Raw genomic sequence first — 72,089 nt, forward strand, 5'->3', positions numbered from 1 at the left:
GTTATTCTTGGTTTTGATGATCACAAAAGTTTGTTTATACAGACCAAGAAAGTGAACACTTTGATCAGGTCTGTTGGAACAAAGAAAGCATATGTTCGTTTATCTCCTGACTACGTTGCTTTGGATGTGGCAAACAAGATTGGAATAATATGAATGAATTTAGTCATTGTTTTGTTTTCGATCAAAGATATTGTCTTTTAAGTATGTCTAGTTTGTCATTCTTGGTACTTTGAAATATTTGTCTAACCTTCTTCAAATACAAGTGTTTTTTGTCTATCCAAGAATCAGGTTCAAATATGTCATGAAATGTAAAACAACCAAAATGAGAAGCAAAAACAGGACAATCAGGTCGGACGGCCGAAAGGAAACTGTCGGACGTCCGAAAAGATAAAGAACATCAGGAAGGAAGCACCGTCGGACGCTCACATGGAAGCATCGGACGTCCGGAAGGATCGGACGCTTGCCATCGGACGCTAATCAACCGCATCGGACGTCCGAAAAATTCCAAGATAACTTGCTAGCTCTCGGCCCAAGGTCGGACGCTGTGCTGTCGGACGACAAAGAACTTATCGGACGTCCGAACCTCAACTTGGCTATCATCGGACGATTGGTTCGGACGATGATTCGATCGTCGGACGTCCGACAGCCCCAACGGCTAGTTGACTCTTCAGCTGCCTTCTATCCGTTGGAAGCATTGATGAAGCCCATTTCTGGATCCCTTTAAAATCAAACTGGTCTAAACGAAGTAGAGACTTTTGCACACTTTGTTTACAAGATCTAGTGAGATATTTTAGCTAGAAAATAGTCTCCAAAGCAGATTTGTTTTAAAGTGGTGTGAATTTCTGTTGAGCATTTCTTTTGTGGTTGAAAGGATCTTTAGTGTAGCTTTGTTGAGGGTTTTCTGAGTGATTGTAAAACTTCCTAGCTTGACTAAGTGAGGCTTAGGGCAAGGAGGAAGTGCTCCCTCTATTGTACATCTAGTTGATCTTCGTTCATCAAAGAGAAGTTGCTCTTCCTAGTGTTTGGTCTTCAAGTTTGGGTAAAGCTTGGTAGACATTTGGTTTGTTTCTCTATTTTACATTTCTGTTTAATAAAATCTTCATTGCTTATCTATACTTGCTTCTCTGATCAATATTGCTATTGTCTTCTAATCTACTTGGTTGATCATTACTAAAAAGGAAGGTAAATTTTCATTAAAGAAAAAGTGCATAAACTTGGTTAAGATTTTAATCAAACCAATTCACCCCCCCTCTTGGTTGTCTGTGGGACTAACAGCTCCTTTGGGTCGATTTTCCCCTGCATTTGACAGCTTAGCTGTAGCCCCTTCAGTCGGTGGCTTAGGTTTCTCCTTTTGCATCTCGAGGCACTGGGCAATCAGATGTTCTGCACTACCACACTTATAGCATCTTCGGATCGAACTGTTCTTCCAACAGTTTTCGTCAGTGTGATTGGCCCCACAGAAACCACAGATTGGCTTGATGCCCACACTTAGCCCTCCATGCTGGGCACTCCTCTGGGGCTCTTGCCCTACTTGACCTCTTCCAAAATTACCCTGGTTTAGGGTTCCCGCAGGTCGGGGACCATCTGTTCCTTGACTCCTCTTAGAATGTGACTCACTTTACGAACTCTGTCCAGTCACAAAATGGCTCGAATCGGGTTGTCTCCGTTTCCGATCATGAAAGGATTTTACTTGTCCCCTAGCTGTCTCAATCCGCTGCGCTTTTTCTAGCGCCTGGCTAAACGTGTCCAACTGAGCAGCTACTAGAGCCTCTTGGATCTCCACATTCAAGCCTTGGACAAAGCGGCGAATTCGCTTCTGCTCCGTTAGCACCAATTCCGTTAGCACCAATTCCGAGAGAGTTTTGTAAATTGGGTTTCATACTCCGCCACACTGGATACCCCTTGGCGCAGGCGGATAAAATCATCCTCACGTCTCTCTTGTACAATAGGAGGTAAGTATTTTTCATTAAATTCTCGTGTAAAATTGACCCATGTCCAGGGGGTCTGTTCTCGCTCCCACTTGGCTCTAATCACATTCCACCAGGCTCAGGCGGCCCTCTCAAATTGGAAAACGGCAAAAGATATCTGCTGCTCCTCCGAATACCTAAGTGCGGCAAATATATCCAACATACGGTCCATCCAGTTTTCTGCTAGGTCAGGATTAGGTCCACCTACAAACTTGGGAGGTGCAAATTTTTGGAACCGTTCTAAAGCACGGTCCTCTCCCTCGTGATTGCCTGGATTATTTCCGGGGTTTCCTGTAGTATTCCCATGGCCCTGACCCTGCTGGTCAACCATACGTTCTAACAAATCAGTAGCTACTTGATCTGACTCTTGTTCTTGTTCCCTTTCAGGGCTTCGTCCTCGCCCTCTACCTCTACCTCGAGTACCGGAGGCCATTTAGGTGCAAAAGTCTATAGATCCAAGCATAACGTGTGCTTAGTATTCAATCTCGAAACAAAATAAACATACAAAACAAAGTACACGAAAGGCACGCAAAGCATAGGTACAAAAGATAATACTCGAATATATACATTTATTTACAAAGTCACACCCAAAGGTATACAAATTACCCGACCTCCAGTCGGTACAAAACCCAGTATACACACGAGCACTCCGGCTCCAAAAATCTAGTTAGTCAACCAGATAACAAAAGAAATTAGCCATGCCAGTTCTAACAAAAGTAATCTGCCAGCTAATCAAAAATACAAAAGCGACCCTAAATGCCTCCCCTAGGGCCCCGGTTCCCAATGGAACCTAAAGTATCTATCTCGCCTATCTGCTCTGGCCCGGTAGCTCGTGGTGGTGCCTCCGCGGCCATATCTAGTAAGACCCCGCAGTCAAACGTAATACTCCGGGCCCTCTCCCTAAGCTGCCTCTTCATAGCGAAGAGGTGCTGGTGTGTGTCTCGGAGGTCCCGCTCCAGGTCTCTAACGCGCAACGCCTGCCAGCGACTAAACTCTCTAGCCTCCTCCAGCTGCGCCCTCAAAGTCTCGACCGTCCTGTCTAGGTGATAACGCTCGTCATCCATCGCTAAGACGATCTTGTCGGAATAGCCATATATATACCAACACGCACAGGGTCGGCGGGACACCTGACCCCTAATACAAAATGTAGGGCTCCCCAAGCCTCCTCCGATATCAGATCGCACGCTTACGCAACACCCGGTCCTCCGAGACCCTCGCACCAGGAGGTCTTGGTCCCGATCCCACGCCGCTAGGTCCAACACCACTAGAACTGTCTGGGTCCATACCTACAAATATTAATTCGTTAGCTAGCCGGTATTTCAGCTTAAAATATATCATTCATCTTAAAGAGAATCACGTATTCCTAATGAACCTATCACGTATATCCCACAATTGCCCAAGTCCTCTAACCTAGGCGCTCTGATACCACCTGTGACGCCCCCGCTTCTCCCAAGGGTATCGGCGGGACGTCTGCCTAGCTCGCGTCAGGACTCAAAATTTCAAAACAATAGAACTAGATAAACCCACAAGCGTACTATTCACAATATATCTAACGCCAAAAGAGTTCTATTTACATTCGCAAAAGTAGCTATTCAAATCACTATTTACATTATAATAACAACCAATAGAGGATGGACCCTAAGGTGGGTCCTTATACAAATCACCAAAACAAAAAGGAACATCTTAACTGTCCAACTAATACAAACTAAACCTAACTATACTAGCGGCAGTGTCCTAAAGTTCCCCGCGTCGTCCCCTGCTAAGGAAAACAAAGGAAACTGGGTAAGCTAAAAGCTTAGTAAGTATACAGGGGTAAAACCGTAAATTTCACATTTAAATAAACAACTATTGAACAAAATATCAAGTCAAGTACAAAAGTAACAATACAAAGGAAGGATACAGGTTGGCTCCAAAGCCAAGTCATTTGCCATGCGTGATCTCCTGTCGACACTCCGTCGATCATAAATAAGGTCCGTAGAACTCCACTTGTACACCCACCGAACACCTTATCACCCTCACTGGCCAGTCACCTCACAAACTTGCCCGGGCGAACGACATCACAAACTTGAGCTTGAGTCACAAGCTCGGGTCACAAACTTGGTTCACAACTGGAACTAACGAACTTGGTGACCTCAGACTAGGTTGGACTGGCTCTGACCAAGCCCCCGCGGCCTCGAATAGTCCATCCAGGTCTTCAGATCGGGCCCACAACTTCAACATATTTCACGAACTCAAGAAAGTTCCCCGAGCTCCACGCTCAAGGGGTTCAAACCCAAAATAATTCATTTAGACTTATCATGTATAAATATGCATGCAAATTAGGGTTTAGGTCGAGTGCGATGAAGTACACCCTCGCCTAGGTACCCTTTTATTCACCTGAAACACATAAGCAAGTCATATACAAAATGGCCCGAATACTTACCCAAAATACAAAAGTAGTACAATGGCAAAATCACTTCGCGCGTGTTCGCTAGTAGTAGGCCCCACCGGCTCCGCCTAACTCACCACTGTCTGAAATAGAAGATTGTATCACATTTTATCAGAAATGGCCATTAATTTTCCCAAAACAAGCAAAACGGCAAAATCGGCACATGCAAGTGCGGAAACGGCAAAAAGGGGCGCACGTGCGCGCGTGGAACGGCAAACGGAAATGGCCAAATCTGCTATCTCAAACCGTTTTGATCAAAGATTAGGCTAGGAATGTCAGAACAAGATGAACGAAACACCGTTTCGAAGCTATGAGGAAAGGCTACAATTCTCCTGAAGACACCTTAATCTAAATCTGAATGGAAGCAGGTCAAAATTATGGAAAATTGTACCAGAAATTTACGTCTTAGGGTTACGAACAGGGTTTGTTTGCTGGACCATAACTCACAGCTCACAAATCCAAATCAAGAAATTCCAAAGGCGTTGGAAAGATAGGACATAAGGATATAACTTTAATGTTTGGATCAAAAGCTGAATCAGTACAGAGCATGGAGGAAAATGGGTCCAAACATTCCTGTCAGAACTGTCCAAATTCGAAGGCAGTTCTGACAACCGATCTTGTTTTGGTCATAACTGGAGTTACGGGACTCGGATTTGGATGCATTTTATACCGTTTCGAAGCTAACAGAAAGGGTTAAAATGTTGAAGAAGGCCACTCAGTTCAGTTTGTAATGAAACTAGGTCAAAATATCAATGTACCAAACCAGAACTGTAAAAACAGGTTAACAAACCGCATTCTGGTTAACGAACCATAATTCAGGCTACCTAAGTCCAAATCAAGTGATTCCAAAGCCATCCGAAACTAAGACACCAGGCTAAATTTCTTAAGAAGATGACAACAACCAAATCAGAAGTATTCCCAACCAATTTAACCACTTATAGAAGCAATTATCAAGTTCGGATAGAAACAGGGCAGCAGGGGTATTTCAGTCGTTTCACTGGATACATTGCTCCGATTGAGTTGAAATTTTGCAGACGTCTCTAAAATATCATTACCTATAACTTTCATGTTTTAACCCAAGGCTAATTCAGCCTCTAACTATGATGAACAGTGCCAGGCAGAAAGGGGGGTAATCAAAACCCTAATTCCGAAATTTTCCGTTCAATGCGGAAATTTTCCGCAAATAGCCGCTATCTTAACATTAAGGTTTCATTCCAAACCATTTCCAACCATCATACATGGCCACATAATATTAATCATATGAAAACAGAAAAATCCCACATAAATAGAAAAATTCACCAATCTTAACTAGAATCAAGAAATAATCCACCAAATCACACTTCTAACCACCACAAGTCATTAATTAAACATCATTAGATAGAAAAGGGGGGTTCCATAGTCACTCACCTTATCAACACAAGAAAAGGAGCAACTTTGCACTTTAATCTCCCAAACCACTTCACTAATCACCTCACAATCACTAAGAGAGAGGTTTTTATGGAGAGTTTTCAAGTTTAATCGGTTAGTTTGTTGAATTGGGCAAGATTGGAGCAAGGAATTTGGAGAGGTTTTTCTTCTTTTGCTTGGAGAGAGAGTCGGCCACAAAGCTTGGGAAATGAAGTGATTTTAATCCAATTTTTTTGGTTTATTTAGTCAAATGGTAAAATGATGAATAGTGGTCAATAATCAAGACTTAATTTCTAAGTGACACTTGTCACTATAATTAATACATGGTTATCCTTTTGTCTCTCTCCACTCTCATCCATATAACAACCTCTAATTATCTCTTAGCACCTGATAAAATAAACCCGGTATCCAAAACTTAACCTACCTAGTCGAATTTTACCGAACTTTCCGCACTAGTGGGTCCCACGTCCGATATATGTTCTTAATTTCTCAAAAACTAACTGATACTAGAAAAATCATCTAAAAACTATATTTACTCAATAAAATTATCTGGGGAATTTTCTAATAAAGAAAATGTCGAAAAGGCGGGCGATCAATAAAATAAACCCTAGAAACTTAGAAAATTTTCGGGTTCTCGCACTCATTCTTTCGGGGCGTCACATCGAGCGGTACAACGACCGTTAAAAGAAACGAAATGAAAAACGAAAACAAGTCGCGGATGAACAGTGACTGCCATGTCACAATCCGGCCGGAACCCAATCGAATACAGATAACGTTATATAACTCTAGAGAATAACATTTCCAAACCAAATAAAATGCATGAACATGATTAAACGGTTTTATATACATACATTTGTAATTTACAAATCAAAAGGGAAATATTTGGATCAAGGTACATTTAGGGTTTTCCAACTCCTGAGGAGCTAAACAAAAGAGTATTTACACTAGCTCATTTCATTCTTCAAAACATCAAAATTTCAAAAGATGGTTCCCTGTAAGGAAAACAAGGATAACGGAACGGGGTGAGCTAGAAGCTCAATGAGGTACCAAAAGTATAAATAGTAGAAATCATGAGAAAACACTTTTAAGGCACATGTACACATCAAATAAGAGAGATGAACGAACACCACAATTTAAAGGATACAAGTGGCTCTCAGGAGCCAAATCCCCGTTACAATACTTGATCCAACCTTGTTGACCCTTCGTCAACGTTTAATGAAATACACATGTCCGTAGACCCCGCTTACGCCAAAATCCCGATCACCAAACATACCCCTTACCGGACGCGAATGCCAAAAAAGAACAGGAATGGTAATACTCGAGTATACCGGAAATCTAGAGTCTCCAATACCCAAAGATTTCCCAAGAATAGGCACCCATGGATTGTCAAATTTTCTCGACCAAGCCCTTGTTGGCTCGATCCAATTGACTCCCCATGAGGTTAAACTCAGATTTAATAGGAAGGTCGTTGGATGCACTTCCAAACGACATTATAACAGGTGCAGATAACAGATTCAAGTATATACAAGAAACAAGTCACACATGCCAGAGAACGAGTGCGATAAAGTACACACTCGTCTCGTACAAAATAAACAGTCTGTAAGGACATTCAAATGGCAATTTGTAAGTACAGACAACCAGTTTAGCAATAATTCAGGGGAGTGGTATACTCACCAGTTAAAGCAAGGATACATCAAAAGTTTCAACCAAGGTAGGGCTCTAATCACCAAGAAACCCTAAAATAACCAAGGTAAACAATTATGGTTCCCACAGTCACAAATCCAGTAAATAAAATGCACAAACGAGGCTCGACTACAAGTCGTAGACCTCGCCAAATAATTACTCATGCAAGTGTGCAAAACATGATTTTGGAACGAAAATGTAACATGAAGACCGAGGGTTCGAACAACCCCAAAAGCCCTTCTTAAATGTATCCCAAACCAAACCAAACTCGAAGAAATCCAACACTCCCAAAATTTGGACAGCATATCCCCTACATTTTCATCCTGCAAGCAACACCAATTCATCTCAAATCAACCACATACACATCATAGACTATAAAATACACCTTTCGGTACAATAAGCACAACTGAAGCTACACTTATCGGATTGAAACGAATCTTATGGAGTTTCGAAGCCAAAATATATACCTACATTTCTTATGAAGACCTCCAAAGCCAAATTGTAGACACCAAATTTTAGTGCAAATTCATTTACTATTTATTTTTTTTATTATTTGTCGTGTTAGTTTTATTCACTTTTTAGTTTTTATTATTATTATTTTTTAAGTTTTTTTTAGCATAGAATTTCTCGAAAAGAAAAGAAAAAGTATTCAGAAAATATGATTTAGTTGTTTGTAACTTAAATTCAATGTTTTCTTCAAAATGAAAAATGAAAAAAAAAGAGAAAAATGATGAAAATGAAAAATGAAAAAAAAGGAAAAAAAAAGGAAAAAAACAATAAAAATGAAAAATGAAAAAAAAAACTCTCGCGGCATGCAAAGCTGCGTATTTTTGCAGCTTGCAAAGAAGGGCTCTTGCAGCCCTTTGACTGCAATTTTAGAGGAAATGGCTGGGGTTTTAGGGTTGAGTGCCCCATATAAATAGAAAAGGCAGCCGCAAGAGAGGGGGACAACGGCTGGAGAGAAAGAGAGAACGGCGGATGAAGGTTGGAGGACAAAAAAAAAACGCAGCTTTGAGGAAACCGAGAGAGATAGGGTTTGGGGGCTAGAGGAAAACGCAGGAAAAAGGACAGGGGAGTTTGGGGAAGAGAGAAAACACAGTAGAAAGGAGGGAGCTTGGGCTGAGGTAAAGAAACTAAGCGAGAGAGAAAGGCGGCAGGTGGTACAAGGGACCGAAAACAAAAGGGAAAAAACAAAAAAAGGGGACGTACGGCTAGGTTCAGAGAGGAGGAGTGAAAGGAGATTCTGGGAGGGAGGTTTTTGGATGACGTCTGGGGGTTAAACAAGAAACCAGAGAACTGGGTTGGGGACTTAGTGACGGCTGAAACGAAAAGGGCTAGGTTTTGAGAGAGTGTGTGGAGGAGAATCTGGTGGGCGGCTGGTTGAGTAAGGAAAAGAGGGACCAGAGAGCTAGAGCAGGCGGCGGAAAAAGGGAGCCGAGGGAGAATCTGGATAATAAAAGAAAGCAAGAGGGATTGAGAAAGCGAGGCTCCGGGTAGAGAAAGAAAGAGCTTCCAGGCTGAAGAAAGTAGCTACGGGCTAGGTTAGGAAAAGGGGAAGGAAACCAGAAAAAGAATAGATCTTCGGCCAGCATCCCTTGCATCAGCGCTGGAATTTTTTCCGCAACCCTGTTTGTGGATTTCGCTTGCCAGACCGTTCGATTTAGCAGCCTAAGTGCTCTCAGGTACTCATGGATTCTTCTCAATCTTGGTTTGACACAATTCTTATAAGAGATCTGAACCTTTGCATGCATGATTTGTTTTCTTTTCCTAAAGCTGTGTCGATGCTTGATGACGATGACTGGAAATCATCCTTTTCTTTCTTTGGGTTGTTGAAGTTGTGGCTGTGTTTGATGTTATTGTTTTATTTTGTTGTTCAACTGGGATAACACGAACATGTTAGTCATCAAAGCTGCTAGTTTTCATGTGTGAAGCTAAAGAGTATGAGAATCATGTCTTGGGTGGTTTCGATGTTTGCCTTATTTTTCCGTTCTTGTATCCTGCTATGCTTTCAAGTTGGGGTTTATTTTTATTCAAGTTGAAGATGCATATTTTTTGGTTTGTGATCTGAATTCGGCCATCAACCCCATTAGAATGATTAGATTTGGTGCATGAATTAATCGCTCATCACAAAAACGGATAATACTGATTTCTACGCTTGATTAAGAAACCGAGGAAGCCCCAGAAAATTTCCAGCTTGGCATGTTCTTATTCTGATTTCTTTTTGATGCTTAATTTCAAAGGCTTTATGTTGAAGAGTGAGAAGGGTATTTGGTAAGCATGTTGTTTGGTTTCAAGCTGTGTTCGACTGGGGATTTGTGCACGAAATTTTGCTGCAACAAACAGCAAGCTTGAAGCTTCTGGTTTGTTGCAGCAGCATTGATGAAGCTCGGTTTTTGGATGACTGAGGTTTGGTTTGGCGTGAATGTATTGTTTGGGTCTGTTGACATGTTGGGTGGTGAGCTATTGTACACATTTACTGCAATTTTAAAACTGAAATGAATGACTATTCTGCTTGGGTTTCGTTCCAAAGACATCTGGGTTCCTCCCTATGTCATGATATGATAGCAGTAATATGTAGAAAGCCTGTTTTGATGACCTGCTATCATTGAGGGAAAAATTAATAAGGTTGTAGTGCCTCTTCCAGATTTTTATGCTTAGTTGTCTTGGTGCTTTGAGTTGCGGCAACAGGGATAGAATTCCCTGTGCTTTGTTGCAACAATAGCCATCCCGTTTGTAGTTGCTAAGGTTCGTAAGTGTGGGATTGGTTTGTTGTTCCATTTGAGACACTATGTGTATGTTCGCTGCAAGTCTGTTCCCTAGCATCTTTGCTGCATTTTATTTTCGTGTCCGTTTGGAACTTGTGAATCTGATAAAAAATAAGTCAATACATGGAGTGAAACATTGATGAATGATGAAATTTCATTTGAGAAACTCACAAGAAGATTGCACAACGTGAGTAGTTTTTGTTGTTTTGCTGAAGCCGAATAGCATAGGAAAGAAATAATTGCAGAAACAAGTTTCCTTCATAGGTTGCATGCTTTTGCATGAAAAGAGTTCTTATAATTGGACTTTGGCCCCCCAAGTTTCCCTTCATTTCACTATGACCCAACCAGTTGAATAATGTCCTCAATTTGGTCCTTGGCAGTTTTAATTTTGCAACTTTTTTGCTTGTTTTGCTTCAATTAATCACCATGCTTTGTTTAAATTGCATAAATTTAAGAGCTTTATGAGCAAGTGAGCTTGTGTTTGCATGCTTTCTTTACTTGTTTCAAATAAAATTGGTGCCTTGATCTTTTATTTACTTTTGGAGGGTAAATAAGTCATTTCATCCCATTAGAGCATCAACTCAAGGGAGGTATAACTTCTTTTATCTTTTTTGTCTCTCCCCTATGTGATCCAACGTGCTAAGTGAGAATTGCATGACTACTTTGTTTTCCTTGCTTTTCCTTAATACCTTTCATTTATTTCATTTACTTTTGCTTTTATTAAGTCATTCTTTTATGGGGTATGTGTACACCTCTTGGCTTGTAATAGATAGGGCTTAGAGAGCATTTGATGAAGACCTATTGAAGACGTGTGCCTAGCTAGCAAATGTAATAGGTTCATTAGTTGGTTGCGTGCCTAAGTGTTATGTGTTACTTGCTTTATTAGGTTATTGCATCTAGTCGAGCATGCTAAGTGTTATGTGCTATGTGTTTATGAGTGTTTGGCATGTCTACTTGCTTTCTATAGTCGTAGATGAATGTGATGGATAAATGTACGTCACCACACTGGTCCAATGCTAGTTGTGGCTCATTATTCCGTTAGGAATTCATAGAAAGGGCTAGTCCAACGCTAGACCCTTAGGGGTTTCTTTTCGTTAGTGCATACTTGCATGTTCACTACATGTCATGTATTTTTTTTAGTTTTATCATTTGGCATGCTTCTCGAACCCCTTTTCCCCTCATTTTAGGATTTTTGCACCTCATGCTAGTTATAGGGTATATTTGCTTGAAGAGTCCCCTTTCGATAAGGGAAACGAGCGAGTGTGGCTACAAAAATAGCCTTAGCACGCTAGTTCTCCCTTCTAATCAAAGGGAAAATTAAAGTCACAAAGTTAGGACTCCCCGTTCCCGTCTTGATGCATTCCTATAGGATTCATGCATTTTACTCATTCGCTATCACATACACTTCTACTTTATATTCTAACCCTTTTTCCACATTCTCACTTCACACTACTTTAATTTTGCACGTTTTCACTCAACTACTTACACTTTATAATATCACTCGCACACATGCACTTTATGTTATCTCACATACATTTTTCATTATTATTTTACTCACCTTATCTTGTACATCCATTTGCACACTTCAACTTACACACTCTTGTTTTTATCACTTTTTTCACTTCACACAAACTCACATTTTCACATGGCATGCATTCATTTCACTCATTTTTACGTCATTTAAGATTATGTGTGACCTCTCCAAAGGATCATTATTGGGCTTCACAATTAATGTGATTGGCATCACTCAAGCTTTGGAGAGAAATTTTACCCCCCATGTCCTCCTAGGTCTAGGTTTTGCACTCATATAGTCATATCCAACATGCGATACATACTTTGGGTAGAATAATTAGGAAAAGTGGGGCTAAGTCACGCAACTAGCTTTGGCTAGGGTAAGGGAGTGCCTTAGGCGTTGCCTTTGCCTTCTCCCTTATCAAATGTGATCCCCGATCCCTTTCTTTGGTTACGAAGACCTAAAAGTTCTTTAAAAGGGTTTATTTACTTTTTCGTTCAAAAACAAAAAATCATTTTTTTGGGTGACTTGGTACACCCTAACTCTATACCAAGTGGCGACTCCATTTTTCATACAAAAACCCTTTTTGAACTTTATTTGGCCAAACCGTCGCATTTCACAATCCCACGGCCTTTATTTTCACTTTCACACGTTCACATACATATTTCACACTACTCACACACCACATTATTAAAAAGTGGGGCGCGATAGTTGGCGACTCCACTGGGGAAGTTTAAGTGGGTCCAAGCATTTGATTTAGCCATTCTTTTCCCTTTTCTACCCCTGTTATGCGTGGCATGTAGATATTAGGGTTGCATCTTCCATTTTTAGGACCTTTTTGTCTCACGTACGCATTAAACTACCCCCTCGCTCGTGTATGTATGATTGATTGTTTGGATGTATGTTTACTTGTTTATCTCGCGCTTGCATTGCATTTAGGGGGGGTGTGTCACCCTAGAGCCTCGCGTTGGTTCTTGATCCCTCCCCTCCAAACGAGCACTAGCATACGAGCATACGTTTTAATCTTTTCACCCCCCATTTATTTTTTCTTTAGTGGCTTGTCACGCCACTCCACCCTATTAGGATTTTAGGCGACCCACTTGGACGTGTGATCGTGACACGACGTGTGTGTAGCACGATTCGAGGGGTCACTTAATCTTCCGCTTTAAGTTTTGGGTTAATAGCCTTTAGCTTTTAGTCGAAGATTGAGGATTTTTGATAGATTCACTCAAACACGCAGCCGTGACACGACGTGTACGTAGCGGTGTTTGGGGAATCGCTCGAGCCACCGACAAGGAACCTTAGGAGTGATGACCTTTGGTTTCCAAGTCTGAAAGCTCGGGGACCTGAGCTTATCGAGTCTAGATGCATTAGCGAACCCCAGCCTCATGCATCCATATTAGAATTGCCTAGGGTAGAGTCGACCTCACCCTAAATTAGGAACACCATTCACGAGGGGAGGGATCCCACCCCCTTTCCTTATATATCTTTGTTGCTTTTTAATTGTCCAACGTGTTATGTGATTATGTGTTATGAACTAACGTTTCCTTGTTTCTTATCTTTTGCATTCACAAACGTTAGGAAATAAGAGGTCTGGCATGACCTCCTTTTAGGACCTACCCTTGTAGATAGGCTATTGCACGTTTGAAAATTGTGGTATATTTTGTTCATAAATTAATAATGCCATACCATTTTAGGCCTACCCTGGCAAATAAAGGGTTCCTTAGGTCACGTTTCATTTCGAATTGCATATTTACATCGCTTTAATAAATGGCATCATGCATAACCCTAGAAAGGGAATGCCATTTAGGGGATCCCGTGTCAGGAATAAACCACCTTGTGTCTCGGATACTTAATCCAAAGAGACTTGCACGTTTACATTTTATACCATCCAAAAGGGTAGTGCACAAGGTAAGGTAGGATCCGATCATCTTCATAAGAGCGATTTTTGGAATATGAGCATCTAATAATCACTTTTTGGCCATTTTATCAAAGTTGGTAAAAATCCCTTGCGCAAAGGACATTAATTTGAAGAAATTCACAAATGATTCCTCCTATTGAGACGATAAATAAATTGAGGCCAAAACTTGATTTTAGAAGGCTCATAGGCTAATGCATCGTAATAATTTTTTGAAACTACCAGTGGATAGCTTGATTTTTTTAATAAGCTCCCAATTCCATTCAATCCATTGGACCATTTCCTTCATCAATTTCATCCAATCCATTTTATCAATTTGTTCATTTTTAGGGCAATTTAGTCGATTTTTGAATAAATCACCAATGTCATTCAATTCATTTGATTAGTTAGGGCAATTTTGTCGATTTTCGATAACTCATCAATTTCGTCCGATTTATTTGACCAGTTTACCATTTTAGGGCGATCTGGTCAATTTTGAATAAATTCTCGATTTCATTCAATTCATTTAATCAATTTCATTTTTTAGGACGATCCGGTCAATTTTGAATAAAATTCTCAATTTCATTCCATTCATTCGATCAATATCCTTTTTTAGGATGATTCGGTCAATTTTGAGTAAGTTTTAAATTTCACTCAATTCATTTGACCCGTTTCCCTTTTTAAGGTAATCCAGTCGATTTTAAATAAATGGTCAATTTCATTCAACCCATTTGACTAATTAGGGTTTCAAGGTCGAATTTCAAATTGGAAAACCTAGTTGATTTTGAGAAAACCATCCTTTGCATCCAGTCATTTGATCAGTTGGGGTTTTGACCGGCGCTTTACTGAGGAAATTTTGTCAAACGAATTCCAATCTCTTCGATAGGAAGTTCGTCAAGGTCAAACCCGTGCATTTGTGATCAATTCATTCGGACATTGTCCTTATTTTGACAAATGTCTTTTGTCTCTCCAGTTGACCAAATTCTTCAAAATTATTTTTCACTCAATGAGTTGATCGGATCCATCAGGTATTGTATAGTGCCTGCTCTGGAGGATTGCATTTTCATGCTAGGCCTACCCTTGGCATAAAAGGGTTCTCCCATAGGACATGCATACCGATTTTATATTCTTATTTACTAACTCAGGGTATTTTTCTTTTGTTTTCCCCCTCCCCTGCATTCATAAAAAAAAATGCTTCAATAAGGTGAAAATATTTTTCTATATCTGATGATAATTTGGATCTAATAAAGTGTCAAAATTGCAAGTATTGTGTGATTTTTGGGCAGATCCTACAATGAAAACATAAATAATCTATCTGGAAGCTCTACGCTAAAACCTCTGAGAGATTTTGTAATTGTTTTCCAAAGGAAAATTCTGTTTATTTGATTTGTTAGTACATTTTGTTCCAAAAGAAAAGGAGGCAAAAGTGTATATGTGAAGCTCTTTACAAGTTTCTCTCTTCTCATTTATATCATAATTGAATGAGAAATTTTGTTTCCAACTTTTTCAGCAATAAAATTTTTGGACAATTTTTGTTTTATGTATATTTATGTACATTTCATTCTTTATTCTTACTCCTTGGAGAGTTCATGATGAATTTTGAGAAATAAGACCAAATTGAGGTTTTTTCAACCTCTAGCCTGAATTTCACAAGTGTACACTTTTTAAAATCCTCATGTACACTAGGTTGGTGATCCGAGCTATTCAATAAGAGTGCTCAGAAAAAAGGTGAATGGTCACTCAAAAGGCCTCATGAGATATCTTTTCTCCTTCACTGTACAATTCACTGTACAATTCGTATTTTGCCCATTTCACTTAACCCCAAAATAAAATCAGTCACATTGATTGATAAATTGCAAATTGGGACCATCTTTGCTTGAAAATGCCCACTGTGTCTAATTATATTCATTTCACATCTAAGTGAAAGCAAGAATGTGCATTATTCTTGTTTGTTTTGAAAATTTGGAATGATACTTCAAGCGTTCGTTTCTCTATCTATACAGAGTTTATCATTTGCTCCCCCGTTTGAGCCTTTAAAAGAATAATTTCGTTTCAAATTAGAGCCTCAATGATCACTACCCTGCATTTGAAATTTTCAAAAATCAAAAAGGGGAATGAATTCTCAATGAGCATTGCGTTACTTTGGTTGTCATGAAGCGTGAGAATGATACTTTGGCCGTCATTTCTACAACCTAAATACTGATCATCCCTTGCATCCTCGTTTGAGCTAAAAATTGGTGGTTCTTTTCGAGTGCACATATGATCGCACCCCACATTGGGGAAGGAGATTGGGGAATTTTGAAAAAGAAAAAAAAAAGAAAAATGGAAAAGCAAAAATGCTAGAATAAGGAGGGAACCGCAAATTGGGGAAATTTGATTCCACTTGGGGTCCAATTTTGAAAAAAAAAGAGAAAGAAAAGGAAGAGTTTTGTCCGCGTGGATCGCCTATGTTTTACAAATATGGATGAACAAGGGTCTTCCTCAGTCAATTAATTCAGATACATACCAGAAATTTTCCATTAATGAAAGTTTCCTTTCAGAGTTATTGTAAGGAACGGAATAAAAGTCAGGCCCTCTTCTTTTTCCAATCAAACATTCTATCCCTAGTTATCCCTTTTGAGCCTTCAGAATAAATTATTTCGTTTGGCAACCCCTGAGAATCGCAAACCCCATACTGGGACAAGTTTGAGTTGAAAGGGAAAAATTTCAAGAAGTGAAAAAGTGAAAAGCCACAAAATCAAAAGATAAAAGAAGAAAAGAGAACCTCAGTTCACAAATAAATTGGGGCAAATTTCAAAGAATGGCAGAAGGCCGAAAAATCAAAAGAAGAAAGAAAATGAAAGAGAAAAAGCCTCAATTGAGCATAAACTCTGGGGCAAGTCTTGATTTAACCCTAAAATAGGGTTGGCACAACAATGCGATCTCAGATTACTTAAGCCACTCTTGAAATCTGCCTTCAAGCCTTAACTTTCCTAAGCACCCCACCTGACCCCATTACAAAAGCCGAAAGTCCTGACTTCTGTTCTTTTCAATGGTCCTGTCAAGAAAATTTCTGATGCCGGAAAATTTTAGCTGTATTTCTGAATGGCTTGGGTATGGGGTTGACGCTACTCACCATGTGAAAACCCACCAAGTTGAGGGAAAGGAAAAAGAGGCAAAAAGCAAAGCAAGAAAAGTAAAGGCAAGAAAATGCAGAAAAATTTGACGCTGAAGTCCCTGGTGAGTGATGAGAAAAAATGCAAACAAAGTCTGAGATCTTTGAGTTCAAAATAGGGACAATTTTGGGAAAATGCGATCTTCGGTGCAATGTCCTTGAAAGTTTTATTTTTTAGCTATCGTTTTCAAGCCACATTACAAGCTCATAAAGTCCATCGTTGACTTATTCCTTCATGACAATCCAAAGTGAGTATTATGCTCATAAGAAATCCATCAATCATTTGTGATCAAAAGGGTATAACCAGTTTTCGCATGTTTAGCTATTGTTCCTACCCATTTGTTGCAAGGTTAAAACTTATGTGTTGACTAAGTTTTCTTAAGAAATAAGAATGGACAAACTATTTGCTTTCACTAAGATGTGATATTAAATGGGTTAGATACGATTTGAGCGCAAGAATGAGACAGCTTCTGACCTCCCATTTCCTTCAGCCACTTCCAAATCAAAAATAAAGTCACTTGATTGGTCCTGAAAGATGAACCAACCAGAAATAGTGACCCATCACCCAAAGCATTGATGCTAAAGTGGGGAAGAAATCTTTCGTAATTTGGCATTATTTTGAGAAATTCATCATGAAATGTGCTATATGAGTTTAAGCAAGACATTCAATTTTCTTCACATGATATGTTAGGAAAAGCAATTGCTTACTTTGTTCAAATAAATGGAGGGTCATTCAAACAAATTTTTTGCAATTAAATAAGCCTACATTGGGGCAAATTTTCGTGTGAGAGATTTTGCAAAATAGCCCACAATGGGGCAAAATTTTTGTAATACATTTGAGGATGTCAAACCAATCACGCTGTTCTTTCCAAATAAGAAATTTGAATGCATGTCATACTTTGATGAACCCCTTGTACAGGTATTCATGGTTCAAAATGACGAAAAGCATCCAGTGAGGCGGAAGGCCGATACTGCAAAGAGAAGCAAGAAGAAGGAGGAAAATGGACTTGACACTGGAGCAAATTATCTTTGAAGAGATTTACTAAAAAAAAAAAAATCGGAAAGGTCAAAAATCAAAGTTTAATTTATTGTTTCTTGGCAAATCAAATTCAATTTCTTGTTCACAAGATCACGCTGGGACTGGACTTCGTGCCGCCAACTTCACAAGATCCCGTTGGTCCTGAATTTCGTGACGCCAACATCCCATTGGGCAGGCTTGGAATTAATCCCACTGACCAATTCATCACACTGGGGCAAATTTTTAGATAATTTTTCAAACAAGTCTTATACAGTTCTTCATTTTACATTTCATTTTTACAGCCACTGGAGCGTGAGGATAGTCCCACCAGTGTGCATCTCATTTTCACAACCACTGGAGCGTAAAGTTAGTCCCGCCAGTGAGCATTTCATTTACATCGCCACTAGCTGTGGGTTAGTCCCACTGTGAGAACCCGTAAAACCCTAATCATTTTCCTAGGATTTTAGTTCCCTTAATTGCATAATTTTTGCGTTTCTGGCTTAGAAATATTATCTGGGTGGATTTTATGAGCAATTATAGTTTTAAGATGATTTTTCTAGCATTGGTGAAATTTTAGAAAATTAAGAGTAAATAGTGGACGTGGGACCCACTAGTGCGAAAAGTTCGAAAAAATTCGGCCAATAAGGTTAAGTTTCGGATACTGTGTAAAATTTATCGGGTGTTAAGAGATAAGTAGAATGTGTGAAGTGATTGATGTGAGAGGGAAAAAGAAAGATAAGAATGCATTAATGAGTGTGACAAGTGTCACAATATGATTGGGTGGACTTTAAGAAATACTATTCACATTTTTGACTTTTTTGACCAAAGGATTAAATATCAAAAAAATGCACAAAAATCACCATTTTCTTACCTCTTATGGCCGGCCCTCTCCTTGCAAAGAAGAAAGGAATTTCTCCAACTTTCAAGCTTCCATAAACAAAAGCTTAGACTAGATTTCACTCCATAAAATCCTTCCTTCTAGTGCTAGTAAGTTGTTTGGTGAAGTTTGTTTGAAGAGCTAAGGTGTTCAACATCTTCATCTCTCTTGTTTCTTGGTAAGTGAGGCTTGAAACACCCTACTACACCTAATGATGCTTATGTTATGCTTATTAGTGATTAGAGTGCTGAAATTTCTGGTTTTTATCTTGGTTTGAAGTGATTTGGTGAAGTTTTTATTTTATTGATGATTTTTCTGGTTTAATTGGATTATGATGGTGTAGTTGATTATGATGATTGGCAATGGCCTATAATGACTCTAGTGGGTGTGAAATGTGGATAAATACAACTAATTTTGGATTTGGAGTGCATTGTGAAAAGTTAGGGTTTGAAAATCCCCAATTCTGTCCGGTTTTAGATAATAGGGTTAGAGGCCGAATTAGACTTTACTCAAAACATGAAAGTTGTAGGTATTTATGTGTTTGAGGTGCCTATAAAATTTCAGGTCATTTGGATTAGTGTAGAGTGAGATATGACGAAATTACTGTAGCTGTTCTGCTTTGATCAGAATGCGAAAACTGCGATAGTAATTGGCCATTTTGACTGGAATTGGTTTGGATTTTGGAGTTGGTGTCTTCTGATGAAATGTAGCTGGATGTCTTAGCTAACTTATGCCTTTGGAATTTTGGCATTTGGACTTGTATGGACTGATATATACCGATTACAGTTTTCTGTGTTTTGCAAACCTGTTTTGGTGATTCTGGTATAGTATTTTGCATATTTGACCTAGTTGTGTTAGGAACTGGATTGAGTGACCTTCTACATTGTTGTAGCTATGTTTATTGGCTTCGAAATGGTGGGTCTTACACCCCCATCCGATAATTGTAGTGAGAGTTGTGCCATTACCGCATTATGAGGTCAAATCCGGTTTTCTTATCAAGGCTTAAGTTAAAGCCCTCTCTTAATTTCTGGTTTGCTATCATGCTTGTATATGTTTATAAAACCCTATTGGGGTTGTGAATTGGTGTTGTTTATGGCTCGGTGTGGAGTCTTATTATATGTGTTACATGTTCTAGGGCGTGACGGTAGCTCACGACGTCTTGGTGATCGTGGTGCATGAAACACCATTTACTTGCTTGGTGAGTATACTACTCACTTATTTGTTACAATGTGACTTCGTGCTATGTGAATTGTTGCCTTGAAGGCTTATTTGGTTAGTGAAAATGATTGAGGTGGGGGTGTACTTGACCGCCCTCACCCCTTGTAATTTCCTTTATAGCTATTTACCGTTTTACTGAAATACTGCATTTGTTATATGAGATACTGAATTCCATATATGGAAACTGAATTGGTGTCGTTTGGGACGATTGTCCAACGGCTTTACTGTATCACTGAGCTTAACCCCGTTTGGTAGTCAATTGGATCGAGTCGGCGAGGGCTTGGTCGTGAAAATTGTCATGCCACGGGGACTGTACTGGGGAACCTTGTGGTAATGAGACCCTTGGTTCCGGTATACTCGAGTATTACCAAAAGCTACTGAAATGGAGTGCGGGCCCGGTTGGGGTATGTTGGGTGGAAGGAAGTGGAAGTAAAGGGTGGTCTACGGTTTGGTACTTGTAACATTGACGGAGAGTCAATGAGGTTGGATCAAGATTGCAAGTGTGGAAATGGGCTCTTGAGAGCCGACTGTATCCTTTTACCATTTTACTCCATTGCTTATGGTGTACTTTAAGTGATTGGTTATGCTTATGTGACTTTGGTTGCTAATGTAGTAGTATACCACTGGGCTTTAGCTCATTCCGTGTTATTTGTTTTCCTTACAGGGATATAACTACTTTTGTGAATGGATTGGATAGTCATTTGCCAAATTGAGCTTGTAAATGTCTTTTGTATAGCTCTTGAAATGAAACCCTAATGTGTAACGGGTTCATTTCCTTTTGATAGGCAAACCGAATATGTACTTCTTTAATGGATGGCTTGTATTGGCCTAATTGCACTTGTATGAACTAGATGGATATTTTGGTAGGCCGTTTGGCTTGTAAATGTTGATTTCCAATGTACATATATGCTTGGCCGTGGTTTGGATAAATTTCGGCTTCGATTTTCATTTTTTATTATTTTTGTGATTTTGAATTGTTTGCGCGCAATGGTAAGTTCCGAAACGTAATAGATCGACGTAAACTGAACCATTAGTCCTGGCGAGAGCTGGGCAGGCAGTCCGCTAACCCCTTTGGTTCGCCTTAGGGGAAGGTGGGGCTGTCACAGGTGGTATCAGAGCCACGTCGTGTGGTCTCTGCGCGAAGTGAGACTGGGCCAAGTGGTGTTGTGGTCCTAATTTCATGAATATGTTTAAGTGCTCGTTTGAGCATAAGTTATGAACCGGGCATGTGATAAATGTACGAATCATTATCATGGGACTCGAGGAAGCTAGGTATGTATGTCGGGTAGGAATCTTTAATAAGGATGGTTTACTCTTGGGACCGGCCGGCTCGAGATGTGAATTATCTTAGACGAGATTCTTGCGCCCGGATACGAAAGATATGAGGGCCTAGGTTAGAAAGGATTTGGTGAACTAGAAAGGCGATTCTATGGAACTTCGTGTGGTTTGTTCGGGTGTGGTTAAGCGTGATCGACCTTGATTAAGATATAAATATTTGGACGAAGCCCTAGAAGGGGGAAAGCTTTTCGTGAGTTCTTTTGTACTTGGGACCTAGGTGTCTATAGTACTTTTGGAAGACCCTTTTGTTTCGTGGAATGACTTCGTATGTACTTGACTGACTGTTCCGTATAATTGCTTAACCTGGTTATGTGATCTATGTATACGTGTTATGTGTTTAAATGCTCTTCGCGGTAATTGTTTGAGTTACTTATTCCTGTTTCATTGTTCCTGTCTGGTGTTACGGAAGGAAGGGTTAGGTGCCCTTTAACAGTATATTTTTTATGACCTAGATTGACTTACATTGATGGAAGGCACCCGAAGTGGTCGAGGCCGTGGACGCAGGGGTAGGCAACCCACACCGGTTAGGGGTACGGGGGAAACCTCTACTGGACCCAATCTGGAACCGCAAGTAAACCCTAGTGTGTAAATAGCTGCTGCTATGCAGCAAATGACAAACTTACTAGCACAAGTAGTGCAACAGCAGGGCCAAAACCCAAACCCTAACCCTGGAAACCCTGGTAACCATAACGAGAGCGAAGACAGAGTTCTCGAACGATTCCAAAAGTTCGCTCCGCCAAAGTTTGTTGGGGGACCCGACCCAGACGTTGCCGAAAGATGGCTTGAAAAGATGGTGGATATATTTGCAGCCCTACACTACCCTGACGAACGGCAAGTGACTTTTGCCGTGTTTCAGCTTGAGAGGGCAGCCCGTTCCTGGTGGAACGTAATTAGGCAGAAATGGGAACGGGAGCAGACGCCAAGGACTTGGGTGAACTTCATCCGAGAATTTAATGCAAAGTTTTTCCCTCCTCTAGTCCAGGAGAGGAAGGAGGACGAGTTCATTAGGCTCCGCCAAGGGGCTCAAACTGTGGCGGAATATGAAAGTCAATTTACCCGCTTATCCAAGTTTGCGCCTGAGTTGGTCTTGACCGAGCAACGAAGAATACGGCGATTTGTCCAGGGCCTGAACGTAGAAATCCAGAAAGACCTCGCGGCAGCCCAAATTAATGCCTTCAGTGAAGCAGTGGAAAAGGCACAACGGGTAGAGAATGCTAGGCTCCAGGTGAAAAACTTTCAGGCGAAAAAGAGAGGATTTCCTGGAGACAATTCGGGACAGGAGGATGAAAGTATCCCTCCCAAATTTGGGCGGGGAACGGGAGGAGTGAGGATGCCGGGAATGTCACCAGAGAGGCCGTCAAGAGGAGGCTCAGCTTCTGCAGCACGCGGACCCTGCGGGTATTGCGGAAAATTAAACCACTCGGAGGACAATTGCTGGAGGAAAGGAGGAAAATGCTTGCTCTGTGGGAGTGCCGAACATCAAATTGCTAACTGTCCAGCTCGCCTGCGCGAGCGGCAAGGGACTCTGCCACCAACCACGACCCACCCTGACCGGTCGAAGGGGGACAAGGATGGATCAAAAGTGTCCTCTCGGGTGTACTCCTTAGAACAACATCAAGGCTTTGACCCATTAGAGGACGTGGAAGGTAAGAATTTACTGAACCTGGCCAGTGAAGGGGCACAGATTTGTTAGCAAAGTATAAAGCTCAATTTAATCTCAGAGCAGTCAATGATAAGGAATTTCGAGGACGAAATTCTTTTAAGGGGGAGAGAGTGTGAGAACCCGTAAAACCCTAATCATTTTCCTAGGATTTTAGTTCCCTTAATTGCATAATTTTTGCGTTTCTGGCTTAGAAATATTATCTGGGTGGATTTTATGAGCAATTATAGTTTTAAGATGATTTTTCTAGCATTGGTGAAATTTTAGAAAATTAAGAGTAAATAGTGGATGTGGGACCCACTAGTGCGAAAAGTTCGGAAAAATTCGGCCAATAAGGTTAAGTTTCGGATACTGTGTAAAATTTATCGGGTGTTAAGAGATAAGTAGAATGTGTGAAGTGATTGATGTGAGAGGGAAAAAGAAAGATAAGAATGCATTAATGAGTGTGACAAGTGTCACAATATGATTGGGTGGACTTTAAGAAATACTATTCACATTTTTGACTTTTTTGACCAAAGGATTAAATATCAAAAAAATGCACAAAAATCACCATTTTCTTACCTCTTATGGCCGGCCCTCTCCTTGCAAAGAAGAAAGGAATTTCTCCAACTTTCAAGCTTCCATAAGCTTCAATCTTCCATAAACAAAAGCTTAGACTAGATTTCACTCCATAAAATCCTTCCTTCTAGTGCTAGTAAGTTGTTTGGTGAAGTTTGTTTGAAGAGCTAAGGTGTTCAACATCTTCATCTCTCTTGTTTCTTGGTAAGTGAGGCTTGAAACACCCTACTACACCTAATGATGCTTATGTTATGCTTATTAGTGATTAGAGTGCTGAAATTTCTGGTTTTTATCTTGGTTTGAAGTGATTTGGTGAAGTTTTTATTTTATTGATGATTTTTCTGGTTTAATTGGATTATGATGGTGTGGTTGATTATGATGATTGGCAATGGCCTATAATGACTCTAGTGGGTGTGAAATGTGGATAAATACAACTAATTTTGGATTTGGAGTGCATTGTGAAAAGTTAGGGTTTGAAAATCCCCAATTCTGTCCGGTTTTATATAATAGGGTTAGAGGCCGAATTAGACTTTCCTCAAAACATGAAAGTTGTAGGTATTGATGTGTTTGAGGTGCCTGTAAAATTTCAGGTCATTTCGATTAGTGTAGAGTGAGATATGACGAAATTACTGTAGCTGTTCTGCTTTGATCAGAATGCGAAAACTGCGATAGTAATTGGCCATTTTGACTGGAATTGGTTTGGATTTTGGAGTTGGTGTCTTCTGATGAAATGTAGCTGGATGTCTTAGCTAACTTATGCCTTTGGAATTTTGGCATTTGGACTTGTATGGACTGAGATATACCGATTACAGTTTTCTGTGTTTTGCAAACCTGTTTTGGTGATTCTGGTATAGTATTTTGCATATTTGACCTAGTTGTGTTAGGAACTGGATTGAGTGACCTTCTACATTGTTGTAGCTCTGTTTATTGGCTTCGAAATGGTGGGTCTTACACCCCCATCCGATAATTGTAGTGAGAGTTGTGCCATTACCGCATTATGAGGTCAAATCCGGTTTTCTTATCAAGGCTTAAGTTAAAGCCCTCTCTTAATTTCTGGTTTGCTATCATGCTTGTATATGTTTATAAAACCCTATTGGGGTTGTGAATTGGTGTTGTTTATGGCTCGGTGTGGAGTCTTATTATATGTGTTACATGTTCTAGGGCGTGACGGTAGCTCACGACGTCTTGGTGATCGTGGTGCATGAAACACCATTTACTTGCTTGGTGAGTATACTACTCACTTATTTGTTACAATGTGACTTCGTGCTATGTGAATTGTTGCCTTGAAGGCTTATTTGGTTATTGGAAATGATTGAGGTGGGGGTGTACTTGACCGCCCTCACCCCTTGTAATTTCCTTTATAGCTATTTACCGTTTTACTGAAATACTGCATTTGTTATATGAGATACTGAATTCCATGTATGGAAACTGAATTGGTGTCGTTTGGGACGATTGTCCAACGGCTTTACTGTATCACTGAGCTCAACCCCGTTTGGTAGTCAATTGGATCGAGCCGGCGAGGGCTTGGTCGTGAAAATTGTCATGCCACGGGGACTGTACTGGGGAACCTTGTGGTAATGAGACCCTTGGTTCCGGTATACTCGAGTATTACCAAAAGCTACTGAAATGGAGTGCGGGCCCGGTTGGGGTATGTTGGGTGGAAGGAAGTGGAAGTAAAGGGTGGTCTACGGTTTGGTACTTGTAACATTGACGGAGAGTCAATGAGGTTGGATCAAGATTGCAAGTGTGGAAATAGGCTCTTGAGAGCCGACTGTATCCTTTTACCATTTTACTCCATTGCTTATGGTGTACTTTAAGTGATTGGTTATGCTTATGTGACTTTGGTTGCTAATGTAGTAGTATACCACTGGGCTTTAGCTCATTCCGTGTTATTTATTTTCCTTACAGGGATATAACTACTTTTGTGAATGGATTGGATAGTCATTTGCCAAATTGAGCTTGTAAATGTCTTTTGTATAGCTCTTGAAATGAAACCCTAATGTGTAACGGGTTCATTTCCTTTTGATAGGCAAACCGAATATGTACTTCTTTAATGGATGGCTTGTATTGGCCTAATTGCACTTGTATGAACTAGATGGATATTTTGGTAGGCCGTTTGGCTTGTAAATGTTGATTTCCAATGTACATATATGCTTGGCCGTGGTTTGGATAAATTTCGGCTTCGATTTTCGTTTTTTATTATTTTTGTGATTTTGAATTGTTTGCGCGCAATGGTAAGTTCTGAAACATAATAGATCGACGTAAACTGAACCGTTAGTCCTGGCGAGAGCTGGGCAGGCAGTCCGCTAACCCCTTTGGTTCGCCTTAGGGGAAGGTGGGGCTGTCACACCCACTAGTGAGCATTTCATTTTACCGCCACTAGCCGTGGGTCAGTCCCACTAGTGAGCATTTCTTTTTATTCTGCCGCTAGCCGTGGGTCAGTCCCACTAGTGAGCACTTTCTGTTACACCGCTACTAGCCGTGGGTCAGTCCCACTAGTGAGCACTTCCTTTTATACCGCCACTAGCCGTGGGTCAGTCCCACTAGTGAGCATTTCCTTTTATTCCGCCACTAGCCGTGGGTCAGTTCCACTATTGAGCATTGCTTTTTTTATTCGGCCACTAGCCGTGGGTCAGTCCCACTAGTGAGCATTTCCTTTTATTCCGCCACTAGCCGCGGGTCAGTCCACTAGTGAGCATTTCATTTGCATCACTAACAAACATGGGTTAGTCCCATTAACACTTCATTTCACTTCTTTCATTTGCATCACCAATAAACATGGGTCAATCCCACCAACACTCCATCTCACTTCAATTCATCTGATTTTAATTCTGTTCGGGTCAGTCCCATTTAAATTCCTGTTCGGGTCAGTCCCGTTTAAATTCCTGTTCGGGTCAGTCCCGTTTAAATTCTGTTCGGGTCAGTCCCGTTTAAATTCCTGTTCGGGCCAGTCCCGCATTTTAAATTTCTTGTCTGGGTCAATCCCATTTTAAAATTTTGTCAAAAGGGGTCAGTCCCCATTTCTAAAAGCATTCATCATTCGAGACGTTCACCGCCGAATAACGCAGGTAAGTATTTGTTGTCTACTTCTTTGTCTCAAGTTTTTTCAAAACTCAGACAAAGAGGGGCAAACTGTAGACACCAAATTTTAGTGTAAATTCATTTACTATTTATTTTTTTTTATTATTGGTCATGTTAGTTTTATTCACTTTTTAGTTTTTATTATTATTATTTTTTAAGTTTTTTTTAGCATAGAATTTCTCGAAAAGAAAAGAAAAAGCATTCCGAAAATATGATTTAGTTGTTTGTAACTTAAATTCAATGTTTTCTTGAAAATGAAAAATGAAAACAAAGAGAAAAATGATGAAAATGAAAAATGAAAAAAAGGAAAAAAAAGGAAAAAAAACGATAAAAATGAAAAATGAAAAAAAAAAACTCTCGCGGTATGCAAAGCTGCGTATTTTCGCTGCTTGCAAAGAAGGGCTCTTGCAGCCCTTTGGCTGCAATTTTAGAGGAAATGGCTGGGGTTTTAGGGTTGACTGCCCCATATAAATAGAAAAGGCAGCCGCAAGAAAGGGGGCAACGGCTGGAGAGAAAGAGAGAACGGCGAATGAAGGTTGGAGGACAAAAAAAAACGCAGCTTTGAGGAAGTCGAGAGAGATAGGGTTTGGGGGCTAGAGGAAAACGCAGGAAAAAGGACAGGGGAGTTTGGGGAAGAGAGAAAACACAGTAGAAAGGAGGGAGCTTGGGCTGAGGTAAAGAAACTAAGCGAGAGAGAGAGGCGGCAGGTGGTACAAGGGACCGAAAACAAAAGGGAAAAAACAAAAAAAAGGGGACTTACGGCTAGGTTCAGAGAGGAGGAGTGAAAGGAGATTCTGGGAGGGAGGTTTTTGGATGACGTCTGGGGGTTAAACAAGAAACCAGAGAACTGGGTTGGGGACTTAGTGACGGCTGAAACGAAAAGGGCTAGGTTTTGAGAGAGTGTGTGGAGGAGAATCTGGTGGGCGGCTGGTTGAGTAAGGAAAAGAGGGACCAGAGAGCTAGAGCAGGCGGCGGAAAAAGGGAGCCGAGGGAGAATCTGGATAATAAAAGAAAGCAAGAGGGATTGAGAAAGCGAGGCTCCGGGTAGAGAAAGAAAGAGCTTCCAGGCTGAAGAAAGTAGCTACGGGCTAGGTTAGGAAAAGGGGAAGGAAACTAGAAAAAGAATAGATCTTCGGCCAGCATCCCTTGCATCAGCGCTGGAATTTTTTCCGCAACCCTGTTTGTGGATTTCGCTTGCCAGACCATTCGATTTAGCAGCCTAAGTGCTCTCAGGTACTCATGGATTCTTCTCAATCTTGGTTTGACACAATTCTTATAAGAGATCTGAACCTTTGCATGCATGATTTGTTTTCTTTTCCTAAAGCTGTGTCGATGCTTGATGACGATGACTGGAAATCATCCTTTTCTTTCTTTGGGTTGTTGAAGTTGTGGCTGTGTTTGATGTTATTGTTTTATTTTGTTGTTCAACTGGGATAACACGAACATGTTAGTCATCAAAGCTGCTAGTTTTCATGTGTGAAGCTAAAGAGTATGAGAATCATGTCTTGGGTGCTTTCAAGTTGGGGTTTATTTTTATTCAAGTTGAAGATGCATGTTTTTTCGTTTGTGATCTGAATTCGGCCATCAACCCCATTAGAATGATTAGATTTGGTGCATGAATTAATCGCTCACCACAAAAACGGATAACACTGATTTCTACGCTTGATTAAGAAACCAAGGAAGCCCCAGAAAATTTCCAGCTTGGCATGTTCTTATTCTGATTTCTTTTTGATGCTTAATTTCAAAGGCTTTATGTTGAAGAGTGAGAAGGGTATTTGGTAAGCATGTTGTTTGGTTTCAAGCTATGTTCGACTGGGGATTTGTGCACGAAATTTTGCTGCAACAAACAGTAAGCTTGAAGCTTCTGGTTTGTTGCAGCAGCATTGATGAAGCTCGGTTTTTGGATGACTGAGGTTTGGTTTGGCGTGAATGTATTGTTTGGGTCTGTTGACATGTTGGGTGGTGAGCTATTGTACACATTTACTGCAATTTTAAAACTGAAATGAATGGCTATTCTGCATGGGTTTCGCTCCAAAGACATCTGGGTTCCTCCCTATGTCATGGTATGATAGCAGTAATATGTAGAAAGCCTGTTTTGATGACCTGCTATCATTGAGGGAAAAATTAATAAGGTTGTAGTGCCTCTTCCAGATTTTTATGCTTAGTTGTCTTGGTGCTTTGAGTTGCGGCAACAGGGATAGAATTCCCTGTGCTTTGTTGCAACAATAGCCATCCCGTTTGTAGTTGCTAAGGTTTGTAAGTGTGGGATTGGTTTGTTGTTCCATTTGAGACACTATGTGTATGTTCGCTGCAAGTCTGTTCCCTAGCATCTTTGCTGCATTTTATTTTTGTGTCCGTTTGGAACTTGTGAATCTGATGGAAAATAAGTCAATGCATGGAGTGAAACATTGATGAATGATGAAATTTCATTTGAGAAACTCACAAGAAGATTGCACAACGTGAGTAGTTTTTGTTGTTTTGCAGAAGCCGAATAGCATAGGAAAGAAATAATTGCAGAAACAAGTTTCCTTCGTAGGTTGCATGCTTTTGCATGAAAAGAGTTCTTATAATTGGACTTTGGCCCCCCAAGTTTCCCTTCATTTCACTATGATCCAACCAGTTGAATAATGTCCTCAATTTGGTCCTTGGCAGTTTTAATTTTGCAAGTTTTTTGCTTGTTTTGCTTCAATTAATCACCATGCTTTGTTTAAATTGCATAAATTTAAGAGCTTTATGAGCAAGTGAGCTTGTGTTTGCATGCTTTCTTTACTTGTTTCAAATAAAATTGGTGCCTTGACCTTTTCTTTACTTTTGGAGGGTAAATAAGTCATTTCATCCCATTAGAGCATCAACTCAAGGGAGGTATAACTTCTTTTATCTTTTTTGTCTCTCCCCTATGTGATCCAACGTGCTAAGTGAGAATTGCATGACTACTTTTTTTTCCTTGCTTTTCCTTAATACCTTTCATTTATTTCATTTACTTTTGCTTTTATTAAGTTATTCTTTTATGGGGTATGTGTACACCTCTTGGCTTGTAATAGATAGGGCTTGGAGAGCATTTGATGAAGACCTATTGAAGACGTTTGCCTAGCTAGCAAATGTAATAGGTTCATTAATTGGTTGCGTGCCTAAGTGTTATGTGTTACTTGCTTTATTAGGTTATTGCATCTAGTCGAGCATGCTAAGTGTTATGTGCTATGTGTTTATGAGTGTTTGGCATGTCTACTTGCTTTCTATAGTCGTAGATGAATGTGATGGATGAATGTACGTCACCACACTGGTCCAATGCTAGTTGTGGCTCATTATTCCGTTAGGAATTCATAGAAAGGGCTAGTCCAACGCTAGACCCTTAGGGGTTTCTTTTCGTTAGTGCATACTTGCATGTTCACTACATGTCATGCATTTTTTTTTAGTTTTATCATTTGGCATGCTCCTCGAATCCCTTTTCCCCTCATTTTAGGATTTTTGCACCTCATGCTAGTTATAGGGTACATTTGCTTGAAGAGTCCCCTTTCGATAAGGGAAACGAGCGAGTGTGGCTACAAAAATAGCCTTAGCACGCTAGTTCTCCCTTCTAATCAAAGGGAAAATTAAAGTCACAAAGTTAGGACTCCCCGTTCCCGTCTTGATGCATTCCTATAGGATTCATGCATTTTACTCATTCGCTATCACATACACTTCTACTTTATATTCTAACCCTTTTTCCACATTCTCAGTTCACACTACTTTAATTTTGCACGTTTTCACTCAACTACTTACACTTTATAATATCACTCGCACACATGCACTTTATGTTATCTCACATACATTTTTCATTATTACTTTACTCACCTTATCTTGTACATCCATTTGCACACTTCCACTTACACACTCTTGTTTTTATCACTTTTTTCACTTCACACAAACTCACATTTTCACATGGCATGGATTCATTTCACTCATTTTTACGTCATTTAGGATTAGGTGTGACCTCTCCAAAGGATCATTATTGGGCTTCACAATTAATGTGATTGGCATCACTTAAGCTTTGGAGAGAAATTTTACCCCCCATGTCCTCCTAGGTCTAGGTTTTGCACTCATATAGTCATATCCAACATGCGATACATACTTTGGGTAGAATAATTAGGAAAAGTAGGGCTAAGTCACGCAACTAGCTTTGGCTAGGGTAAGGGAGTGCCTTAGGCGTTGCCTTTGCCTTCTCCCTTATCAAATGTGACCCCGATCCCTTTCTTTGGTTACGAAGACCTAAAAGTTCTTTAAAAGGGTTTATTTACTTTTTCGTTCAAAAACAAAAAATCAATTTTTTGGGTGACTTGGTACACCCTAACTCTATACCAAGTGGCGACTCCATTTTTCATACAAAAACCCTTTTTGAACTTTATTTGGCCAAACCGTCGCATTTCACAATCCCACGGCCTTTATTTTCACTTTCACACGTTCACATACATATTTCACACTACTCACACACCACATTATCAAAAAGTGGGGCGCGACACAAATCATGCATTTTCATGGTCAAAAATGGAAATCCCCATGAAAACAGAAATCTGCCCGCAAAACAAGGTTCATGGACAATCAAGGGTATTTTGGTCATTTCATTGGCTACAGTGCTCTGATTGCGTTGAACTTTTACAGGCAGGTATAAAACATCATTTCCTACAACTTTAATGTTTTTAGCTAAGGCTGATTCGGCCTCCATCATGGCCGAACAGAACCAAGCAGAACAGGGTTAGTTGAAAACCTAAACTGGAATTGCCGCGCCAAACCAGAAATTTTCCGCAACCAATCATACCTAACATATACCAACTCCATTTTACACTATAACAAACCATCAATCCATGACTAAACAATAATTACTATATAAAAATATAAAAATCAATAATAAATAAAAAATCTATCAAAACTCCACTTCCAACCATCAAACCTACTTCAAATCACATATTTAGCCACAAAAGCCACTAATAGACCATTATTAAGAACAAACTATGAATTTGTACACACCACACCTTGATACCCCAAGAAAGGTAGTAGCTTAGGTTTCTTCCTCCCAAATTGACTCCATAAACACCTTGGAAACTATCTTGGCTAACACTTTTATGGAGTGATTAGAACTCTTGATGGTTAGAACTCAAGGATTGAGGAAGAAATTGAAGTGGAAAAGGAAGGCTTCTCCTGTATTTTTGCTCCAAGAGGTTCGGCCAAGGCAGGCTCAAAATGGAAAGAAATTGGTCAATTTTGAGGTTTAGTAAAGGTGATGAAAATTAGTCAAAGTCCTACTTGCAATAGGGTTATGACACTTGGCCCTTCTTTAGTTTATTCTTATCCCTTTGTCTACCAAGCTTAACCTAGATAACTATCCTCTAATTATCTCCTCACACCTTGTAAAATAATATCCCTCAATACGACACTTAACCTAGTCGTCAAAATTTTATCGCACTTACCACACTAGCAGGTCCCACGCCCTTAATACACTTCCAAATTAACCCAAACTAACTTATACTAAAAAAATATTTTGAAAAACTATATTCACTGATAAAATCTCTAGAAAATTAATATAATAGGGTTAAATGAAGAAAATGCATGTGATAAAATAAAATAAAATATTATAAAATAAAGAAAATTTACGGGTCCTAACAGTGAGTAAAATCATTTCTAAGTTATTGGCAATGCTTTTAGAAAGAATTTTGCCAAAGATAATATTGCCTCAGCAGAGTGGTTTTGTGAAGGGTAGATAGATTTCTGATAATATATTGTTGGCATTGGAGATGTGTTCGGCTTTAGGGAAGAAAGTGAGGGGGGTACGTCCAATGTTGCTCTTAAACTGGACATGGCCAAAGCATACATGATCAGGTTTCCTGGAATTTTTTGATCCAAGTCATGCGGAGGTTTGGTTTTGGGGAACGATGGTTGGACATGGTTTAGAGATTGATTTCTTCTTGTCATTTCTGTGACAGCCCCACCTCTCCCTAAGGCGAACCAAAGGGTTCAGCGGACCGCCTGCTCAACTCTCGCCAGGACTCAGTCATACCTCAAACACATCTAAAATAAAACCACAAGAAAGAAACATAATAACAATCCAAAACTTAGAGCAACCTTATGTACATTTCTATCTCAAAAGGAGTACAGACTATACAATTCTTCATACATCCAGCCCGTGCCAAGTACTAAGGCGAGAATCATTACACAAAAAACCAAGAAACTAGTCTAGGCTAGTCTACACAAAACTCCCGTCTTGGTTCACCTTCCCTGTTAAGGAAAACAAAACTAAAGGGATGAGCTAAAAGCTTAGTGAGGTTCCGAACATATAATCAAACAATCAATTCAATACATTAAACATAGAGTATCAATAATTCAAGAAACATTTACAATGGAAAGCGATAATAACACATTCATTAAAGGGATACGGGCTCACAGGGAGCCATTTATTCATTCGTTCATTCGTTCTCCTGTCATTCCCCTTATTCCTCCAATCATTTGAAATGCATTTTTGTAAGGAAAACCCCTCATTTTCATTGACATTCGTTCGTTCATTTCATTCACCCGATAATAAGGTAATACTCGAGTATACCAAACGTTCACCCAGGGTCACCAAATCGCCCGATCGAGTCCGCTTCTGGCTCGAGTCGACAGGTAACAAAGGGCAAGGGGCCAGTTCAGCCAAACGGCTTACATTCATGCGCAACTAGCATTTAATCATTTGATCATTAAAAATTTCACATTTATTTAGGTCGAGTGCGATAAAGTACACACTCGCCTAGTAAAATTCATTTTAACAGTCATTGATAACATGGAACATGTAATCATACATCCACCACAAGCCATATAGTCAAGAATAAGCCATATAGTCAATGAAAATATAACAAACAAGGAACAATCACCTATTTATGCAAAATAATATCCAAAATATCTTGCCGGATAATACCGTCAGTCACCGATGAACCCTAATATAATCAAAAGAATGCATTATACTTGAACTATCAAAGATTTAAGTGATTCCAAGAAAATTTGAATACGTACTAGTACAAAATATAAATATGGTTTTGGTAGTGAAAAGAGTACATTGAAACCAAAGGACATAAGTAAACTATTTGTAAAACTTATGCTCACTTGTAAAACTTTAAAATCTCCATTTCAATAGCCGTTCCATAGGCTCAAAGTTATACAAGTACAAAATCAAGCTAGGAGCATGTGCGGAAATGGAGTTTGTGTCAAGAAACAAAAGACAGATTTGATGTTGTTTTGCGTAACGGACACAACTGAAGCTATGCTTATCTGATTAGGGTGAAATTTATACCGTTTCGAAGCTAAGGCAGAGAGCTACAACTTTGATGAAGACTACTTAGTCCAGTTTGTAGACACCAAATTTTTGGTGTAATTTCATTTACTGTTTTTTATTTGTCGTGTTAGTTTTATTCGATTTTTAGTTTTTAGTTTATAGTTTTATTTTTATTTTTAAGTTTTTAGCATAGAATTTCTTGAAAAAAAAAGAGAAAAAGGAAAAATGAATTAAAAAAAAAAGGAAAATCATGAAAAAAGAGAAAAAGGAAAATCATGAAAAAAGAGAAAAAGGAAAAATCATGAAAAAATGAAAAAAAAAGAAAATGGAAAAAAAAGGAAAAGAAAAAAATAGCAATTTTGTTTTATTTGGTTTTATTTATCTATTTTAGTCATTGGATTTTATACTTTGTTGTTTCTAGTTTATTTGTTTTATCCAAGGTTAATTAAATTATTTTGTTATTTATTTTTATCAATATTGTTTTAATTAATCTCAAAAAAAAAAAAGAGCAAAGCCGCGGCAATGCAAGCTGCGTTTCTACGCAGCTTGCAAAGAGAGAACTTGGGCAGTCCTTGGTTGCAAATATAGCAGAGGATAGCTGAGGGTTTTAGGGTAGAGGTTCCATATAAAAAGGATAGGAGTGACAGCCGCCAAAGGGGGGGAAGGATACATAGAGGTTGGCGGCTGCAAAAACTGAAAAACTGAGGGCAAAGGAAAACAAGAGAGGGTAACGACAGGAGATTGGCGTGAGTTGAGAGCAAAAAGGAATCGATAGAACCAGGAAATCTGGAAGGAGAAGCTGCAACAAAAAGAACCAAAGCAAGGGAAAAGAGAGGAGAGAAAGCTGGAAGAAAGCAAGGCTGAGAAAGAGTGAAAGCCGAGAGCGGCGAGCCAGCGGAGAGGAGGAAAAACTGGACAGGGGTCATCGGATCTCCTTACGGTCACTTGCGGTTTTTCTCCACCAAGGTTGCAGCCTGTTTCGTTGGACTATTGTGAATTCAATCATTTCTTAAGGTAGCCTCTTCTGTTATCCTTTTTCGGCAGCCAAGAGTTCCGCTATTTGTTTTGTTCCTATAGTCTATGTTTCTGTTTTCGGTCCTAGATAAAAGCCAGCAATAAAATGCCAACTTTGACTCAGCTGTATTGTTTCTGTTATTAAATGATTACGGCCATGATTTGCTAAGTTCAATCTGCACTTTGTTGCAAATGGGAAGACCAGATATGAAGTACGATTAGATCCAGGCTCCTTAGTCATGCTTGCTTGTCGTCTTCGTTGTTTTCATTTCTGTTTTGGCATGTTCATTGGTTTGTCCGAGAGGCTGTTGTCTTCAAATTGAGGTCATGGGTTGTTGTTGATATTTTGGATGATTTTGCTATGAGCCTTAATTGAATCTTGACTTGTTTGCTTTGGTTTTTCTCACGGTGACAAATTTGCAAATGGTTGGCTGGTTGAATGGAATGTTTAAGGGAACCAGAAAAAGTTTTTTCAAAGCATTACGAAATTGCAGAAATGAAACCAGTTATGAGGAAAGGTAGATGATGGCATTTTGGTGAGGATAATGACATCGAGTTGTTAAATTAGTGAAGTTCGTTTGAGTTTTCATACACAAACATATCTAAGCCCAAATAAGAGGCTGCTGCATTTTTTTGCTGTTCTCCCTTTCCGTGAATATCCACCAAGTTTTAGCCTCTTCTAATTTGTTATTTAGTCTTGTGTGGAAAAGGGCAAGGGAAGAGTGTTTTCAGTTTGCATGTGTGAGTTCTTAAGACATTTGAATCATGCTCAAGTTCTTGCTGGAACAAGCATTTCAATTTTGCCGAATCAAAAATTCATGGCTTTGCCTTATTGTTTTCTTCCTTTTTGGTCCCAAGCTATAATATTTGGTTTAGATGATAATTCCAGCATGTTTCTTCCTGGTTTGTTGGCATGAATTGCGTTTAAATTGAGTAAGGAAAATGGCATGAACTTTGGCTGCGGGAAAAGGGAGTTGCTGAAGTTATAAATTGCAGCAGTCTTCCTCCTTCTTTTGCTGTTTAAGTTTCTTTCTAGCCTTGATGATTAGCTCCGTTTTTCTCGTTTCAATGAATTTACATGTTTAGTTGATGATTAATAATCAGAATCTTGGCATGTGGTGAACGTTTTGCATGTTGAAATGGAAGGAAAACCTTGGCAGAAAATCAACAATCAGAAATGAATGAAACCATTCGTATGCATGCATGAAACAACTTTCAGATTTCGCACTTTGACCCTTCAAGTTTTCCCTTATGCCACTATGACCCAACCAATTGAATAATGTCCTCAATTTAGTCCTTGGTAATTTTAATTTGCGCAACTTCATTGCTTGTTTGCTTCAATTAACTACCATGCTTTGTTTCAATTGCGCTTAAGTCATGACTTTAGGGACTTTATGATCAAGTGAGTTTTGTTTTGCACATTTCTTTTAATTTTTCTTAAATAAAGTGGTACCTTGACCTTTTTATTGTTTTGAAGCCATTTGTTACTTCATTTGATTACCATCGAGGGGGAGGTATAATTTCTTTTATCTTTTTTGTCTCTCCTATGTGATCCAACGTGCTAAGTGAGAAATACATGTCTACTTTGCTTTCCTAGCCTTTCTTTAATTTCTTTTATTTATGTCATTTACTTTTGCTTTTTATTTAAGTTATTCTTTATGGGGTATGTGTACACCTCTTGGCTTGTAATAGTTAGGGATTTAATTATTTTATTCCTTTTCCCCCTTTTAGATTGTAGTAGGGTCTCCCTAATGTAATAGATAGGGCTTGGAGGAGCATTCAATGAAGACCTATCGAAGTCATGTGCCTAGCTAGCAAATGTAATAGTTAGGGCTTTAATTGTCTTATGTGTCTTGCATGCTTAGTTACTACGTGTTAATTTGCTTTGTTAGGGCCTTGCATCTAGTCGAGCATGCTAAATGTTATGTGCTATGTGTTTATAAGTGTTTGGCATGTCTACTCGCTTTCCATAGCCTGAATGAATGTGATGGATGAATGAATGTGATGGATGAATGTGTTAATAATGCTGATTTCCCCATTTCTTACACTTAACCTTGTTTAACTTGGCATAGCACCTTAAATTTGTGGTGGATGATAGCTATTATCATGATTTGGGTGGATATAGTGTATGTTTTCTTGAATTACATGAGTTAGGGTTTGAGGTATTTGCTGCCTATACTTGTTGTATGGATGTATATGTTGTATCTAAGTTTATATAAGTGATTGTGGTAGTGATTGAAGCAAGAAATGAAGAAAGTTTCCTTTGAAACTGTAAAATTCCAGATTTCTGGAAAATTTGACTTCAGTTCTATCCGGTTCCAGTTCATGATGTTGAAGGGCGAATTAGGCTTAGCATAAAACATGAAAGTTGTAGAGAATGATTTTTTATAATTTTCTGCAAAATTTCAGCCCAATCGGAGCAACGTAGCCTGTGAAAAGACCAAAATACCCTTGCTGCCCTAGGATGCATCCAGTGATCCATTTTAGACAGTTCATCCAATTAACCGTGTCTATTCACTATGATTCATGATGATTTATGTGAGAACCCGTATTTCCCTAATATTTTTTTCCTAGGGTTTTCCCCCTTAATTGCATGTTTTCTGCATTTTCTGGCTTAGAAATATTTTCTTAGTGGATTTTATGAGCAATTATAGTTTTAAGATGATTTTCCTAGCATTGGAGAAATTTTAGAAAATTAAGAGTAAATAGTGGACGTGGGACCCACTAGTGCGAAAAGTTCGGAAAAATTCGGCCAATAAGGTTAAGTTTCGGATACTGTGTAAAATTTATCGGGTGTTAAGAGATAAGTAGAGGATGTGAAGTGATTGATGTGAGAGGAAAAAGAAAGATAAGGATGCATTTATGGGGGTGACAAGTGTCACCATGACATTGGTTGGACTTTATGATTTACTATTCACTATTTTGACCTTTTGACTAATTGAGTAAATATCTCAAAAAAATTGCTCAAAATTCACTCTTTCTTACCTCCTTATGGCCGGCCCTCTCAAGCTCAAGAAAGGAAGAAAAAACTTCTTCAAATCTTGATTTCCTCTTGCTCCAATTCCATAACTCAACCAACTAAAGTTGTTTCCACTCCATAAAATCTTTCTAGTTGGTGTTAGTGGTTGGTTTGGTGAAGTTTTTGGAAGAGCTAAGGTGTCCAACATCTCCCTCTCTCTTGTTTACTAGGTAAGTGAAGCTTACACTTCCTCCTATACTTAATGATGTTTAAATTGTGCCTAATGGGAGCCAAAGTGGTGGATTATGTGATTTATTTCTTGGTTTGAGTTGATTTAGTGAAGTTTTTATTTTTTTGAGGAATTTTCTGGTTTAATGTGATAATGGTGTTGTGGTTGTTTATGATGGCTGATAATGAGGGGTTATGACTCTAGTGAGTGTGAATTGTGGTTAAATGCAATCAATTTTGGATTTGGTGTGAAAAATGGAAAGTTAGGGTTCATAAAATCCTAATTCTGTCCGGTTTTAGATCACTGGGTTAGAGGCCGAATTAGACTTTGTTCAAAACATGAAAGTTGTAGGTATTGATGTGTTTGAGGTGCCTGTAAAATTTCAGGTCATTTGGATGAGTGTAGAATGAGTTATGCCGTTTTTACTGTAGCTGTTCTGTTTTGATCAGAATGCGAAAACTGCGATAGTAATTGGCCCTTTTGACTGGAATTGGTTTGGATTTTGAAGTTGGTGTCTTCTGATGAAATGTAGCTGGATGTCTTAGCTAACTTATGCCTTTGGAATTTCGGCATTTGGACTTGTATGGACCGAGATATACCGATTACAGTTTTCTGTGTTTTGCAAACCTGTTTTGGTGATTCTGGTTTAGTGTTTGGCATTTTTGACCTAGTTGGGCCAGGAACTGGATTGAGTGACCTTCTACATTGTTGTAGCCCTGTTTCATAGCTTCGAAACGGTGGGTCTTGCACCCCCATCCGATAACCGTAGTGAAAGTGGTGTCATTACCGCATTATGAGGTCAAATACGTTTTTTTTGTTAAGGCCTAAGTTAAAGCCATTTCTTAATTTCTGGTTACCTATGATGCTTATATATGCATATGAAACCTTATTGGGTTGTGGTTGGCATTGGTTTATGACTCGTTATCGAGTCTCTTTTGGGGCTTGCTTTCATTTCGGTTGTTTCCTAGTTAACTTTTGTACTTGTACCACTTTGAGCCTAGTGAACGGCTTTTGGGAAATGAGATGAATTTTGTGTGAGATGTTGGGACTGATTTGAGGATAGAATGAAGCCTTAATGGCTGGAAAAGTAAGAAATTTAGGGGAAGTGCTGCCCGATTTTCTAGGCCGTTTGGTTCCTTTAAGTTGGGTTTGCCTTTTGGTAGAATGATAGGCTTTTGGGTTGTTTGCGCCTAGGTCTTCATGCTACCTTTTCGTTTCCAAGAAAATCATGTTTTGCACCCTTGCATTAGTAATTATTTGGCGAGGCATACGACTAGTAGTCGAGCCTCACATGTGCATTCTGTTTACTCGATTCTGGAAGTAAAACCTTCAATTGGTTTATTTTGATTATTTTAGGGTTTCTTGGCGATTAAGGCCAATCTGAAGTGAAAACTTTTGAAGTTGAGCCGGTGAGTGTACCACTCCCCTCCATTGCTGTTTAACTTGATTTTTGCTCTGCAATCTGTTTAATTGTTGGAGACGAGGGTGTACTTTATCACACTCGTTCTCTTGTCTGTCCATATGCCAATTTTGAGTGCCTATCCGAATCTGTTATCTGTGTCTGCATCTGTTCGGATTTCTATGACCTATGAGCTCAATCCTGTGGCTAAGTTATTCGAGTCGGGCCGGCAAGGGCCTGGACGATTAGATAACGAACCACGGTAGTCTGTTCGGGGATTTTGGGTATTGAGACCCTTGATTCCAGGTATACTCGAGTATTACCATTTCTGTTCGGTTACGGTGAGCGGGCCCGGTAAAGGGGTGTTTGGTGGACGGAATTCGGTGTAAAGAGGGGTCTACGGACGCATTGGTTCTATATACGTTGACGGAGAGTCAACCGATTTGGATCAAGTACGGCGCTGGAAATTTGGCTCCTGAGAGCCACCCGTATCCTTCTGATTTGAATCCTTGGTTCCTTTGCTTTACATCTAGCATGTGTATCTGATTTTGTAAAATGTGAAATGCCATGATTTTTCTGCTATATGTTTGGTACCTCATTGAGCGCAAGCTCACCTCTTTCTGTTCCTTTTGTTTTCCTTACAGGAAAATAAACCCCTTTTGGTCTGGATTTGACAAATGGCTGCCAAATTGAGCTAGTCGAACATATCTTTTGTATAGCTCATGTATTAAAACCCTAAGTGTACTTTTGGGGCGTTTTCTCATTTGATTTGGCAAACCATGTGTATATATTAACTTTTGAAAACTTTTGTATGTCATTTTGATTTGTAAACGCTAAAGTTCAGATGTGAATGTTTGTTAGCTATTTCGGTTGGGTTCTGACGGGTCGGTTACTATTCATGGCCGACTCCGAATTTCATTTTTTTTATTTTGGGTTATTTTACCATTTTGACTTGTTTACGCTCGTTTGTAAGTTTCGGATCGCTATAGATAGTTCTGGTCTGCATCGTTAGTCCTGGCGAGAGCTGGGCAGGCAGTCCGCTCACCCCTTTGGTTCGCCTTAGGGGAAAGTGGGGCTGTCACAAGTGGTATCAGAGCCACTTCGCGTGGTCTCTGCGCGGAGTGAGACTGGGCCAAGTGGTGTTGTGGTCCTAATTTCATGAATATGTATAAGTGCTCGTTTGAGCGTAAGATATGAACCGGGCATGTGATAAGTGTACGAATCGTTATCATGGGACTCGAGGAAGCTAGGTATGTATGTCGGGTAGGAATCTTTAATAAGGATGGTTTACTCTTGGGACCGGCCGGCTCGAGATGTGAATTATCTTAGACGAGATTCTTGTGCCTGGATACGAAAGATATGAGGGCCTAGGTTAGAAAGGATTTGGTGAACTAGAAAGGCCATTCCTCGGTGGATCGTTTATGTTTGTACCTGACTTAACTGGCTGTATATATATGTGTGGCTTAATTTTGACCGACTTGTACCTTCGATTTGATGGATTCCGCTGATAAGGAATTTCGAGGACGAAATTCTTTTAAGGGGGAGAGAGTGTGAGAACCCGTATTTCCCTAATATTTTTTTCCTAGGGTTTTCCCCCTTAATTGCATGTTTTCTGCATTTTCTGGCTTAGAAATATTTTCTTAGTGGATTTTATGAGCAATTATAGTTTTAAGATGATTTTCCTAGCATTGGAGAAATTTTAGAAAATTAAGAGTAAATAGTGGACGTGGGACCCACTAGTGCGAAAAGTTCGGAAAAATTCGGCCAATAAGGTTAAGTTTCGGATACTGTGTAAAATTTATCGGGTGTTAAGAGATAAGTAGAGGATGTGAAGTGATTGATGTGAGAGGAAAAAGAAAGATAAGGATGCATTTATGGGGGTGACAAGTGTCACCATGACATTGGTTGGACTTTATGATTTACTATTCACTATTTTGACCTTTTGACTAATTGAGTAAATATCTCAAAAAAATTGCTCAAAATTCACTCTTTCTTACCTCCTTATGGCCGGCCCTCTCAAGCTCAAGAAAGGAAGAAAAAACTTCTTCAAATCTTGATTTCCTCTTGCTCCAATTCCATAACTCAACCAACTAAAGTTGTTTCCACTCCATAAAATCTTTCTAGTTGGTGTTAGTGGTTGGTTTGGTGAAGTTTTTGGAAGAGCTAAGGTGTCCAACATCTCCCTCTCTCTTGTTTACTAGGTAAGTGAAGCTTACACTTCCTCCTATACTTAATGATGTTTAAATTGTGCCTAATGGGAGCCAAAGTGGTGGATTATGTGATTTATTTCTTGGTTTGAGTTGATTTAGTGAAGTTTTTATTTTTTTGAGGAATTTTCTGGTTTAATGTGATAATGGTGTTGTGGTTGTTTATGATGGCTGATAATGAGGGGTTATGACTCTAGTGAGTGTGAATTGTGGTTAAATGCAATCAATTTTGGATTTGGTGTGAAAAATGGAAAGTTAGGGTTCATAAAATCCTAATTCTGTCCGGTTTTAGATCACTGGGTTAGAGGCCGAATTAGACTTTGTTCAAAACATGAAAGTTGTAGGTATTGATGTGTTTGAGGTGCCTGTAAAATTTCAGGTCATTTGGATGAGTGTAGAATGAGTTATGCCGTTTTTACTGTAGCTGTTCTGTTTTGATCAGAATGCGAAAACTGCGATAGTAATTGGCCCTTTTGACTGGAATTGGTTTGGATTTTGAAGTTGGTGTCTTCTGATGAAATGTAGCTGGATGTCTTAGCTAACTTATGCCTTTGGAATTTCGGCATTTGGACTTGTATGGACCGAGATATACCGATTACAGTTTTCTGTGTTTTGCAAACCTGTTTTGGTGATTCTGGTTTAGTGTTTGGCATTTTTGACCTAGTTGGGCCAGGAACTGGATTGAGTGACCTTCTACATTGTTGTAGCCCTGTTTCATAGCTTCGAAACGGTGGGTCTTGCACCCCCATCCGATAACCGTAGTGAAAGTGGTGTCATTACCGCATTATGAGGTCAAATACGTTTTTTTTGTTAAGGCCTAAGTTAAAGCCATTTCTTAATTTCTGGTTACCTATGATGCTTATATATGCATATGAAACCTTATTGGGGTTGTGGTTGGCATTGGTTTATGACTCGTTATCGAGTCTCTTTTGGGGCTTGCTTTCATTTCGGTTGTTTCCTAGTTAACTTTTGTACTTGTACCACTTTGAGCCTAGTGAACGGCTTTTGGGAAATGAGATGAATTTTGTGTGAGATGTTGGGACTGATTTGAGGATAGAATGAAGCCTTAATGGCTGGAAAAGTAAGAAATTTAGGGGAAGTGCTGCCCGATTTTCTAGGCCGTTTGGTTCCTTTAAGTTGGGTTTGCCTTTTGGTAGAATGATAGGCTTTTGGGTTGTTTGCGCCTAGGTCTTCATGCTACCTTTTCGTTTCCAAGAAAATCATGTTTTGCACCCTTGCATTAGTAATTATTTGGCGAGGCATACGACTAGTAGTCGAGCCTCACATGTGCATTCTGTTTACTCGATTCTGGAAGTAAAACCTTCAATTGGTTTATTTTGATTATTTTAGGGTTTCTTGGCGATTAAGGCCAATCTGAAGTGAAAACTTTTCAAGTTGAGCCGGTGAGTGTACCACTCCCCTCCATTGCTGTTTAACTTGATTTTTGCTCTGCAATCTGTTTAATTGTTGGAGACGAGGGTGTACTTTATCACACTCGTTCTCTTGTCTGTCCATATGCCAATTTTGAGTGCCTATCTGAATCTGCTATCTGAATCTGCTATTCTGTATCTGTATCTGAATCTGTTATCTGTGTCTGCATCTGTTCGGATTTCTATGACCTATGAGCTCAATCCTATGGCTAAGTTATTCGAGTCGGGCCGGCAAGGGCCTGGACGATTAGATAACGAACCACGGTAGTCTGTTCGGGGATTTTGGGTATTGAGACCCTTGATTCCAGGTATACTCGAGTATTACCATTTCTGTTCGGTTACGGTGAGCGGGCCCGGTAAAGGGGTGTTTGGTGGACGGAATTCGGTGTAAAGAGGGGTCTACGGACGCATTGGTTCTATATACGTTGACGGAGAGTCAACCGATTTGGATCAAGTACGGCGTTGGAAATTTGGCTCCTGAGAGCCATCCGTATCCTTCTGATTTGAATCCTTGGTTCCTTTGCTTTACATCTAGCATGTGTATCTGATTTTGTAAAATGTGAAATGCCATGATTTTTCTGCTATATGTTTGGTACCTCATTGAGCGCAAGCTCACCCCTTTCTGTTCCTTTTGTTTTCCTTACAGGAAAATAAACCCCTTTTGGTCGGGATTTGACAAATGGCTGCCAAATTGAGCTAGTCGAACATATCTTTTGTATAGCTCATGTATTAAAACCCTAAGTGTACTTTTGGGGCGTTTTCTCTTTTGATTTGGCAAACCATGTGTATATATTAACTTTTGAAAACTTTTGTATGTCATTTTGATTTGTAAACGCTAAAGTTCAGATGTGAATGTTTGTTAGCTATTTCGGTTGGGTTCTGACGGGTCGGTTACTATTCATGGCCGACTCCGGATTTCATTTTTTTTTATTTTGGGTTATTTTACCATTTTGACTTGTTTACGCTCGTTTGTAAGTTTCGGATCGCTATAGATAGTTCTGGTCTGCATCGTTAGTCCTGGCGAGAGCTGGGCAGGCAGTCCGCTCACCCCTTTGGTTCGCCTTAGGGGAAAGTGGGGCTGTCACAAGTGGTATCAGAGCCACTTCGCGTGGTCTCTGCGCGGAGTGAGACTGGGCCAAGTGGTGTTGTGGTCCTAATTTCATGAATATGTATAAGTGCTCGTTTGAGCGTAAGATATGAACCGGGCATGTGATAAGTGTACGAATCGTTATCATGGGACTCGAGGAAGCTAGGTATGTATGTCGGGTAGGAATCTTTAATAAGGATGGTTTACTCTTGGGACCGGCCGGCTCGAGATGTGAATTATCTTAGACGAGATTCTTGTGCCTGGATACGAAAGATATGAGGGCCTAGGTTAGAAAGGATTTGGTGAACTAGAAAGGCCATTCCTCGGTGGATCGTTTATGTTTGTACCTGACTTAACTGGCTGTATATATATGTGTGGCTTAATTTTGACCGACTTGTACCTTCGATTTGAGGGATTCCGCTGATAAGGAATTTCGAGGACGAAATTCTTTTAAGGGGGAGAGAGTGTGAGAACCCGTATTTCCCTAATATTTTTTTCCTAGGGTTTTCCCCCTTAATTGCATGTTTTCTGCATTTTCTGGCTTAGAAATATTTTCTTAGTGGATTTTATGAGCAATTATAGTTTTAAGATGATTTTCCTAGCATTGGAGAAATTTTAGAAAATTAAGAGTAAATAGTGGACGTGGGACCCACTAGTGCGAAAAGTTCGGAAAAATTCGGCCAATAAGGTTAAGTTTCGGATACTGTGTAAAATTTATCGGGTGTTAAGAGATAAGTAGAGGATGTGAAGTGATTGATGTGAGAGGAAAAAGAAAGATAAGGATGCATTTATGGGGGTGACAAGTGTCACCATGACATTGGTTGGACTTTATGATTTACTATTCACTATTTTGACCTTTTGACTAATTGAGTAAATATCTCAAAAAAATTGCTCAAAATTCACTCTTTCTTACCTCCTTATGGCCGGCCCTCTCAAGCTCAAGAAAGGAAGAAAAAACTTCTTCAAATCTTGATTTCCTCTTGCTCCAATTCCATAACTCAACCAACTAAAGTTGTTTCCACTCCATAAAATCTTTCTAGTTGGTGTTAGTGGTTGGTTTGGTGAAGTTTTTGGAAGAGCTAAGGTGTCCAACATCTCCCTCTCTCTTGTTTACTAGGTAAGTGAAGCTTACACTTCCTCCTATACTTAATGATGTTTAAATTGTGCCTAATGGGAGCCAAAGTGGTGGATTATGTGATTTATTTCTTGGTTTGAGTTGATTTAGTGAAGTTTTTATTTTTTTGAGGAATTTTCTGGTTTAATGTGATAATGGTGTTATGGTTGTTTATGATGGCTGATAATGAGGGGTTATGACTCTAGTGAGTGTGAATTGTGGTTAAATGCAATCAATTTTGGATTTGGTGTGAAAAATGGAAAGTTAGGGTTCATAAAATCCTAATTCTGTCCGGTTTTAGATCACTGGGTTAGGGGCCGAATTAGACTTTGCTCAAAACATGAAAGTTGTAGGTATTGATGTGTTTGAGGTGCCTGTAAAATTTCAGGTCATTTGGATGAGTGTAGAATGAGTTATGCCGTTTTTACTGTAGCTGTTCTGTTTTGATCAGAATGCGAAAACTGCGATAGTAATTGGCCCTTTTGTCTGGAATTGGTTTGGATTTTGAAGTTGGTGTCTTCTGATGAAATGTAGCTGGATGTCTTAGCTAACTTATGCCTTTGGAATTTCGACATTTGGACTTGCATGGACTGAGATATACCGATTACAGTTTTCTGTGTTTTGCAAACCTGTTTTGGTGATTCTGGTTTAGTGTTTGGCATTTTTGACCTAGTTGGGCCAGGAACTGGATTGAGTGACCTTCTACATTGTTGTAGCCCTGTTTCATAGCTTCGAAACGGTGGGTCTTGCACCCCCATCCGATAACCGTAGTGAAAGTGGTGTCATTACCGCATTATGAGGTCAAATACGTTTTTTTTGTTAAGGCCTAAGTTAAAGCCATTTCTTAATTTTTGGTTACCTATGATGCTTATATATGCATATGAAACCTTATTGGGGTTGTGGTTGGCATTGGTTTATGACTCTTTATCGAGTCTCTTTTAGGGCTTGCTTTCATTTCGGTTGTTTCCTAGTTAACTTTTGTACTTGTACCACTTTGAGCCTAGTGAACGGCTTTTGGGAAATGAGATGAATTTTGTGTGAGATGTTGGGACTGATTTGAGGATAGAATGAAGCCTTAATGGCTGGAAAAGTAAGAAATTTAGGGGAAGTGCTGCCCGATTTTCTAGGCCGTTTGGTTCCTTTAAGTTGGGTTTGCCTTTTGGTAGAATGAAAGGCTTTTGGGTTGTTTGCACCTAGGTCTTCATGCTACCTTTTCGTTTCCAAGAAAATCATGTTTTACACCCTTGCATTAGTAATTATTTGGCGAGGCATACGACTTGTAGTCGAGCCTCACATGTGCATTCTGTTTACTCGATTCTGGAAGTAAAACCTTCAATTGGTTTATTTTGATTATTTTAGGGTTTCTTGGCGATTAAGGCCAATCTGAAGTGAAAACTTTTGAAGTTGAGCCGGTGAGTGTACCACTCCCCTCCATTGCTGTTTAACTTGATTTTTGCTCTGCAATCTGTTTAATTGTTGGAGACGAGGGTGTACTTTATCACACTCGTTCTCTTGTCTGTCCATATGCCAATTTTGAGTGCCTATCCGAATCTGTTATCTGTGTCTGCATCTGTTCGGATTTCTATGACCTATGAGCTCAATCCTGTGGCTAAGTTATTCGAGTCGGGCCGGCAAGGGCCTGGACGATTAGATAACGAACCACGGTAGTCTGTTCGGGGATTTTGGGTATTGAGACCCTTGATTCCAGGTATACTCGAGTATTACCATTTCTGTTCGGTTACGGTGAGCGGGCCCGGTAAAGGGGTGTTTGGTGGACGGAATTCGGTGTAAAGAGGGGTCTACGGACGCATTGGTTCTATATACGTTGACGGAGAGTCAACCGATTTGGATCAAGTACGGCGCTGGAAATTTGGCTCCTGAGAGCCACCCGTATCCTTCTGATTTGAATCCTTGGTTCCTTTGCTTTACATCTAGCATGTGTATCTGATTTTGTAAAATGTGAAATGCCATGATTTTTCTGCTATATGTTTGGTACCTCATTGAGCGCAAGCTCACCCCTTTCTGTTCCTTTTGTTTTCCTTACAGGAAAATAAACCCCTTTTGGTCTGGATTTGACAAATGGCTGCCAAATTGAGCTAGTCGAACATATCTTTTGTATAGCTCATGTATTAAAACCCTAAGTGTACTTTTGGGGCGTTTTCTCATTTGATTTGGCAAACCATGTGTATATATTAACTTTTGAAAACTTTTGTATGTCATTTTGATTTGTAAACGCTAAAGTTCAGATGTGAATGTTTGTTAGCTATTTCGGTTGGGTTCTGACGGGTCGGTTACTATTCATGGCCGACTCCGAATTTCATTTTTTTTATTTTGGGTTATTTTACCATTTTGACTTGTTTACGCTCGTTTGTAAGTTTCGGATCGCTATAGATAGTTCTGGTCTGCATCGTTAGTCCTGGCGAGAGCTGGGCAGGCAGTCCGCTCACCCCTTTGGTTCGCCTTAGGGGAAAGTGGGGCTGTCACAAGTGGTATCAGAGCCACTTCGTGTGGTCTCTGCGCGGAGTGAGACTGGGCCAAGTGGTGTTGTGGTCCTAATTTCATGAATATGTATAAGTGCTCGTTTGAGCGTAAGATATGAACCGGGCATGTGATAAGTGTACGAATCGTTATCATGGGACTCGAGGAAGCTAGGTATGTATGTCGGGTAGGAATCTTTAATAAGGATGGTTTACTCTTGGGACCGGCCGGCTCGAGATGTGAATTATCTTAGACGAGATTCTTGTGCCTGGATACGAAAGATATGAGGGCCTAGGTTAGAAAGGATTTGGTGAACTAGAAAGGCCATTCCTCGGTGGATCGTTTATGTTTGTACCTGACTTAACTGGCTATATATATATGTGTGGCTTAATTTTGACCGACTTGTACCTTCGATTTGATGGATTCCGCTGATAAGGAATTTCGAGGACGAAATTCTTTTAAGGGGGAGAGAGTGTGAGAACCCGTATTTCCCTAATATTTTTTTCCTAGGGTTTTCCCCCTTAATTGCATGTTTTCTGCATTTTCTGGCTTAGAAATATTTTCTTAGTGGATTTTATGAGCAATTATAGTTTTAAGATGATTTTCCTAGCATTGGAGAAATTTTAGAAAATTAAGAGTAAATAGTGGACGTGGGACCCACTAGTGCGAAAAGTTCGGAAAAATTCGGCCAATAAGGTTAAGTTTCGGATACTGTGTAAAATTTATCGGGTGTTAAGAGATAAGTAGAGGATGTGAAGTGATTGATGTGAGAGGAAAAAGAAAGATAAGGATGCATTTATGGGGGTGACAAGTGTCACCATGACATTGGTTGGACTTTATGATTTACTATTCACTATTTTGACCTTTTGACTAATTGAGTAAATATCTCAAAAAAATTGCTCAAAATTCACTCTTTCTTACCTCCTTATGGCCGGCCCTCTCAAGCTCAAGAAAGGAAGAAAAAACTTCTTCAAATCTTGATTTCCTCTTGCTCCAATTCCATAACTCAACCAACTAAAGTTGTTTCCACTCCATAAAATCTTTCTAGTTGGTGTTAGTGGTTGGTTTGGTGAAGTTTTTGGAAGAGCTAAGGTGTCCAACATCTCCCTCTCTCTTGTTTACTAGGTAAGTGAAGCTTACACTTCCTCCTATACTTAATGATGTTTAAATTGTGCCTAATGGGAGCCAAAGTGGTGGATTATGTGATTTATTTCTTGGTTTGAGTTGATTTAGTGAAGTTTTTATTTTTTTGAGGAATTTTCTGGTTTAATGTGATAATGGTGTTGTGGTTGTTTATGATGGCTGATAATGAGGGGTTATGACTCTAGTGAGTGTGAATTGTGGTTAAATGCAATCAATTTTGGATTTGGTGTGAAAAATGGAAAGTTAGGGTTCATAAAATCCTAATTCTGTCCGGTTTTAGATCACTGGGTTAGGGGCCGAATTAGACTTTGCTCAAAACATGAAAGTTGTAGGTATTGATGTGTTTGAGGTGCCTGTAAAATTTCAGGTCATTTGGATGAGTGTAGAATGAGTTATGCCGTTTTTAATGTAGCTGTTCTGTTTTGATCAGAATGCGAAAACTGCGATAGTAATTGGCCCTTTTGACTGGAATTGGTTTGGATTTTGAAGTTGGTGTCTTCTGATGAAATGTAGCTGGATGTCTTAGCTAACTTATTCCTTTGGAAATTTGGCATTTGGAATTGTATGGACTGAGATATACCGATTACAGTTTTCTGTGTTTTGCAAACCTGTTTTGGTGATTCTGGTTTAGTGTTTGGCATTTTTGACCTAGTTGGGCCAGGAAATGGATTGAGTGACCTTCTACATTGTTGTAGCCCTGTTTCATAGCTTCGAAACGGTGGGTCTTGCACCCCCATCCGATAACCGTAGTGAAAGTGGTGTCATTAACGCATTATGAGGTCAAATACGTTTTTTTTGTTACGGCCTAAGTTAAAGCCATTTCTTAATTTCTGGTTACCTATGATGCTTATATATGCATATGAAACCTTATTGGGGTTGTGGTTGGCATTGGTTTATGACTCTTTATCGAGTCTCTTTTAGGGCTTGCTTTCATTTCGGTTGTTTCCTAGTTAACTTTTGTACTTGTACCACTTTGAGCCTAGTGAACGGCTTTTGGGAAATGAGATGAATTTTGTGTGAGATGTTGGGACTGATTTGAGGATAGAATGAAGCCTTAATGGCTGGAAAAGTAAGAAATTTAGGGGAAGTGCTGCCCGATTTTCTAGGCCGTTTGGTTCCTTTAAGTTGGGTTTGCCTTTTGGTAGAATGAAAGGCTTTTGGGTTGTTTGCACCTAGGTCTTCATGCTACCTTTTCGTTTCCAAGAAAATCATGTTTTACACCCTTGCATTAGTAATTATTTGGCGAGGCATACGACTGGTAGTCGAGCCTCACATGTGCATTATGTTTACTCGATTCTGGAAGTAAAACCTTCAATTGGTTTATTTTGATTATTTTAGGGTTTCTTGGCGATTAAGGCCAATCTGAAGTGAAAGCTTTTGAAGTTGAGCCGGTGAGTGTACCACTCCCCTCCATTGCTGTTTAACTTGATTTTTGCTCTGCAATCTGTTTAATTGTTGGAGACGAGGGTGTACTTTATCACACTCGTTCTCTTTGTCTGTCCATATGCCAATTTTGAGTGCCTATCCGAATCTGTTATCTGTGTCTGCATCTGTTCGGATTTCTATGACCTATGAGCTCAATCCTGTGGCTAAGTTATTCGAGTCGGGCCGGCAAGGGCCTGGACGATTAGATAACGAACCACGGTAGTCTGTTCGGGGATTTTGGGTATTGAGACCCTTGATTCCAGGTATACTCGAGTATTACCATTTCTGTTCGGTTACGGTGAGCGGGCCCGGTAAAGGGGTGTTTGGTGGACGGAATTCGGTGTAAAGAGGGGTCTACGGACGCATTGGTTCTATATACGTTGACGGAGAGTCAACCGATTTGGATCAAGTACGGCGCTGGAAATTTGGCTCCTGAGAGCCACCCGTATCCTTCTGATTTGAATCCTTGGTTCCTTTGCTTTACATCTAGCATGTGTATCTGATTTTGTAAAATGTGAAATGCCATGATTTTTCTGCTATATGTTTGGTACCTCATTGAGCGCAAGCTCACCCCTTTCTGTTACTTTTGTTTTCCTTACAGGAAAATAAACCCCTTTTGGTCTGGATTTGACAAATGGCTGCCAAATTGAGCTAGTCGAACATATCTTTTGTGTAGCTCATGTATTAAAACCCTAAGTGTACTTTTGGGGCGTTTTCTCTTTTGATTTGGCAAACCATGTGTATATATTAACTTTTGAAAACTTTTGTATGTCATTTTGATTTGTAAACGCTAAAGTTCAGATGTGAATGTTTGTTAGCTATTTCGGTTGGGTTCTGACGGGTCGGTTACTATTCATGGCCGACTCCGGATTTCATTTTTTTTATTTTGGGTTATTTTACCATTTTGACTTGTTTACGCTCGTTTGTAAGTTTCGGATCGCTATAGATAGTTCTGGTCTGCATCGTTAGTCCTGGCGAGAACTGGGCAGGCAGTCCGCTCACCCCTTTGGTTCGCCTTAGGGGAAAGTGGGGCTGTTACAATTTAGCCATTTTCCAAAACATGAAAGTTTTAGTACTCTGTTTTAGCTTTTCAACGCCTCCAAGAATGCCTTAAACGGACTTTGGTAGCCTGAGATATGGCCATTTAAAGGTAGTACAGTTAACTAGCCGATTAGTTGGAATTTGGTTCTGTGAATTGGGAATTTGACTAGGTTACACTGGAATTTGGACTAAGTGGTCTTCATCAAAATTGTAGCCCTATGTCTTACCAATCCGATAAGTGTAGCCTCAGATGTGTCCATTCCGTAAAAACCCATCAAATCTGTCTCTTGTTAAGTTTCATTTCCGCACTTGTTATTAGTTTGATTTTTGTCCTTGTATTGTCTTGAGCCTATGGAACGGCTATTGAAATGAATTTGTGTTGTGTTTAAACTTGGGTTTGATTGAGGGAAATAATGAAGCCATAAATGGCTGGAAATAGGAAAATACAAAGGGCATGTTGCCCAAATTTACGTTCGAGAACTAGAGAAATATACTTGCGACTTGGGTAAAGTTGATGAATGAATATCACTTGAACCATCTAGGACATTTGTTACCTGGTTTATCGAGGGCTATACGTTAGAACCTAGCTGAACTTGTACCCTTAGGAAAAGTGGTAGTAATCACTATAAATCCGTTTTCCTTGCACTTTCGACTCAAAAGTTATTTCCAAGTAAACATGTTACAAAATTTTTCAGTTTGAAAAGCGAGCAACAGTTTCACGACTATTCTCCAAGTGAATTTCAATTTCTTGATTCTTATTGAACGAAACGTCTAAGTTTCGAACCTTAGTCGATTTTCAAAGTTCTTAAGTCAAGTTTTATCGCAGATTTGGACTCCAAACCTGGAGTACCTTCCAGACGCGAATAGTAGAGGCACTACTTTTGGTGAGTGCTTCCAAATATCTGATTGAACTTGATATTTGTGATTTATCTTTGACCAATGTGATTACATGATATATAAGTGACGCAAGGGTGCACTTTATCGCACTTGCCCTATCCAGATTTGTTCTTGTTTATTGATTTCACTTGACTTGCTCTACGTGCATATGACTTGTCTCTTGCTTGGAATTCCAGAAACGCTGTGGCTAGTTAATCAAATCAAGCCGGCAAGGGTCTGGTCAATTAGATAACAAACCCTGGGTATCTAGTAATGTTGAGTGAAGTGTTATCTCCTCAACTAATCGGTATACTCGAGTATTACCACCCGTGTTTCGTGTGGCGTGCGGGCCCGGAAAAGGGGGTTAAGTGGTGGACGGAGACTGGCGTGAAGTGGGGTATTATTTCTGGACTAGTTATTACTTGAAAGTTAAAGGAGTGTCAACTACTAATTGATCAAGCTGGGATGGAGCCGAGACATGAGCCACTGTATCCTTACATGTGAACATGATCCATATATCTCTTGCCTACCTGAAGTATTATCTCTTTGATTGGACTTGTTTGCTCGCTATTTCACTATCACACTGCTATTACCTTATTTGATGGCCAATTTGATATTTGGAACTTCACTGAGCTTTGGCTCACTCTGTCAGTTTTGTTTTCCTTACAGGGGTACGAGCGAGGCGTGAGACGTGTAAAGACTAGCGTAGTCTAGTTATTTTGAATTTTGACTTGTACTCGCACTATTACTCGAATAAAATGTTTTTGTATTGGGATTGTATATACTTTGAACCAGTTTGGGTATATTGGGGCTTTGTACCTTGATTTTACATCAATGTAAATTATAAGCTTGAATTGCGATGTTATTTCTGGTCCATGGATGTCTGCACGTGATACGAGTGAGTGAGTCCTGGCGAGAGCTGGGCAGGCGGTCCGCCAAACCCTTTGGTACGCCTTAGGGAGAGGTGGGGTCGTCACAATTATGGTTCATTAGTCTTGGAATGATGGTTTGTTGTGGTATAAAATGGAGCTTGTATACATTAGATATGATTGTTTGCGGAAAATTTCTAGGTTGTGCGGAAATTCCGGTTTCTAGGGTTTTAATTTGGGGTTTTCTAATGGTTGGCTTTTAAGCTTCTAATTGGCTTTGATTGTAGAATATTATGGCCTAATTGGGTGTATGTGTGCAATTGTGATTGATAGTTATGGATTTGGTGAATGTTTGTAGGTTGGAAAAGTAAAGTGATTAAGGAGAAATGCTGTCTGAACTTTGGGAGCATTTGATTGCTTTGAATTGTGATCTAGGGCTTGGATTTGGGCAAGGCAACGATATATGATGGATGGTTCCTAAGCCATGGAGGTGAGTGACCCCAAACTATTTCCAAAGTTACTTATGAACTGTTTCTTGCATTCTTTATTCAATTGCATATCATGCGTGCTTGCATGTGAGTTCATGACATGTTTTGGCTTCAATGAGTTCTTGGGGAGTCTTGTGCTGAACACCAACGTCTCCACCACTTGTTTATGTTTATCTGGAGCACAAAAGGAGCTCCCTCCTACTGTTAACGTTAAAGGATCTATTTGAGCATTGGATGTTTATGTGCAATGATTTCACTTGCTCACGAGAGTAATAAACGTACATTTGACTACTGAATCATGACATCATTGAAATAAACAATTGTGAAATCTATTTGATTACTGATTTTTCTAGTTACTCGCTGAGCTTCTAACTCACCCCAAAACTATTTTTATTCCCTCCACAGGTCTCGAGGTGAAGGAAGCATTTGTATTAACGTGCTCCGTGTGAATGGTTGGATAATCATCTGTACAATTGAAGTTTTAGTTTTATCCTGTGTAATAGTTGAGACTGCGATTAGGATTGCTTGTTTCTCTTGAGGTTTTAGTTTGTAGTGCAATTGAATTTGTGGAACATTTGATGTATATTTGAGATTTATATTTGTGAGAACCCGTAAATTCCCTAATAATTTTCCTAGGGTTTTTCCCTTTTAAAGGCATAATTTTTGCATTTTCTGGCTTAGGAAAAATTCGCCTGGTAAATTTTATGAGTAATTATAGTTTTTAGATGATTTTTCTAGTATTGGAGAGTTTTTGAAAAATTAAGAATATATATTGGACGTGGGACCCACTAGTGCGAAAAGTTCGGAAAAATTCGGCCAATAAGGTTAAGTTTCGGATACTGTGTAAAATTTATCGGGTGTTAAGAGATAAGTAAAGGATGTGAAGTGATTGATGTGAGAGGAAAAAGAAAAGATAGGATTGCATTAATGAGGTGCCAAGTGTCATTGTATCATTGGTTGGACTTTCTTGGACACTATTCACTCTTTTGACCTTTTGACCATTGAGTTAAATATCTCCAAAAATCACTAAAAATTCACCATTTCTTCTCCTCCATGGCCGGCTCTCTCTAGACCAAAGAAGAAGGAAACTCTTCAACTTTTAAGCTTCCATTTAGTTCAATCTTCCAAAACCAACCACATAAATTAGATTCTACTCCATAAAATCCCACCCTTTGGTGATAGTGAGTGTTTTGGTGAAGGTTTTTGGAGAAGCTAAGGTGTTCTACAATTTCCTCTCTCTTGTTTGCTTGGTAAGTGGTGATTGACTATCCTCCTATACCTAATGATGCTTAATTTGTGCCTAGTGGTGGCTAAAGTGATGATATTTGTGGTTTATTTCTTGTTTTTGGACGAAATGGTGAAGTTTACAATTTATTGGAGATTTTTCTGGTTTAATGTGATCATGATGTTGTGGTTATTTATGATGGTTGGTAATGAGGGGTAATGACTCTAGTAGGTGTGAATTATTGATAATTGCAACCAATTTTGGGTTTGGATTGAAATGAGAAAAGTTAGGGTTTCATAACCCCCTTTTCTGTCCGGTTTTGGATCATATGGTTAGAGGCCGAATTGGCCTTTACTTAAAACATGAAAGTTATAGGTATTGATGTGTTTGAGGTGTCTGTAGAATTTCAGGTCATTTGGAGTAGTGTAGAGTGAGATATGTTGATTTTACTGTTGCTGTTCTGGGTGATCAGAATGCACGAACTGTGTCTAGAATGGGTTGTTTTGGCTGGGATTGGTTTGGATTTTGTTGTTGGTGTCTTCTGATCAAATGTAGCTTGATGTCCTAGCTATCATATGCCTTTGGAATTTCAGCATTTGGACCTGTTTAGACTGAGTTGTACTGATTACAGCATAGTGTGATTTGGAAACCTGCAATTACGGTTCTGGTTTGGTATTCTGCCTTTTTTGACCTAGTTGTGCTAGGATTTGGACTGAGTGGCCTTCTACATTGTTGCAGCCCTGTCTTTTAGCTTCGAGATGGTGGGTCTTACACCCTCATCCGATAAGCGTAGCGCATTTTGTGCCATTACCGCAAAAGGAGGATGAAAACTATTTTTTTGTTAAGGTCAAGTTAGTGCATTGCTGAAATTTCTGGTTATCTATGCTACTTGTCTATGCATATGAAACCCTATTGGGGTTGCGATTGGCATTGCTTTATGACTCGTGATTGAGTCTCATTGTATTTGTTTGCTTGTTCTAGGAGGTAACGGTGGTGCACGATGTTCGTTTAACGACGGTGCATGAAACATCACTTTCTTGAGTGGTGAGTATACTACTCACTTAAATGTTACAATGTGGCTTTGTTATATGTAAATTTGATGCCTTGAAGGCGTTTTTGGCTATTGGAAGTGATTGAGGTGAGGGTGTACTTGACCGCCCTCACCCCCTTGTGATTCCATTCATGAATGTTTACCGTTTTACTGAAATGTTGCACTTGATATATGATATATTGAATTCCTGTCATGGAAAACTGATTTGGTGTCGTTTGGACGAATATCCAACGGCCTTACTATATCACTGAGCTCAACCCCGTTGGGTAGTCAATTGAATCGAGCCGGCGAGGGTTTGGTCGTGAAAATTGACCTGCCACGGGGACTGTACTGGGGAACCTTGTAGTAATGAGACTCTTGGTTCCGGTATACTCGAGTATTACCAAAAGCTACTGATTGGAGTGCGGGCCCGGTTGGGGTATGTTGGGTGGAAGGAATGGAAGTAAAGTGATGTCTACGGTTTGGTACTTTTAACATTGACGGAGGGTCAATGAGGTTGGATCAAGAATATAAGCGAGGAAATGGGCTCTTGACAGCCGTCCGTATCCTTTCCCTGATTTGATTTACTTCTTATTTGCATACTTGAACTGAACGGTTATGCTTATGTGATCTTAGCAGCTATTGTGGTAGTAACTCACTGAGCTTTAGCTCACTCCGTTCCATTTGTTTTCCTTACAGGAAAATGACTATTTTGGGAAAGGTTGTGCTAGTTGGTTGTCAAGTTGAGCATGTAAATGTATTTTGAATAACTCCTTGAGGGTGAAAACCCTAAGTGTTTTGTTCCAACCAATGGTTGGTTGTAATTGACTATTTGCACATGTATGGACTAGTTGGATATTTTGGTATGCCGTTTGGCTTGTAAACGTTGAATTTCAATGTATGTATATGTTGGATTGATGTATGGTTGAACCCCGGATTCTGACGTGTCCGGCATTGTTTATCATCGGCGTTTTTTTTCATTTTTTCTATTTTATTTTATTTTGTGATTTTGACTTGTTTGCGCGCGTGGGTATGTTCCGGAACGTATTAGATCGACGTAAACTGACCCGTTAGTCTTGGCGAGAGCTGGGCAGGCAGTCCGCTAACCTCTTTGGTTCGCCTTAGGGGAAGGTGGGGCTGTCACAGGTGGTATCAGAGCCTAGGTTTGAACTAGCCTGGGTGTTATAAGATTGCTTGATTTGAGGATTTGTTGTTTCTGGCCTGTAAGCTAATATTTATGGTTAATTGTTCTTGTGGTGTAGGATGGCCGGACAGGGTGACCCTAGTGCTAGTCCTTCGGGAGTGAGACCTCGCAGAGCACTCCCCGTGATCCCATATCAGATACGCCCAGGAGGGGCCGTTATTCGTTGGAGCCCGTCTGACCGTCTCCGACGCTGCGCTTGTAAAGAGAAGTATGCCTATCCGAACGCACTAGTATTGGCGGCGGCGAAGGAGCGTAAGGAGCTAGCGGATGATAACACTAAGTTGGAAGCTGTGGTTGCTACGTTGGAAGCTGAGGTGACTCAGGTTAGGGCAACCAATGAGAAGCAGGCGGCACGTATCAAGGAACTAGAATATGACGTGCTCGAGGTCGAGGACAGAGTTGATGACCTATGCGACCAACTGAGGGAGGCACGAGAGCGCGAGCTCAAGCGAGCTCGCAAAGTCAGGGGTCGCGCTGAGGCGATCCTTAATCTGTGTGACGATGGTCTTGAGGAGTCTAGCGATGAGGCTTCGTATGCGGGGGCTGAGGCGGGGGAGGAGTCTACCCCGTCGCCTGGATTCCAGACCCCGGTAACTGACTAGGCCTTGACTTCTAGGCTTCTTTTGGTATAGTTGGTGGTTTTGTATGTACATAGGGATAGGGATAGCGCCTTAGCTAACCGTTTTGGATGTAGGGTTAGCTACGTGTAAATCTCTTTTGATAGGCCAATCCTCGGGGGGATCGTTTATGTTAGTACGTGCCTTGGCCGTACTTGACTTGACTGATTGTATATATGTATGTGGCTTGATCTTGTTTGGCTTGTATATATCTATGTTTGTGTTCATGTTTGGAATGTACAAATATGTGTTATTGTGAAAGTTTAAGTGTTACTTACATGCCTTGTTATTACTTTGGTTTAGTATTCTTGCCTAGACCAAGTAGAACTTATGGAAGGTACACGAAGTGGTCGGGGGCGTGGGCAAGGATCTAGACAACCTACACCGGTTACGGGTACGGGGGAAACCTCTACTGGACCCAATCCTGAACCACAAGTAGACCCGAATGTGCAAATAGCTGCTGCTATGCAGCAAATGACAAACCTACTAGCACAAGTAGTGCAACAACAGGGCCAGAACCCAAACCCTAACCCCGGGAACCCTAGTAACCACATCGAGAGCGAAGATAGAGCCCTTGAATGCTTTCAAAAGTTTTCCCCGCCAAAGTTTGTTGGGGGACCCGACCCTGACGTTGCTGAGAAATGGCTTGAAAAGATGGTTGACATATTCGCGGCCTTACACTACCCTGATGAACGGCAGGTGACTTTTGCTATATTTCAACTTGAGGGGGCAGCCCGTTCCTGGTGGAACGTAATTCGGCAGAAATGGGAAAGGGAGCAGACACCCAGGACTTGGGTGAACTTCATTAGAGAGTTTAATGCGAAGTTTTTCCCTCCTCTAGTCCAGGAGAGGAAGGAGGACGAGTTCATTAGGCTCCGCCAAGGGGCTCAAACTGTGGCGGAATATGAGAGTCAATTTACCCGCCTGTCCAAGTTTGCACCTGAGTTAATCATGATTGAGCAAAGATGGATTAGGCGTTTTATTCAGGGTTTGAATGTTGAGATTCAGAAAGATCTCGCGGCGGCTCAAATCACTGCGTTTAGCGAGGCTGTGAAAAAGGCCGAGCGAGTTGAAAGTGCACGGTTGCAAGTCCGGAACTTCCAGGCGAAGAAGCGTGGCTTTCCTGGGAGTACTTCCGGACAGGGTGAGAAGAGTACTCCCTCTAAATTTGGACGAGGAACGGGTGGTGGTCGACATTTTGGTTCTGGTAGAGGGACTCCATTCAGGGGTGGTCAAGCTGGGCGAGGACAAAGGGGAAATGCTCCGAGCGGCTCGGCTTCAGCACCTCGCGGTCCCTGTGGGCACTGTGGGAAAGCAAACCACACCGAAGATAATTGCTGGAGGAAACAGGGTAAATGTCTGCGATGTGGAAGCGCGGACCACCAATTGGCTACTTGCCCGGTCCTGAAACAAGACGGCAAGGGGAACCAACCACTGCCGAGGACCAATGCTGGACCAGCAAAGGGAGACGGGTCCAAACCTAAAGTTCTAGCTAGGGTGTATTCCATAGAGCCCCATCAGGTCCCAGAGTCTTCAGAGGTGGTGGAAGGTACGATCCCTATTTTCCACCGCTTTGCCAAAGTTTTAATTGATCCTGGTGCCACTCATTCGTTTATTAACCCTAATTTCATGTGTGGCATCGATATAAAACCTGCTAGTTTACCATATGACCTAGAAGTTAGTACACCTACGGGGAATCAACGTTTGGTGACTAGTATGGTTTATAGGGATTGTGATGTATGGGTAGGTGAAACGAGATTTTTAGGAGACCTGATTAGCTTGTCCATTAAGGGGTATGACGTGATTCTGGGTATGGACTGGCTAGCCAAATATAACGCCCAACTGGATTGTAAAACGAAAGTAGTAGAGTTTCGCATTCCTGGCGAGGCAACCTTAAGATTGGATATAAGGGGTAGGTTAGCCTCATCTGCTTTAATTTCGGGCATTCGAGCTAGGAAACCGATAAGTAGAGGGGCGCAAGGATTTTTGGCCTTTTTTATTAACACCCCTACGGATAAGTTAAAAGTGGAAGACGTGGCCATAGTGAGGGAATTTCCGGATGTATTCCCTGATGAGTTAGTAGCCTTACCTCCGGAAAGGGAGATAGAATTTGGAATAGACCTGTTACCTGGAACCTCACCTATCTCAAAAACCCCTTACCGAATGGCGCCTGCAGAACTTAAGGAGTTTAAGTTGCAATTGCAAGATCTTTTGGAGCGGGGATTCATTCACGAGAGTGGGTCTCCTTGGGGGGCTCCTGTCCTATTTGTGAAGAAAAAGGACGGAACCTTGAGGATGTGTATTGACTATCGGGGTCTAAACAACGTAACAATCAAGAATAAATATCCACTGCCCCACATCGACGAGTTGTTTGACCAGCTGCAAGGAGCAGTGGTCTTCTCAAAGTTGGACCTCCGACAAGGATATTATCAGTTGTTAATTAGGAAGGAGGACATTCCGAAAACTGCCTTCAACTCGAGATATGGGCATTATGAGTTCGCCGTTATGCCCTTTGGACTGACCAATGCTCCCGCCGCCTTCATGGACCTAATGCATAGGGTTTTTAAACCCTATCTAGACCGATTTGTTGTTGTGTTCATCGATGACATTTTGGTCTACTCTAAGACACGCGAGGAGCATGAGGAGCATTTGAGAGTGGTGTTGCAGACTTTAAGGGAACATAAGTTGTACGCCAAGTTTAGTAAGTGCGAGTTCTGGTTGGAGAAAGTAGCATTCCTAGGGCATGTAATTTCCCACGAAGGCATTTCGGTGGACCCGGCGAAGGTAGAGGCCGTGACAAATTGGAAGAGGCCAGAAAATCCCACGGAAATTCGTAGCTTTCTAGGGCTAGCTGGGTACTATCGAAGGTTCATTAAAGATTTCTCCAAATTAGCAGGACCTTTAACTGACCTGACGAAAAAGCATGGTGGATTTATCTGGAACGCCCGATGCGAAACAAGTTTTCAGGAACTAAAGAGAAGATTGACTATGGCTCCGGTACTAGTTTTGCCAAATGGAGTGGACGGGTTTACGGTGTATGCAGACGCGTCGCGAGAAGGCCTGGGGTGCGTTTTGATGCAGAACCGGAATGTGATCTCTTTTGCCTCTAGGAAGTTAAAGCTTCACGAGCAGAATTACCCGACCCACGATCTGGAACTAGCTGCAGTCGTCTTTGCTCTGAAAAAGTGGAGGCATTACCTATATGGGGTGACCTTCGAAGTGTATTCGGATCACAAAAGTTTTTGGTACCTTTTCTCCCAGAAGGAATTGAACATGAGGCAACGAAGGTGGATGGAATTCCTGGAAGATTACGACTGCACAATCAATTACCATCCGGGAAAGGCCAATGTGGTAGCAGATGCTTTGAGTCGTAAGGTGCAAGTAGCAGGGTTGATGATTAAGGAGTGGGATTTATTAGAATCCGTGTGTGAGTGGAGACCCTGTCTTGGGAGCCATAAGTTGGTATTTGGCAATGTTAGGGTGACCTCCGCTCTACTGGAACGCATAAAAGGGGCACAAAGCGAAGATTTGATGGTACGGAAATGGAGAGAGAAAGTGGAAAAGGGAGAAACTACGGACTTCAATATGAGTCCTGAGGGCATTTTGAAATATCGAAACCGAATAGTGGTACCGAAGGAAGAGTCGATGAAAATGGAGATTCTGGAGGAAGCTCATCGGTCCAAGTATACAATCCATCCGGGCAGCAGCAAGATGTATCAAGACCTGAAAGGAACCTATTGGTGGGACAATATGAAGAAGGAAATCGCTCAGTACGTGCAGAAATGTCTTATTTGCCAACAAGTGAAAGCAGAGGATCAAAAACCATTGGGTCTGTTACAACCCTTGGAGATACCCGAATGGAAGTGGGAAAACATCACAATGGACTTCGTTTCAAGTTTACCAAGGACGCAAAGAGGACATGATGCCGTTTGGGTGATCGTGGATCGATTAACCAAATCGGCCCATTTCTTGCCGGTGAACATGAAGTATTCAATGGACAAGTTGGCTCGACTGTACATGGACGAGATAGTAAGACTACACGGTGTTCCTGTGAGCATCGTCTCCGATCGGGATGCACGGTTTGTATCTCGGTTTTGGCAGAAGTTTCAAGAAACCCTGGGGACGAAACTCAATTTGAGCACGACCTATCACCCTCAGACGGATGGACAGTCAGAATGGACAATTCAAACTCTCGAGGACATGCTACGAACTTGCATTCTGGACTTTGGAGGCAACTGGGGTCAGCACATGACCTTAGTAGAGTTTGCGTACAACAACAGCTTCCATTCGTCGATTCAAATGGCTCCGTACGAAGCCCTCTACGGACGCAAGTGCCGGTCGCCGATTTACTGGGACGAAGTTGGCGAAAAGAAAGCACTAGACCCGGCAACTATTCCATGGATGGAAGAGGCTCAAGAGAAGGTCAAGTTGATACGGCAATGAATCCAAACAGCTCAAAGCTGACAAAAGAGCTACGCGGATAATCGAAGAAAAGACTTGGAGTTTGAAGTTGGAGACCACGTATTTCTTAAGATCACACCCTTCCGAAGTATCACAGCGGGCAAAGGAAAGAAACTTCAACCGCGGTACGTCGGACCCTACAAGATCCTTCAGAGGGTAGGAACGGTCGCGTATCGATTGGAACTGCCATCCAGTCTCTCCCGAATCCACGATGCGTTTCACGTCTCAATGCTAAAGAAGTACCATCTCGACCCATCCCATGTCTTACAACCGGAGGAGATCGAAGTAGACGAATCGCTTGCCTATGAAGAGAAACCGGTCCAAGTGCTTGATCAGAAAGTCAAAGAGCTCCGCAACAAGAAAATTTCATTAGTAAAGGTGCTATGGAGAAACCATGGGGTAGAGGAAGCTACCTGGGAAGTGGAAGAGGAAATGCGAAAGAAGTACCCAAACCTTTTCAGGAATTAAGGTGAGAAATTTTGAGGACGAAATTCTTTTAAGGGGGAGAGAGTGTGAGAACCCGTAAATTCCCTAATAATTTTCCTAGGATTTTTCCCTTTTAAAGGCATAATTTTTGCATTTTCTGGCTTAGGAAAAATTCTCCTGGTAAATTTTATGAGTAATTATAGTTTTTAGATGATTTTTCTAGTATTGGAGAGTTTTTGAAAAATTAAGAATATATATTGGACGTGGGACCCACTAGTGCGAAAAGTTCAGAAAAATTCGGCCAATAAGGTTAAGTTTCGGATAGTGTGTAAAATTTATCGGGTGTTAAGAGATAAGTAGAGGATGTGAAGTGATTGATGTGAGAGGAAAAAGAAAAGATAGATTGCATTAATGAGGTGCCAAGTGTCATTGTATCATTGGTTGACCTTTTGCGCGCGTGGGTATGTTCCGGAACGTATTAAATCGACGTAAACTGACCCGTTAGTCCTGGCGAGAGCTGGGCAGGCAGTCCGCTAACCTCTTTGGTTCGCCTTAGGGGAAGGTGGGGCTGTCACAATATTGTAATTTATTTGAGAACTGTAGTGATCGTTTGAGTCCTGGCGAGAGCTGGACAGGCGGCCCGTCAAACCCTTTGGTTCGCCTTAGGGGGAGGTGGGGCTGTCACAAAAGAAACCGTAATATCCTCTTTGAGACTAAACAAAAGATGATCCTAAAAATTGGGGTATCACAGTTATGGTCCTGATTTCGTGAATAAATGTGAAGGACTAAGTGCTCTTTTGAGCATAAGTTATGAATCATGAATTGTGATAGGTCTTAAATCCTTATCATGGTACTTGAGGACAATAAATATATACGTCAGGTAGGAATATCAATTGTAGATAATTCACTCTCGGACTGGCCAGCTCGAGTGGTGAATTATCTTATTTCGGATTCTTGTACCCAAGTACGTAGGAATTGAGGGCAATACTAAGGATTTGAGATCTCCATTTCGGGGAACATGAACGGGCAGATGTTTGGTGAGAGCAAGTGCAAGAGGTTAACGGACTTCTAGTTCGAGTAGTAAGAAAAGTGAGAGATCGAATGGAGAATATTTTAATCGATTGTAGAATGGCATGTCGCGTTTTCTTCCTGTTTTGCCCTGTATTGTTACTGAATGTATTTCGCTTGTGGCATGTCAATACCCACATGTAAAGTACTTGTTGTACTTGATTTTGTCTAACTTGATATGTCTTTTTGTGCATTTGGTGTGTTATATCTTGCCGTTTTAGTCAATTTACTTTGTTTGTATACTAAATCATCTTTTGGAAAAAAAATAAAACAAAAGAGAGAAAAGGATATGGAGGGGAGACGTAGTCGTGAATGTGGAGCTAGTCATGGCCATGGGGCTAGACAAGCTCAAGAACCAAGAAAAGAAAGAGAAACAGCGGCTGAGCAAGACTATGGACCGAGGGTTGAGGCAGGAGACCAAATAGCGACAACGATACAACAAATGACAAATATCTTAGTGCGATTGGTAGATCAACAAGGCCAAACACTAGTGAATCAACCCCGAAACCCCGAGATAGGAGAGGATAGGGCCTTGGAGCGATTTCAAAAGTTTGTTTCTCCTAAATTCTTTGGAGGGCCTGATCCGAAAGTAGCTGAACAGTGGTTAGACGAAATGATTAACATCTTCACAGCCTTGAACTACACAGAGCAAAGACAGGTGAACTTTGCTGTATTTCAATTTGAAGAACTGGCTCGAACATGGTGGAACGTTATTAGGGCAAAGTGGGAAAGAGAACAGACTGCATGGACGTGGGCGAACTTTATAAGGGAGTTTAACAGGAAATACCTCCCCCCTTTGGTCCAAGAAAAGAGAGAGGATGAGTTTATTAGATTGCGTCAGGGAACCTAGAGTGTGGCCGAATATGAGACGCAATTCACTAAACTATCTAAATTTGCTTCCAAATTAGTAGTTACGGAGCGGAGGAGAGTGAGACGATTTATACAATGATTAAATTTGCAAATTTAGGAAGATTTAGTGACGGTTCAAGTTAATACTTTTACGGAAGCTCTTGAGAAAGCACAAAGAATCGAGGATGCAAAAGCACAGGTAAAAACTTTTCAAACACGAAAAAAGGGTGTATCTAGTAGTATACATGAGAAGTCTAGAGAAAAGATACCGCCTTCCAAAGTACAAAAAGTGAACCGTTTACCTCACCCACCATGGACATTAGGAGCACTAGATGAAGGGTCTACAAAAGAAAGTCAAATAGGACACGAGGAAATTTCTCGAAAAGACCAAAAAGTGGTTTCTCACTTAGCCTGTGGATACTGTGGGAAGGCAAATCACATTGAGAATGATTGTTGGAGGAAAGGGCGAAAGTGTTTGATTTGTGGGAATAGTAATCATCAAATTAGCAATTACCCGAAGAAACAGCCACAAGAGAATAGTGCTCAACAATTGGATGGAACCAAATCGAACAAGCTAATGAAAGAGGGAACCAAATAAGAGTACCAGCACAGGTATATGCCACAGACAAGCAACAAGCTTCGGAGTCATCTAAGGCAATGGAAGGTAAAAATTTCGAAGACAAAATTTCTTAAGGGGGAAAGAGTGTGAGAACCCGAAAATTTTCACATTTTCTAGGCATTATTTTATTTCTCTGCGTACACTTTTATACTTTCCTTTAAAATATTAATTTTCTATGCATTTTTCTAAGTAAGTATAGTTTTTAAATTATTTTTCTGGTATAAATTACTGTACGTTAAATTGAAGTGCATTGTGGACGTGGGACCCGCTAGTACGGTTAGTGCAAAAAAAATTTGTCGATTAGTGAAATTTTGTAAAGGAATATTATTTCACAAGATGCTAGAAGACGATTAGAGGCTAACTAGACAGATTAACCATTGAGAGAAAGAAGATAAGCTTAAAACAATCAGGGTGCCAAGTGTTATGGAATCATTGGAAGTTGGACTTTTGACCAAGGATTATTAACTTTCCTAAAATCAGATTTTGACAAAAAATCTCTTCATTTTCTTGTCTTCCTTGGCGAACTCCTTGAGAGAAAAACAAGAGAGACTACTTCAATTTCTAGCTCCCAAACTTGCTTGAATTTTGAATTTTGAGGTTACAAGTTGACTTTGTCTAGAAACTTTCTTTTCCATCATGTAAGTGTAAATTAGTAGTTTAGAGTTGTTAAAGATGTAGTTTTATGAGACATATTGTGATTTGAAGTAGTCATTGAGAAATTTTCAGTTTTTATAATAAATTTCTGCCCTCATGTGATGATTAATGGTTGGCCATGATTTACTAGTTTTGATATGCGAAAAATCTAGTGTTTTGGTGTTAGTTTAATTTGCCTAAAGCAATTTCCAGCTTTTGTGCTTCAATTTCAACTTTAGGGTTTCTAATTTGAGCATGATTTGGATTAGTTTTGGGGCTAGCAATTGGTTGTATTTTAAGGGTGTTTGATAGCCTATGATGTGTATGTGCAATTGTGGTTGATTGTTATGAGATTGGTGGTTGATTCTAGGATGGAAAAGTAAAGGAATTCAAGGGAAATGCTGCCCGTTTATTTTCTTGAAGTTTGAAGGAGTAAAAATGAGATTTGGAAATGTGATTTTGTGATGCATTGGATTTACTTTGCTTAGACATACTTAGATCCACTCTAATGGTGTTAGATGAGCTATATTTTACTTGAACTTATACATTTCCGCTTTAAACATGATGTTTAGTTACAAATGTCAAGATTTGAACTTCAAATATTTACTCATTTTCTTCCCAAAACAAAGAGAAATGGTATAGGGTTTTCTCAGCCACAAAATCTATTTTTAACGAGCGACGCTTTAGGTGCGAATATAAGGTAATTTGTCTTTCTCTTGCTTATGAGTTTACCCAAGACACTTGTTACACGTTATTTCTTTGTATATGTGTTATTTTCAAGCCAAACAAAGAGCTTTACAAAAAAATTAAAAACTGCTTTTTCATATCCGGTTGTATATCCGGCCAAATCTTGGCTAGATTGCTGGCCAGATTGACAGGGAAAGATGAAAAAAAATGGGGTTGCTCACTGCCTTGAATCCGGCCGAAAATCCGGCCGGATTCTGAAGTGGCTTCCGTTTCATTTTGTTTCCCGATGGAGTTTTAAACCCTTTTGAGTTTAGTTTTATGTTTGGTTTGGGAAACTCTTAGTTACTCATGTCTTTTGGTCTAAATATACTCTTTTCACTTCCAAAATCATACTTATATCTTGTATTAGTAGTTATGCGGATTTTCTTTGGTTCATCTAAACTTTGGATGGTTGAACCATAATATTTTCTCTTGGTTATTCTTAGGGTTTCTTGGTGATTGAGGGTGTTATCTGTAAGGAAACTTTGGACGCTATTTTGCTTAAATAGGTGATATTCTTTGTATGTTATGTTTTCATTGACTATGTGGCTTGTTGTAAATGTTTGACTAAATGCTAAATATTTTCAATGATTGCTAAAAATGAATTTTGCTAGGCGAGTGTGTATATTTACTCATTTTCATACCAAAACAAACATGAGTGGTATATTTACTCTCCAAGGCGAATCAAAGGGTATTCACGGGACGCCTGCCCAACTCTCGCCAGGACTTAAGACAATTTGATTCAAGCTTAATGATGCACAACAATTAATATGAACCTAATAAAGAAAAGTTGCTTCCATACTCGAATATCCAAATCTTACACCACGAGTTCAAAATACATCAGTTATCCAATTCTTACATCAGGTTCCCAAAAGATACATCAATTCCCAAAATATACAACAGCCACAATGTCTAGTCAATTACATTTAAAACCCTAATACAAAAGTATATCCAAAAGGTTTCTCCGAGTTTCGCTCCATGTCCATTCCTGTTAAGGAAAACAAATCTACGGGGTGAGCAATTGCTCGTGAGGCCAAGAAAACACACATGTAAGCACGTTATTCAAGTAACAATCCTATTTGACGAGTAAAACAATAATATTCAAGTAAATAACAATTCGAGCTAGAAAAGTAAACAGAAACAATTCAAGGATATAGGAGCTATTATTCCACTTGTACAATCAAGAACCTCCATGAGTTGACACTCCGTCAATCGGGTAGATTATAGTCCGTAGAACTTCACTTATCATGTCCCCGTTCACCGTTACATACCCCTGTACCGGACCCGCCTGTCATTTGTTTGAGGTGATGCTGCTCGAGTATGCCAAGCAAGACCTCTCAATAGGTCAAGCTTATGTTTTCTCATGGTTCACCAAGGAGCCCGACCAAACCCATGCCGGCTCGAGTCCAAGGTTAGCCAGTGAGAATTGGGCATCCCCCACTTAACATTTATGAGTCGAGGAGATTCACTCCAACAACGTATGCAGCCATAGCATACCAATTCATTCATTCAATCATTCAATACAATTCAATCATTCATTTCATTCAATTCATTCAATACATTTCTTTCCATTCATTCCATTTCAATCAATTCAATCACGATTCATTTAAATGGGAATGAGTGCGGTAAAGTACACACTCAACTTCATTTTCAAAATCTCCAATCATTAATAACAGTTAAGCATGTATCAAGTTTGCATACACTTGACACTCACCAATCAAAAACAAAGAAGTAGTGCCCACTTGAGGGTTCAGGTGTCCACCGTGGGATTCTCTTGAAGGTTCTCTTGAGTGTCTGAGTAATTAATAATGAACTATTACATACTATCATTTAAAACCCCTAATTATCAAAAAAGATTGCACACTTATACAATCTAGAAAAATCTCATGAAAATGAGCCTTAATTACTTGTTAATCGAGACTCGAAAGTGGGGTTTTAATAATACAAGGAAATCTGATTTTTCATCTTTGAAATAAGTGTAAAACAGTCAAACAATGTCGAAGGAAAATAGAGAGTGCTAAGGACTCAATTTCCTTTAAGTTCAGAAATTTCAGATTTGAGGTGTAATCTTTGAAAAATCACATCTCACTCTCTGTAGGTCTAAAATTGGAAAACTTAGTACTGTTGGAAATTACTTCCAAAGTGCTAAAAAATCCTAGAAGACACTTTTCCATGATTCAAAATGGAAGACACTCAAAATTTGGCTCAAAGTTGCTGATTTGGACTCCCTGGACAGATTTGGGGTTGGTTTTTGGCAAAGTTTGGAAATTCAGAAAAATTCACAGAATACGAACTAGTGTCTGAAATTTGGAACTCAATTAGAGTTACAATCAAAGTTTAAAACACAACAAATAGAACAAGAATTGGAGTTTTGAGCACCAAGATATAGCAGCTCAAAGTTGCTGAAAATTTCTCACTGAACAAGGGTTTTCCAGATTTGAAACATGAACTTTGAGACTTTGGTTGGGCATCAAAAAGGACTTGGAATGGCACCAAATTTAGTAGTATTTACCCTAACATATAAGAGCTATTCCTCTATCAAATTTCATGCAAAAATTTGCACGGAAGGCCAGTTAACAAAGCCACTAAATTTCCAAGAATTTCCAAAGCAAATCTGCCTTGCATTTCTGTTTTCCTTTTTCTAACTTTTGGCCAATGAAATCGACTCAAATCCGGTTCATTTATGAAGACAAGGTTTAAGAAACATCCAAAATGCATTTGGTAGGTGATTGACACCAAAAGTTTCAAAATAACAAGTCCCATTCAAGATAAGCCATTGGCTAGCCCAAAATTAGGGTTTTCAATCACAGACGCAGTTCTATAATTTGGCCACAACTCACTCAATGCAACTTGGAATTGGTACTAAATTCATATGGCTATAATTTCACAGAAGAAATCATTTTAAAATTCTGTCCATAACTAGCTCATATTCGAGCAACAAGTCACAACACATAACGGGTTTTCTAACACAGCAGAGAAGCAGGACAGGTGACTTTGGAAGGCTGGTACGGTTCACTCAAGTGGAATCAGGGGATACATTTTATACCGTTAGAAGACTGGAAGTGTCTAGTTTCTAATGCTACAAATTGTACTCAATTTCGACATCGGAGCAAAAAGTTATAGTCATTTGAAATTCATTGCCAGAGTAACTCTGGACACGTTTTCCAGCCATGAAAAAATTTCTAAATTTAAACATTTACCCAACCAAATCAAGTGATTTTTGGTGGAAACTTTCCACACAACCTATACAATATATCTACATCAAAATCAAGATAATTTAACCACAAAAAAAATCACACCAAAGGTTTAACAAGAACAGGGCAGATTCGGCCCTTCTTCATGCATCATTTCCTTTGATTTTCTTTTTCTTTTTCCATTTATCTCTACTAGATTAACACTTAATCAACACAAATAACATCCAACCTCATCAAATCAGATCATGAAGTCCATTGTGAGATTTCATAGAGCCCACTCACATGATTTTCAACAATCCAAACCTACACAGATGAAGCTGTGACAGCCCCACCGCCTCCTAAGGCGTACCAAAGGGGTTAGCGGACTGCCTGCCCAACTCTCGCTAGGACTAACGAGGCAGTTAAATACAATCTAAAACGTTCTGGAAAGTAATAGCGCGCTCAAACGATTCAAAATTCGCGAAACCAAAACAAACGAAAATCGGAACCACACATGAACAGTGCCGACCACATCACAATCCGGCCGGATTCTTGGCCGGATTGGGGGCAAAGAGCAACTGCCCGGATTCCAAAATTTCCAAGACAATCCGGCCAAGATCTGGCCGGATTCGTCTCTGTCCATTCCCGCCATTGTTTTTTCTTTTACCATTTGAAATTCGAACCTGTCAGAAACCCAACCAATCATCAACAAATCATATAAACCTTGGAATTTGGCATTTACAAACAAAAATAACACATAAACATTAGAGTTTGGCATTTACAAACCAAATTTTAACTAGCTCAACTCGGCTTCAAAATCAGAGTTCCCTAAAGGTATTCATATCCCTGTAAGGAAAACAAAGGCAATAGAGTGAGTTTTCGCCCAATGAGATACCATCACCCAAGTAACGAAGTTCACATAAGCACAAAGCTATTCAATTCAAACACATCCAATAAGTGAGTCAACTAGCACCACATCTCAATAAAGATATTTAAAAGGATACAGTCGGCTCTCAAGAGCCGTTTTCCTCGCTTGCCGTACTTGATCTCGCCCCGTTGACCCTCCGTCAATGCTTAAGGAGTAACCAATACCGTAGACTCCACTTTCTCCATTTCCTTCCACCTCACATACCCCTACCGGGCCCGAACTCCAATCAGTTCACAATGGTAATACTCGAGTATACCGGAATCAAGAGTCTCTTATCCAATGATTCCATAGAAACAGTCCCCATGGCTTGTCAATCTCCTCGACCAAGCCCTTGCTGGCTCGAGCCAATCGACCGCCGATGGGGTTGAGCTTAGAGTCAGCAGTAAGAGTCGTTGGATACACATCCAAATGACACCAGTTCAAGTATATTCAAGAGACATTCAATTGGTACAGTAAACAGTCATATTGTGACGCCCCCACTTCTCCCTAAGGCGCACCAAAGGGTATCCGCGGAACGCCTGCCTAGCTCTCGCTAGGACTCAAGCAATAAACGTTCAACCTTAAAGCGATGCTAGATACCAAATCAAATTAGTACGAATACATATAGTGCGGAAACGTTCATGCTTAACAATATCCATCCATTACCCAACCTGTCAGCATATGGCTCTGATGCCAATTGTGACAGTTCTCATGGTTACATCACAAGGTACCTATCAGCTTGCCACCCGCACGTCGTGCGTTCATAATACAACTTAAATTTCAAAATATACACCCCACATATATCCGAATGATACATTAAACTTCCAAAAGTACAATCATAAAGGGGTCGAGCCAAAATACACTTGAAACCCTAAAACACAATATATCTAAAAGGAGATTTCTCCGCGTTAACTCCATTTCCAGTCCTGTTAAGGAAAACAAATCTACAGGGTGAGCAAAACGCTCGTGAGGCCAAGGACACACATGCAAGCACATTGTTCAAATAGCAATCTCAACTTTATTAACTAAAACCGTGATATTTCAATAAAGTACCATTTGAGCAGGAAAATAATCAGAAACAATTCAAGGATATAGTAGCTCTCAGGAGCTAAGTTCCACTCGCTCTGCCGTTGTCATTCGTATACCTTCCCGCATTGACCCTCCTGTCAACCGGGTCGGTATTTCCATTTCCGTAGATCACCACTTACTTCCCTCCGTCCACCGTACACCCCAAGGGCCCACAATGTCCATTATTGGGCGATACTCAACGAGTATGCCAAGCAAGACCTCTTATTAGGTCGAGCTTATAATCTCATGGCTCGCCCAAGTTCCCGACCAAGCCCATTGCCGGCTCGAGTTCAAGGTCGGCCTATGAGTTTGGGCGTCCCCCATTCATTTGAAAGTCGAGGAGGTTCACTCCAACGACATATGTAACCATTACATAGCATTGCATTTCATTCATTCATTCAATACATTTCATTCATCCATTTGAAATCAGGACGGATGCGATAAAGTACACACCCGCCCTTATTTTTTTAAAATCTCTAATAAT

General features: G+C 40.1%; 2 long non-coding RNA genes across 2 annotated transcripts; both read left to right on the forward strand.

Moving 5' to 3' along the window:
• The first annotated feature begins 19,621 nt into the window (after positions 1–19,621).
• On the forward strand, positions 19,622–20,857 carry LOC140013996 (uncharacterized). Its single transcript, XR_011820846.1, has 2 exons — positions 19,622–19,907; positions 20,592–20,857. It is a non-coding gene; the product is annotated as an uncharacterized lncRNA (long non-coding RNA).
• Positions 20,858–24,421: 3,564 nt separating this feature from the next.
• Positions 24,422–25,682, forward strand: LOC140013991 (uncharacterized). The gene is made up of 2 exons (XR_011820841.1): positions 24,422–24,707; positions 25,392–25,682. It is a non-coding gene; the product is annotated as an uncharacterized lncRNA (long non-coding RNA).
• Positions 25,683–72,089: the final 46,407 nt, after the last annotated feature.

This window comes from Coffea arabica, chromosome 9c (assembly GCF_036785885.1).
Source record: "Coffea arabica cultivar ET-39 chromosome 9c, Coffea Arabica ET-39 HiFi, whole genome shotgun sequence".
Taxonomy (NCBI): Eukaryota; Viridiplantae; Streptophyta; class Magnoliopsida; order Gentianales; family Rubiaceae; genus Coffea; species Coffea arabica.